Raw genomic sequence first — 61856 nt, forward strand, 5'->3', positions numbered from 1 at the left:
TGTTCGACCGTGACTTTTAGGGAGATGTAAAAAGAACAAGAAAAGGCCAGGTAGTGGACACTTCTCAACGGACAAGAAGTTTAATTAATTTGTTGTCTTTAACACCTTTTTCACATTAACTCCAGGTAGAAGATAATCTCATTGGCGAATTGGACCATTCAAAATGCAGTTCTTGTTGTTTTTTCCCCCCTCTTTGAAGTTAAGAACACTCGAAAGCTGAAAGTTCCTCATGATGTTCATTGTTGATTTCCTTTATTTTTATTTTTATCAATTTGTAAGCATCAAGCTCATGAATCTAGAGGACCACGAATTGGATTACCAGTCTTATTACATTGGAAAATCCAAGATATCCTTGTGGTATAAACATTCTATTAGCCTCTTAACTCTCTTTTCAAGTTACAACTCTTTTGTAGATAAAGATACAAATAAGAGAATAAAAACTCTCAGCACCTATTTGTGGTTGCAAGAAAGTTTTTCAACTGGAGATTAAATACGATAAACTATAATGGGTGAAAGGTGTTAGCATAAATTCTTAATATCTATATTGAATAGATAAACCCTAGGATATCATTCATGCCAAATTATCAAGAATAACATACCGGATTCTATTGCAAAATTGATGATAGCTTCAAGATGATAATGGATGACTATGGTCTTCCTCAACAAAAACTCCGAATGCCCTTAGTGGGATCTCTCTAAATGGGATTCAAGAAAGACTGGGTGCTTATACTGAGGACCATAGCCCTAAGGTCTCTTTATATACTAGTTCAATTAGGATTCTCATTAAACCCTAATTAACTAGGAATAGACTTCTACTCATTAAGTTTATACTCAATTAAGAATCTAGGGCCTTAATTAATTAGATCACATAATAGGGCCCAATCTAATAAAATAACCCAATGTGATAAATTATTAATCTACATACATAGCTCATACTTTAATTAAATATATTATTATTTAAATATGTCTAACAAAAGGTGCTTAGTTTTGTACACACAATAAAAAAGACAATGGAAAAGATCAATTCTATAAAACGATCAGAAGAGGAAGAGAAGTCCTCAAGGAGACAACCATTTCGCTCGCTCCAAAGTTGTTAGAAAAAAGCTCGAATAAGAGCCAATCACAACGTTTTTTTAATACTGAGATGACCCACCTATGCAATAGTTGTTGAGGTTGATGCCATAAATCTCATGGTTTCATAGTTTGTAAATCATTTGTACAAATGAATTATTTATTTAATAAAATAATGTGTTACTTTATTTGACATTTAGTTTGCATGAACCCAATATCAATAAACTAAGATCTCAGGTTATTTAATGTAGCATAAACATGTATGTGGTGACATATAAGTGGATAATGTTTAAGTGATAACCTGAAAGGTCTATAGTAAATGGATAAGACTAAGTACCTTATCCTTGTGACACTATGGATACGACCCACTTTCTAATTGTTACAATTATTATAAAGTATACAAATGATATGATCCTAATCATTCATATGGAGACATGCGTATGGAGGCATTCTATACAAAGAGTTTGTATAAGACCAGACTACGAGATCATTAGTCTCTCTTTATAACACTGTTACTTGAAGAGACTTACATTTCATTAGGATGACTATAGGTGACTTGATCTTAATCCCGAGTGAGTTGTGAACTCCTGTTGATGAGGGCAGTCCTTTGATCTGCATGGGTGAGAGTGGTCAGTTCGCCGACTTAGTGCCTACCATTTTGGGATTTGTCCGAGTGGGGAGCTGAAAACATAACTACATAAGAAGGAATTCACTCCTTCACATTGTTAGGGTAAGCAGATAAATTGCTCTCTTAAGTATTGTTTTTGGATCTTGAACAATGAGACGTCTCACCCTCTGACTGACCAAGATGGGTCTAGTTATAGTTGGACTCTGACTAATTGTTCATTAGACGGATCAGTAGTACTTATGGAGTTAGATGTAACTACATGGGTAAAACAATTATTTTGACCCAGTTGTAGTTATGAGTAATTTGTAAAGGGTCAACTTATATTGATTGGTTATATCCAATGGACACAAATGCAAAGAGTGCAACTGTTGGTCTTTAGTGGAAAGACCGACAGTTAATGAATGTTGATTAATTTTATTAAAGAGTTTAATTAGTTAATCTCTATTATTAGAGCTTCTAATCTATAGGTCCATAAGATCCCTTGCTAGCTTAATGAAGGTTTAATGAGAATCAATTAATTTTGGATTGATTTGAATTGTTCAATTTAATTAAAAGAAATTAATTGTATGAGATACAATTGATATAATGTATTTAGATACATTATAATATAAAGTTTAATGAGATAGATAGATATTTGAATATGATTCAAATATTAATTATATGAATAGGATTCATATAAAAACTATAGGTTAAAATTCATGTGAATGTGATTCATATTAAAACTATAGGTATATGAAGGAATATATAGTTAGTTTATATTATATGTGATATAATATAAACTATAGGTTTTATTATACATGATATAATACATGGTTTATTTTCATTATATTAATTTTAATATAATTAAAATTATGAGTAAAATAACTCCCAAGGGAGTTATTTTACAACGCCCCTCATCTCTCTCATATACACACAGAGAAAGTTTTGAGAGATTGAACATACGTGAAATTTGGGAAGAAAAACTCTCTGCAAGAAATTCTTTTCATTCCTTTGTAAAGAAAAATTCTCTCAAAAGTTCTCTAATTCCTTCATCAAAATCCTTGATAAGCCTGCAACTTTGTCACGATTTCTCATCTTGAGAATAGCAAGGAAGATATTGGTGCCGGTGTTTATCTTTGGAAAACTTATTGTGTTCGTGGTTGAAGTGTTCAAGAGGAAGAGAAGAAATCATGTCCACCAGAGAGGAAAAACGTGAAGAACAGTTTCTTGGTTAAAGTGTTCATGGTGAAGTGTTCGAGAGGAAGAGAAAAAATCATGACCACTAGAGAGGAAAAACGTGAAGAACAGTTTCTTCAAGGGTAAGTGTTCTCTCTTTCCCTTTCCTCTATGTGAATTAAAAAAACATGTTTAGTTTACTTTTTATCCTTTACACTGTTTCTTCTTTTGTATTTTAAGTTATTCCAAAATTGAATTCACTAACATAAGCGATCACTCATTTATACTGTGGAAATTCGGTTCTTTCAATTGGTATAAGAGTCAAATCGTATCTCTAAATTCTTTTTTGGAATTTAAAAAATTAGAGAAATGGTGGGATTGTTGTATTGCATTGTGGATGTGGTTTGCAAGTTGGATGTTTTTGAAAATTGACACTTAGTTTCACTGCTTTAATTCATTTAAAGTTGTAAGGGCCCGTTGTTCTAGGCCTTTAAATTCTTGCTGTCGAGTCTATATGTCGATGTTGCTCGTGGTGAAGAGTTTGCCATGAAGGAGACTTCAATTCAGAGTACAAAAGATGAAAAATGAAGCAAATCAGTAGTATTTTGGCCCAGAGTGTAGTGACATTCTTGTAGCAGTGTCATGACACTTAGGGAAAATCGTGGAAGGCGTCATGACGCTCGTCATATAGCGCAGCAGCGTTGCATTAATTTCCACCAAGCACCGCCGCTCTTGTCGTAGTGCTGCTACGCTCGAAACAAAGGCTAGAGCGTAGCAACACTCTTCAACAGCGTTGTTGCACTCTGAGACATTCATGCGTGCACACCCGACCTTCTGAAGATCATGGGTTCGAGGTAGACGTGGAACAGAACGATTTTTTTTTTTTTTTTACCTTTTTTCATAATTTTACGTAATTTAATTATTTTTTAATTAATTAAATTAGTATCTATCTTATATTAAATAAATTCATTCTTAGGAGTGTCAATTTCGGTCCAATTTTGCTGTTTAATTAATTTTACATGTGATGTATGATTATTTTTATCATAAAGCATAATGTATATCAACTCCCACCATATGATAAACATTTTATATCATGTATCATATTTAATATAATTGTTATGTTATATAGTTGCATGATATATCCTAAGCATGGTCATGAATCATATTAAATATAATTCTTATATTATATGATTGCATGCATAATTAACATGTCCATTAATCATATTATAGTATAAAAGTTATGTTATATGGTTTGTATGATAGATGTGTTTATTTTCATTAGTTATTAATATACGTGTTATATTATATATCGAAAATGGAATTGCATTGAACATGACATTACTTAGTAAATATAAATGTTATATTTAATTAATGTCATTAGACGCATGGCTATAGGTATTATTTCATTAATTTATAAGTGTTATAAGTTTGAAGATTAGAATTAAAATCTATAATCAAGAGTTGCATGCAAACACAGATCTCAATTAATTTTAAATGGTTTAAAATTAGTTCCCCTAGACCTATGTTAAATTATTTCTAATATGATTAGCAATATGTTAATCTTTTATCTTTTTGTTAATAGGATTAAATTGAAAATACTAAAAGATTAAATTTATAAAATAATTATCTATGAGGAATCTTTGTCTAAGGTTGTGGCATTTAAGTTGATGGAAACGGAATACACCTACCTAGGAACCAATTTGGAAAGTGAATGAGATAAAGAATTTATAAGCATGCAATAAATGGTTTAGTTTATTAAAAGTGTTTAATAAACAAAAATCACATATTGTTAAACTATCCTATATAAGAGTTATATTCGGCCAATTTTTTGAGGTTGATGCCCTAAATCTCGTAGGGTCCTATAGTTTGTAAACCTTGTATGAATAAATATTTCTATGATTAATAATATTTTATATTTTATTCACTTTGTCTATGAAATATATGATATTTTAGTTGCATTAACCACAAACCAATAAACTAACACCCATGGTTATCCTTGTAACTTAAACATGTATGCAGAGACATAAAGGTGGATCATGTTTAAGTGATAACCTAAATGGTTTGTAGTATATGGGTAACTTAATTGGTTTTAAAAGTGGTTTAATGCAAGTAGACTTATTAAGCTTGTTCTTTTTCAACAATTTTAAAATGGCTACTACTACTTTATCTTTACCTGCCGTCGATAAGTTGACTGGCGAAAATTATGCTAGTTAGAAAAACACTATTAACATGATACTAATCATTGATGACCTAAGGTTCGTCCTCATGGAGGAGTGCCTCCTGTTCCACTTCCTACTGCTGCTCGAAACGTTTGAGAGGCGTACGAGTGTTGGATACGAGCGAACGAAAAGGACCGAGCATATATCTTGGCTAGCCTTAATGATGTTTTGGCCAAGAAGCATGAGCTCATGATCACTACACGCGAGATCATGGAGTCCCTAAGGGGAATAATCGGACAACCATCCGCGCAACTTAGGCATGACGCTCTAAAGTACATCTTCAATTCATGCATGAATGAGGAAACATCTGTTTGAGAATATGTTCTCAACATGATGGTCCACTTCAACGTGGCGGAGATGAATGGGTCAAACATCGATGAGGCCAACCAGGTTAGCATTATTCTGGAGTCGTTACCAGAAAGCTTCCTTCACTTTGTTAGCAACGCTGTTCTGAACAGGGTTGACTACAACCTTAAAACTCTATTCAATGAGTTGTAGACTTTCCAATCTTTGCTGAAAAGCAAGGAGAAGAAGGTTGGTGAGGCAAATGTTGGTTTATCTTCCAAAAAGTTCCATAAAGGTTCGACCTCTGGAACTAAGTCTGTATCTTTTTCCTCTGGCACCAGAAAGTGGAAGAAGAAGAAGGGTGGTAAGGGAAAGGCACCTGCTAACCCACAACCTTCTGCTCCTAGGGGTAGGCAACCAGTGAGGGTTGACGAGGGAAAGTGTTTCCATTGCAAATAGAAGGAGCACTGAAAGTGGAACTACCCCAGATATTTGGTTGAGAAGAAGAAGGCCAAACAAGCAAGCTAAATGTGATTTACTAGTTTTGGAGACTTATTTAGTGAAGAATGATGATTCTGCCTGGATTATTAACTTTAGGACCATTAACCATGTTTGTTCTTCATTTCAGAGAATTATTTCCTAGTGGCAACTTGGTGCTGGTGAGATGACGATGCGAGTTAGAACCGGGCACGTCGTCTCAGTTGTGGTAGTGGGAGGTCTTCGATTGACTTTACAGAATAGATTTATCATTCTGAATGATGTATATGTAGTTTCCAATTTAAAGAGGAACTTAATTTCTGTAAAGTCTTTGCTTGAATGTAATTATCAAATATAATTTTCAGTAAATAAAGTGTTTATTTCGAAAAATGGTGTTGATATTTGTTCAGCTCAACTGTAAAGTAATTTATATGTGCTACGACCGTTAGCAACAAATGTCCTTCATAACATAGAGATGTTTAAAACTTCCGTAACTCAAAATAAACGACTTAAAATTTCTCCTAAAGAAAATGTCCAACTTTGGCACCTAAGGTTAGCACACATTAATCTCAATAGGATTGAGAGATTGGTGAAGAATAGACTTTTAAGCGAGTTAGATGAAAATTATTTACCTATGTATGAGTCATGCTTTGAAGGCAAAATGACTAAAAGGCCTTTTACTGGAAAAGGTTATAGGGCCAAAGAACCTCTAGAGCTAGTGCATTCAGACCTTTGTGGTCCGATGAATGAAAGAGCCAGGGGAGGTTATTAATATTTCATCACTTTTAATGATGATTATTCAAGGTATGAGTATGTTTATTTAATGCAACATAAGTCTGAGTCTTTTGAAAAGTTCAAAGAGTTCAAGGCTAAAGTTGAAATGCATTAAATAGAACAATTAAGATACTTTGATTTGATCTAAGTGGAGAGTTTTTGGATTGTGATTTCCAGAACTATATGTTAGAACATGGAATAGTTTTCCAACTCTTAGCACCTAGTACACCTCAGCAGAATGATGTATCAGAAAAGAGAAATTGAACCTTGTTGGACATGGTTCGGTCTATGATGAGTTACGCTTCCTTACTTGACTCGTTTTGGGGTTATGTAGTGGAGACCGCAGCTTATATCTTGAACTGTGTTCCCTCCAAGAGTGTTGCCAGAACATCTTTGGAGTTATGGAATGATCGTGAAGCTAGTTTACGTCATTTTAGGATTTGGGGTTGCCCAGCACATGTGCTTGAGGCTAATCCTAAGAAACTGGAACCACGTCCGAGGTTATGTCTATTTGTAGGCTATCCCAAGGGAACGCGATGCAATTATTAAGTGTTTGTATCGACAAATGCTACTTTTCTTGAGGAAGATCATATAAGGGAGCACAGACCTAGAAGCAAAATCATGTTAAATGAGCTTTCCAAAGAAACTATTGAATCTTGAACAAGAGTTGTTGAAGTGCATATTGCCTCAACTATAGTTGTTGAAGTAGGTTCATCTAGTAGGTCAAATCCACTTCAACTGTTGAGGGAACCTCGACGTAGTGGGAGGGTTGTAAACCCACTCATTCGCTATATGGGTTTAACTGAAATCCTAGTTATGGTAGCTGATGGCGAAGTTGAGGATCCATTGTTTTACAAGAAGGCAATGGAGGATGTTGACAGAGATGAATGGATCAAAGCCATGGATCTTGAAATGGAGTCTAGGTATTTCAATTTAGTCTGGGATCTTATAGATCAACCTGATTGGGTTAAACCTATAAGTTGAAATGGATTTACAAGAGGAAGCAGGGTGCTGATGAGAAGGTACAAACCTTCAAGGCTAGACTAGTGGCAAAGAGTTATACCCAAGTAGAGGGAGTCGACTATGAGGAGACTTTCTCGATTGTTGCCATGCTAAAGTCTATCCGGATCCACCTATTCATCGCGTCATGTTATGACTATGAGATATGACAAATGGATGTCAAGACTACTTTTCTGAATGGCAATCTTGAGAAGACCATTTATATGGTGCAGCCCGAGGGATTCATAGTCCAAGGTTAAGAGAAAAAGATTTGCAAGTTGAATCGGTCCATTTATGGTCTAAAACAGGAATCTCGATCTTGGAATATAAGGTTTGATACTGTGATCAAATCTTATGGCTTTGACCAAACCGTTGATGAGCCTTGTGTCTACAAGAAGATCATCAACAGTTCAGTAGTTTTCCTAGTGTTGTATGTAGATGATATCCTACTCATTGGGAATGACATAGGCTTATTGACTATAGTTAAGAATTGGCCAACGACCCAATTCCAAATGAAAGATTTAGGAGAGACTTAATTTGTTCTTGGTATTTAGATCTTTTAGGATCGTAAGAACAAAATGCTAGCACTGTCTCAAACATCGTATATTGACAAAATGTTGATCAAATATTCAATGCAAAACTCTAGGAGGGACCTATTGCCTTTCAGGCATGGAGTTACTTTGTCTAAGGAATAGTGTCCTAAGACACCTCAAGAGGTTGAGGAAATGAGACGGGTCCCCTATGCATCTATTGTAGGTAGTTTGATGTATGTGATGTTATGTACTAGACTTGACATCTGCAATGTAGTGGGGATAGTCAATAGATATCAATTTGATCCAGGATATGATCATTTGACAGCCGTCAAGAACATCCTCAAGTATCTACGGAGAATGAGAGACTACATGTTTGTGTATGGTTCTAAGGATTTGATCCTTATAGGATACATAGACTCTGATTTTCAAACTGATAGGGATTCTCGAAAATTCACGTCAGGATCAGTGTCCACTCTTATGAAGGGGCTGTAGTATGGTGAAGTACCAAGCAGGGGTGCATCGTGGACTCCACCATGGAGGCTGAGTATGTAGCGGCTTGTGAAGCTGCTAAGAAGGCCGTTTGGCTCAGAAAATTCCTAATTGATTTGGAAGTTGTTACAGATATGTCCAAGCCCATCACACTTTATTGTGATAATAGTGGTGTTGTGGCTAATTCCCGTGAGCCTAGTAGTCATAAGCGCGACAAGCATATTGAGTGGAAATAACTTCTCATATGAGAGATTATGCATCGGGGGACGTGATTGTCACGAAGATAGCTTCGAAGTACAACATTGCTAATCCGTTTATGAAGGCTCTCACATCTACAGTGTTTGAGGATCACCTACAAAGTATGGGTTTATGGGACACACCACGGCTGGATTAAGGCAAGTGGAAGATCTTGTACTAGGCGTGTTGTGCCCTAGTTTATTGTTTTGTGTACTTGTAATTTGATTATCTTGTACACCCCACTAGCTTTAGGAAAAATGGGAGGTTGTTGCTGTTGATACCCTAGATATCGTAGGGTCCCATAGTTTGTAAACCTTGTATGAAAAAATATTTCTATGATTAATAATATTTTATATTTTGTTCACTTTGTCTATAAAATATATGATATTTTAGTTGCATTAACCACAAACCAATAAACTAACACCCATGGTTATCATTGTAACTTAAACATGTATGTGGAGACATACAAGTGGATCATGTTTAAGTGATAACCTAAATGGCATGTAGTATATGGACAAGGCTGGGTATCTTATCCTTGTGACACTACATGTATGGACCGCTTTGTAGGTATTACAAATGTTGTAAGGTGCTATAAATGATATGATCCTGATCACTCATGTATTAGACATGCGAGGGGTATATTTTACACAAAGAAGTTTGTATAAGACCAGACCACGAAATGTTTAATCTCATTATATAATATCATCCATAATAGAGACTTTCATTTCACTAGGATGACCATAGATAACATGGCCTTAATCCTGAGTGAGTTATGAACTCTTGCCTATGAGGGCGGTTCTTTGATTTATATGTGTGAGAGTGGCTAGATCACAGACTCAACAAGCCTACCATTTTAGGGATTCATCTGATTGGGGAGTTGGGAACTCAGCTATACAAGATGGAATTCATTCCTTCCTCGAAACAGGGGTAAGTAGATAAATTTCTCCCTTAAAAGGCTAATTTCGGGTATTCAACAATGTGGCGCCACACCCTCTCCTGGCCCGAGAGGGGTTTAATCATAGTGGGACTATGATCTATTATTCATTAGAGGGACCAGTGGTACTTAAGGAGTTAGATGTAATTACAGGGGCAAAATGGTAATTTGACCCAATTGTACTTACGAGCGATTTGTGAAGAGTCATCGTACTGTTGATTGGTTATATCCAATGGACATAGAAATATATCTGTAGTGCGAAGAGTGTAGCTGTTGGTCTTTAGCGAAGTGTTCGATAGTTAATGGATGGTGGATAAATTAATTAAAGAGTTTAATTATTTATTCACGTACCGTTGAAGCTTCAAGCTACAGGTTCATAAGGTTCTCTTGGTAGCTTAAAAGATTGAGTTGAGAATCAGTTTTTTGGGTTAATTTGAAATGTTCAAATTAATAAGAGGAAATTTAATTATATATGATATAACTAAATTAATACAATTATATATAATATAATTGATATAATATATTTGATATATTATAGTTTGTTTGAATGAATGCATATTTTTTAATACGATTCAAATATACTTTTTATGAATAAGATTCATAATTGTTAAATTTAATATTAATATGATTTATATTAAATGTCATAAAATAGAGAAAAAGAACTATGGTTTATATATTGTATATGATGCAATATTAAAACTATAGGTTATAAATATAATATGATAAGTTGGTTACGTATTTATTTATAATTATTAATGATTTGATAATTAATTCCCTTTTTCTCTCTAACCACCCTTAATGGGAAGTTAATTAGTTTTTGTGGCTTTTGAAAGACTACACGATTTCAAGAGAGTCTATGCGATAGACCTGCTTCTCTAAACGATTGAGATTGTCTTTCTATACGATAGAGAGTTTGCCTCCTCGATCGTCTTCCTCCTCTAACTTCAAAACACCCTCCTAACCAAAATAGCCAGAGCCCACCACTCCTGGGTTCTCATACCGAGAATACCAAGGTAACTAAGTGGTAGTGTCCTCTTTTGGTTCAAGAGTTGCATTGCTTTTTGCTGCTGTTTGGAGTGTTCGTGTTGTTCAACGCGTTCGTGAACGTACGGGAGATTTACTTGAAGAAGAGTTCTTCAATGGTATTCTCTAAATCTTGTTTCTTATTTCAAAAGCATGCTGTAATTTATATTTTGATGCATAATCTGTCTGTTTTACTGTAAATGTATACGTTCAATCGAAATGGGATTTGGACGATTCACTTTCACTCAAAGGTTCTCTGGCAAAAGAGTTTCTTCAAATTTAACAATACACTTAGATAAATTGTTGTTGGATTTACTTAAGTAATAAACCCTAGGTTTAAATCACTTAGTGAGAGGAAAATGATATATATGATATGTCAATTTCCTTTCAAGTTCTTCCTAAATAGTTCACACCATGAGATTTATACTCGCCCTCGTGGCACTGTTTGTCTGTGTCCCCCTAAGGAAGTTGTTTGAATAGGTCAATATCAAGGTTAATGGAGAAAGTGTGTATAGTAAGTGGAAGAGGGACTTCTGTCAACGCATCCCATAGTCTTCTTCATTAATTTGCAGTAAGGTTTCATGTTTGGCCTCGTTGCACCATTTGCTTGTGTTCCCGTAAGGAAGGTATTTGCATGAAATTTTACTCAAACTTCAGTAATGGATAGGATTGTTTTAGCTTTTGCCCCAGTTGGTTTTTCTCTACGGTTGGCTTATTGAGGTGGAACCCTATAATATAAAATGAAGGGTCACACTTATGAGAAATTGTTAAGCAAGTAAATGATTCCTTGACCGAACAATGATTATTAATCGTTATAGGAATAAGAGTTATTCTAGTGTAATGATTGGTTGAGAATGTCTCAATTCAGTGAAAGGGTGACTATCCACTCTGCGGTGGCTTTTTTCCTAACTCAATGAAATATCATTGCAAAATTAGATGTCACATAGGTTACATTAGAGTTTTGCTAAATTTTGACTAGATTCAAATGGGTAATACATGTAACTAATATAAATAATTTGTATGGTTTCAATAAACATAAAAAATGACTAGCGCTATGATCAACCTACTTAGTGCGGATAAATTAACTAGGGACAAATATAAAAGTTGGAAAAACACAATTAAGACTGTGCTAATCATCAATGACTTGCGATTTGTCCTACTTGAGGAGTGTTCTAAAGTACCCACTCAAAATGCAGTTCGAAATGTTTGGGATTCTTATGAGAATCGATGGTCACAACATTTAACGATGATGAGCTCTGGTGGTTACAACATTTAACAGAAAAAAGTCGACAACGGTTCAATTGCCAGCTGCACTATTCTTTCTTGATTTTGAGTCTTTCCGTAAGACTCATCAAACTATTTGATGTCAATCAGTTAATTGTCAATTAGCAGTTAGTTGACTTGCAAATCCTCTCTTTTTGGTTTTAAGTGTCTACTGTTCTGTCTTTATGTTTTTACTTTGGTTGGTTAAAAGTTTAGGTATTGTTTGGATTATTTGTTGTTAGGTAAAGTTAGAGGTCCTTAGGCTGTAAAAGGTATTATTCAGAAAATAATTAAAACAAGAATTCTCTAAGATCATGTCCAGAAAAATTAGATTTACATTATTATTTTTTTTACTTGGCAGGCAGAAATGAAGGGCGAGAATTTCTCATGCCGAATTGCTGCCAGTTTTGTATTAGCCAAGGTTGGGATCTCTACAATAGCTCTTTCTTCTGCCAAAGGATGTTGGAATCAATAAAGAGAGAAATGGTGGTCTTATAGCTGTGGGTTCATACGTTCCAAAAGCTGATAAACAGGTAGAATCAATGATTTTAAACTCTCCTGCTATTTTCACTTCTTATAGTCTTAATATTTTTCAACTTACATCATTTCTCTCTCTCAATTTTTTTTAAAGAAAAACTTCTCCAGATACTATAAGTTTTATTTTTGCTATAGGGTAACAAAGCTAGGTTGTATGGAAATAAAAAAATATATAATGGCCTAGTAGCCATACAAACGACCTCTTACAGTCTTAGTTGTGAACTCTTAAAAGGTATAGCCAACAGGTCCTCCTGCTTACTACTCTCAATGCATAGGAGCGAGCAATTAACAACACCATGCTTTTTGCAGCACTGAAGGATGGGAGATTGAGTAGATTGTTGGGATTGCAGAGATTAAATGTTGCATTACATTAAGAAAATGAAGATTGAAGGATACATATGTATCCTAGAAACTAGCAAGATAGTTACTTTAAAAAAATAATTTAAAAAAAACAATTATTCACTCTAATGTAATCTGAAGAGCATAGTGAATTTTCCCATAAAAAATATGATTATTTATGTATACGGAGTGTTGTAGTGATTGATGCATCACATTATAAGAAGTATATAAGTTTAGGCTCTTGAGAATTCATTTTGATCTAAATGTATACTTGATTATATTAAATGTATATATAATTGAAGTTGATTCTACAACTATATTTGTAATAATTTGTTACTCAAATAAACTACAATATAAACGATATATGATTTTATTAAAATTGATCATCACTACGAGGTCAAAAATGCTATATATATTTTTATAGCATATAAAAAAGCTATGAAAAATACTATTAAAAGTAAATCATAGCATTTCTATAATGCTATGAAATCTTTTCATAACATTAAAATTATGTAATTGAAAATGAATTTTTTATTCTTTTTATAACATTGAAAAAACGCTATGAAAAGTTAAGGACTTTCCATAACATCGGCTATGACAACATGTCTAAGTTATGCATATTATCCTGAATGGTTTATACTGATTATGTCACGTGATGTTTTCATGTAGCTGTTGGATTTTTATTCTTTCGATTCTTATCTTTAAAAAAGTTCCAACTAATAATTATATCAATTTAAACTTTAGAATTTTTTAAGTAAACTATTTGTTAGAGATTTGTAGTTATTTTCATTAGATTCTATTTAAAATCAACTCAAAATAACATAGATAAATTTCATTTACAATCAACTCAAAATAACATAAATAAATTTACATCTAATAGATCACTTAATGTTAAAACCTTTTGAGTATGTTAGGAGGTTCATCAAATACAAAATACAAAATTTAAACTTGTTTGACCATTTTAAAGTTCGTTTAGGAATCTTTTAGATGCAAAATGGATTAAAAAATTTAGGTTAAATGACAAAATTTTGGTCTTTATGATTTGGAGAAAGCTAGAATTCAATCCATGACTTATAATTAGAATTTAGTCTCACTGGTTTGATAAAATTTTCTTGAGTAACACATATGGACAGGAATATTTATGAGGGGTTTATCAAACCGTATGAACTATTTATGAGGTTTTATCAAATTATAAACACTAAATTCTAACTTTTTTCTAATTATAAGGACCAAACTTGTAACTTAACCAAGAACTTCTTTCTAAGAGTACAACAATAGAAACAAACAACAAAAGAACTAAAGAAACTAACAAATCATCAAATAAAGAATCCATCTATGGAGGGTGGTCTTCGAACTAAATTGTCGAGTCTTGAGCATGGTAAGTTAAGTCATGAATGATAGGGTTACTCTTGCGCTCGACCAAAATGAAGCATTTAATAACCCAAAGAGATAAAGATCACATATGAAATCAACAAAGACATAAACCTCATTCACATATCACATTTTTCCAACCAGAGATTCCGAATTCATAAAAATAATAATAAAAATAAAAAAATCAATTTCAATCTAAAAAAAAGATAAACCAGCTTCAAAAACTTTAGAAAGACACTTGTGGCAGGTCAATAATCTCAACAAGTTGAACAGATCCCAACGAAAGAAAATGATAGACAAATGTGTAATTTAACTTTTTGAGGATACAATGTATAAGCAATATGGGGCATGGCAATTTGAACCTGACATATTTGTGTCATTTTGAAAGATGGTTTGATTTTTGATAATATAATATGGTGTCTTTTTTATGTTAAAAAGTAACCACACAAATCAAATAAACAAAAATCCCAATTTTCTTTTTTATCCATTATTCCATGTCTCTCCATTTTTAGTTGATGATGACTCAAAAAAAAAAAAAAAAAAAACCCATCTAGAAGCTTCTTTACCTTCCTTTAAATACCTTCACCCACTTCAAATCCAATTCCCATCACTCTTTTCATCTCTAATTAAATCTCAATGGCTAGTTCATTTCAAGATAAGCAAATGGTCATTGGAGCTCCGTTCAGGTTGACGGCTGCTTTGGGGCGGCTCCGGCATGATTCTGTGGCGGCTAGCTCCAAATCAATGAAACGATGTAAGAATTAGAAAATAATATTAGCAATTTTTTTGCTGTTGAATATCATAATTAATGAACAAAATGAATTGATAGGTTTGATGAAAATTGCAGATAATGGGAAAGATTATTGTTCAGTAAGAAACCGAGTGAGCAAGATGAGAAGAAAAGCTAATGGCTTTGCTCATGGGATTCGAGACCACCGTAAGTTGTCAATTAATTTTGAAATGAAATTTCATGTTGTATCAAAGTTTACGAAACCCAAATAGATCGAACATATTACTTTGAAATTTTATATTAAATGTGTAACATTTTTATTTAAGATTTAAATACTATTTTGGTCAATCTACTTTGAGCTTTGATTCAAATGTTCATTTTGGTTTCTGTAAATTCAACTTCGATCCATTTTTGGTCATGGTAACAAAAGTTAATAATTTATCTTCCCGAACTTTTAAATACGTAACAATTTAATATTTTTTAATTGTAACACTTTTTGTGATATGGGTTTGGTTTAGATTTTGATGTTTGGTATTAATTTTTTTTTAAAAAAATGCAGTGAGATTGGGGCCTAAGATAAGAGAGACAGTGAAGGAAAAGTTGAGATTAGGAGCCAGAATAGTGAAAGTTGGTGGGTTGAGAAAAGTGCATGAAAAATTGTTTAGAGAAGTGAAGAACAACAAAGGAGAAGAATTGGTTAAGGCTTCCCAATGCTATTTATCAACAACAGCTGGTCCTATTGCTGGCCTTCTCTTCATCTCCACTCATCATATTGCTTTCTGTAGTGACACACCCATCAAAATCTCTTCTCCAAATGGACGTCATCATTTCAAATTCCATTACAAAGTAAATATACTTTCTCTCTCTTCATACTCATATACTTTGTTTCTCTCTCTATTAAGTTGATATGTTAAGATTGAATTATGGGCCTATATAGTTTGTGTTCTACAACACTTACCCGAATGGATGAAAGATTAAACCTCTGACTTCAAATGAGAAATTTCATGTTAATTACTGTGGAACTAAACTCACATTAACATCATTTTAATTTGGTTATGTCAAACATTATGATTAAAAACTGTCTTTTACCTTTTACTATATTGAATACATGATACATTTCTTTCAAGGTTATTTCCAAATGTAGGAAAATGAACAAAAATATTTATAAATATAATTTCACTATCTATCTATGATAGACTGCGATAGATCGCAATAAACTACTATATGTGTCTATCATGTCATGATAGACACAGATAATAGTTTATCGTAGATAGACTGTGATATTTTGCTATTATTTGTAAATATTTTCAGTAGTCTTGTTATTTAGAATAATTTTCCTTCTTTTATTCATGCGGCAATAGTTTTTTTCTAAAAAAATTGTGATCATTTTCTTATGAATTTTCAATTATAAAAATATAATTATTATTAGTTTAATAATAATTATATTTCTTTTTTTTTTTCAAAATTGTTTATTATTGGAGACATTTTTAAGATAGCAAATCAAAGAAGCTTAGAGGTAAAAGTTAGTTTTATAAGTGAAATTTTCAAAAACTAAAAAAAAAAAAAAAAGATTATTAAACGTAGTCTTATTAATTTAGTTTCAAAACCTACAAAAACCTTTTTTTCTCTTTTTCCCTTAACTTATCATATGTTAAATACATTATGAAAAATTATAAAATTGAAATTGAAATTAAGCTGAATTTAATCTAATAAAATTATATATGGTTGAATTTTGCAGGTTGTGATTCGAAAGGAGAAGGTGATGAGAGTGAATGAAAGTGAGAATGTAAAGAAAGCTTCAGAAAAATACATACAAATAGTGACATTGGACAACTTTGAGTTTTGGTTTATGGGTTTTTTAAATTATCAATCTACTTTCAAATCTCTTAAGGGAGTAGTAGAGAAGAGTTTGAGCTTATTGCTTTTTTCTAATGGCTTAAAGATGGGGATCATGTGTACTTATATATGTGTGTGTCATTTGAAGTATAAAATATTTGATTCTTTGTACAGATTAATCCAATCTAATTAATGACGAAAATTTCCCATTTTATTCAACTTTAATCATCATTTCATCTGGTGGTGTGTACGATTCTTGGGCTTTGCTTTTGGAACCACCCTAAGAAGCTTCATACCAATTGAAATAGTTGTCCTCACTTATATACCCACCATCCCCTCATCTAACCAATGTGGGACTTTGGTCGCATTCCCAACAAAAAGTTCCTAACTAATTTCAATTTATGAGGTTTTTCATATCATTTAGTATATAATTATAGCGTATTTCACATCGATTATACGAGTATTACATTTTTCTAGAGGGTTTGTAGATGTCATGTTTGAGCCTTCTTGTACCACAATGGGCGATATATACGTTTCGAACATGCCTTAAAATATCTCGGAACTTAAAGCTTCAATTTGGATCATTTTCAAGGTTAGGGTTCCCCCAATTTGAATTGATCTTATATTAAATGATTATGCATAAGCAACATTCAAATATATATTCTCTAAAGGGAGTGGGTAAATAGTACAAAGTTACATGATCCATAGATGACACAAAGATGAGAAATGAAGGAAGAAAAAAAAAAAGAAGGAAAAACCCAATATTCAATTATCATCTCAAGAGTGGGTGATACCATTTAAGTAATTAAGGATTCATAGATGACACAAAAATGTGAAAGAAAGGTAGAGATATAGCAATAATATATATCTTTTAAAATAAATAAATTTATTGCATTGATGTGATTGTTGAAGGAGAAATTTTGAATCAAACACATATTGTCACGTTATTTACCATATTAATAATAAAATTTCAAATAATTGTATTTGGGCCTACTTAGAAGTTGACATGTGTCTCAAGTTGAAATTGAAGACATAAATTGACAAATTTCGGTGATGCCACATGTTTTCATCATGACCGTTAGATTGAATAAAATTAATTTTATCCAATTTGACATTATTATTTGGGCTAAAGTCCAATTGAGCCCAAAAATAAGTTTAATTTCATCCAAATGTCAAATAAGGCCCAAATCCAATTAATTTGATCTCCATGCACCAAGCAAGCCTAAGCCTACAAAGTCTACATGAGGACTCTATAAATAAAGAAGTTCTCTCCATCTTTGAGGGTCGGAAATTTTATAAAGGGCCTAGAGAGGACTTCCTAACTCTTGAAGTTAACCACACTTGAAGATTGAAGTTCTTTAGAGATACAAATACTCTTCCAAGATTTCAACTTCAAGAACATCACGTACTTCGCTTCCTCAAATTAAGTGCATTCAACGATAGAGAATTAGAGGATCAAGTACTAGAGATCAAACCACATTTGTATCAAATCAACATCAACGCAAGTTCAATTCCACGAAACAAGTTTCTCTGAAAACCTCATGTGAACAGTGATTTGTGTACTTTTAAGTTAAAAATATTATCCCGACCTCATACCTCATACATAAATATTTAAATAATTTTGGATGATGATGTAGAGATTTAAGATGTGATTTGGTTGTTGACTTGAGTCGTTGGTTTCTCTTTTTACTCTATCTCTACTTTAAAAAATGTGTGTTGCCATCACAAAGCAAACAAACCACCTCAGAAAAAGTCATAAAAAATCACACAAAATCACTCACTTTATTATGTAGGAGACAAAAAAGAGAGAAACAAAATTGCAAAAACAAGAAAAGAAATGGAAACCCACTCTTAGGATAACGTATTATATGATGAATAATTGTCGGAAAAGAAAAATATGCATGCAATGCATTGCATGGACGGCGAATTCAACCCTACTTTCTGTCTTTTAATTCTCTCTCTTTTTTATCAACATTTATCAATCTTTTTCTTTTTCTTTTTCATATTCCAAAAATTCAAATAAATAAATAAATAAATAACCCTTTAAAAGCTCTTTAAAATAACGGTGTTCAAATAACTCGAATAATCCAACACAACCAGACTACTCAACTCAAAATGTAAGAGTTGGGTTGGATTAGTTTTGTAATATATATATATTTTTTGTTTAAAGTTTGATTACTTTGTGACTTTTTAATAGTTTTCTTTTAAAATTATTATGATATTTATCTTTGTTTAAAGTTTGCAATAAATATCATAGATGTTTGGTATTTAGCATTTGAATTTTATGAGTTTTTAGTTATTAGTCATGTGTTGTATATAAATTTACATATTTTTAATTAAAAAGAAAAAATAAGTTATAATCCGACAACACAACCCAACCCAATCCAACCCAATCTGGGTTAGGTTGGATACTTTATCTGGATCATTTGGGTTGTCAATCCAACAAATCTGAATTTTCAGGTGAGTGTTAAAAATACTTCAACTCAACCCAATTCAACCTAACCCATATGCATCCTACTTTAAAGAGCTTTTCTTATATTTTATCCTTTTAGGTGTTATGAGCCATGATGGGAGAAGAAACAATTTTTACCGATGGAGTAGTTTCATTTCAAAAGAAAAAAAAGTCATAGAGAGTTTGCATCTTTCTGAAGTAAAAAAAACAAAAAATAAAAACAAAAACAAAAGTAAATTTTTAAAAACTGCTTTTTAGGAATTATTTGATTAACCATTTCGTTTTTTTTTTTTTTTTAATTTTTGAAAATTAAGTCTATTTCCTCCTCATTTCTTATTATGATGTGCATCTTTTTTAAATGCAATGGTTGGATTCTCTGAGTCAAATTCAAAAACAAAAACAAATTTTTAAAAGCTGCTTTTTTTTTAATTTTCAAATTTTTGGCTTGGTTTTTTAAACAATAAAAGTAAATAACAAAGGAAGCAATTTAGAGATGAAAATAGTATTTATAGCTTAATTTTTAAAAATAAAAACAAAAAACCAAATGGTTATATCAGGGGGATTTAGTTTTCAAAAACTTAGTTTGATTTTTGAAAACATTAGTAAAAAGTAGATAAGGAAGCAATAAATTTAAAGGTGGAATGAATGTTTATAGGCTAAGCTTAAATTTCAAAAATAAAAAATAAAAAATCAAGCACCATTTGGTAATCATTTGGTTTTGGTTTTTGAAATTAAGTCGATTTTGAAATTAAGTCCATTCTTAAGTAAAAATGTTGAACTATTAACCAAATTTTATAAAAAATTAAAAACTAATTTTATTAGTTCTCAAATTTTGACATGATTTTTTTTTACTAAGAAGCACAAACACGGATACGATAGGATACGAGAATATGCCAATTTCTAGAAAATTAAGATATAGATACGTTGAAGATACGTTTATAATTATATATATATATATATATATATATATATATATATATTATTATAACCAATTAATGGTTATAATACTTTTTTAAGTTAGATTAAAGTAGATTCAAGAAAATAGTGAAATTTTTGAAAAAAAAAAATCCAACAATGTCAAATGGTAGTTGACTAACTGAGCCGAAAGTAGAAAGTAGAATGTAACGACCGGATCCTTACACATTATGATCCGACCGCTACGACATGCATACTTAGACTTTTCTATCATGAAATGAGTTTTGGTAAAAAGTTTCAAAGAACATATCTAATTTTTTATTAATTAGATAGAAAAGCTATATAAAAAGTTTATTTATCAAAACACCAGGATCCATAAAACATTTGCGTGGTGGTACAAAATGCATATGCCTATGATAGTGAGTTTGATGGTTGGCCATTTGAGCGACGTCCAATTCTACCACCTACGTTGTATCCTTACCTACAAAGTCTGTAAAAATATAGGATGAGTATATAATATACCCAGTAAGTAGTTCTCACGTAGGGTAGTGACCAAATGCACAATCACAAGCAACATGTCATGAAAACGTATGCTCGGGATTGAAAACGTATAATAACATGTGGTGGTCGGTTATGCTTCCAACATAAATCTCTCCACCCTGATAGGAAAATGAGGACTTAAGGGAAAACTAACCCATCTGATGATTAGCGGGTCATGCAGTCAGTAGGGCCAGAGTCGCATCCAACATCAACCATTAACATAAACGTAATATTGGACTAGAGGGGTGCAACCATACATACCCTGCCAGCCCATAAATTTCTCCGCCCTGATAGGAAGATGAGGACTTAAGCGGAAACTAACCCATCTGATGATTAGCGGGTCATGCAATCAGTAGGGCCAGAGTCACATCCATCATCAACCATTAACATAAACGTACGATTAGACTAGAGGGGTGCAACCATACATACCCTGCCAGCCCATAAATTTCTCCGCCCTGATAGGAAGATGAAGACTTAAGTGGAAACTAACCCATCTGATGATTAGCGGGTCATGCAGTCAGTAGGGCCAGAGTCACCTCCATCATCAACCATTAACATAAACGTAAGATTAGACTAGAGGGGTGCAACCATACATACCCTGCCAGCCCATAAATTTCTTCGCCCTGATAGGAAGATGAGAACTTAAGCGGAAACTAACCCATCTGATGATTAGCGGGTCATGCAGTCAGTAGAGCCAGAGTTGCATCCAACATCAACCATTAACATAATCATGCAACATAATAAAGGTACACTACCACAGAGCACTTAAAGAGGGGGTGAGATAAACTACTTACCTTGACTGTGATTTAATTATTCCTTATTATTCTTTATGATTTGATCAGTAGAGCTTTCCCTTTTTAAACTAGAAGGAAATTTGGGCAGCACCTTACCTGAGCTTTTCTCTTTTAGTCTCACATAACTTCCTCACTCACACTTACTCTTTCACACGATTCTTTGTTACTGAGATTTGTTTGAGAATGGGTTAAATCTTCATCAAAGGGTCCTATTTATAGTAGTTTTCAGCTCTTCTCAGTGTGACAAATCATCCTACAGGTGCCTTCTTTAAAATTACTTAGGGTTTGAGGATTCCTCTCAATAAGATACATAATTCTTGGCTAACGTTTGCCCTTACGTCATCATTCTTTGTTTGTATTCAATATTAGGGTTTTTCTATGTATAATCTATAAGACGTGGCCAAATTCAACGCATAATCCACGCTTCTGTCCAAATCTCGCTCTCTTTGTTCTCAGAATCTCGCTCTCTCCAGCTTCTGTCTCTTATACACATCTAGATGTGTATAAGAGACAGCAATAAGACACCTAATTCTTGGCTAACGTTTGCCCTTACATCATCATTCTTTGTTTGTATTCAATTTTAGGGTTTTTCTATCTATAAGACGTGGCCAAATTCAACGCATAATCCACGCTTCTGTCCAAATCTCGCTCTCTCCAGCTTTCTCGCTGGTTTGGCTCTCGCGACTTCCGCTCCTGTCTCTTATACACATCTGTATATGGGCATTCACCTCAAATTCTTCCAATGAGTAGTGTCCAAACAAAAGTTATCTACTGCCCGTTGTCTCTTGAATTAGCTAGCGTCCAACTTCCAATTAATCCTCCCTGATTCTGCTCCCTTATTCATTATTTTTGGATAATGAATAAATTTCCAATTAATCCAATAAATTTCCAGTTCCAATTATTCATTTTTTTCCTTCTAAATTTCCACCCCTTTAAATAAAATTTCGTCCTGCTTAATATTTGACATTTAATTTCTTGTATGCGTACAAATCTGGGTCGTTACATAGAAGATGAAGATTGAAGACTGGAGTTGAGGTTGAAGAGGGTGTGAATCATGATTTAGATAGTGAAAGAGAAAAGAAGACTGGGGATTTAATTATGTTTTGGGTTTTTACTTTTAACTTTTTATATTTTTATTCGTTATCGTTTTCACCATTTTTAATCTATTTTATTTTGGATTGCTAAAATGGATTGTAGGTTTGGCTTTTAAAGTGGTTCGGCTTAAACTTGAAAAAAAATGACCCAGCGTGTCCCCTTTATGTATCTGGAAGCTACACATATCTAATTTTTTTTTAAGAAAAAATCAGATATTTCAAATCACGTATCAAACATAAATCTATCAAGTACCTGGACGTATCCATATCAAATACGTATTTGATACCAATTCTCTGCATAATTAGAAGTATTTGTGCTTCCTAGATTTTTTAAAATAGTGGTAAACAAGTAGATAGCAAAGCAAGAAATTTAGAGGTTAAAAGGGTATTTAAAGATTTAATTTTTAAAAAATAAAAATAAAAATCTAAATTGTTAAAAAAAAAACAATGACCAAATAGTTACCAAACGAGATCTTAAAGATCTATTAAACACAACAAAACAAAAAGTAGGCTTGATTTGATAACTATTTAGGCCTTGTTTGGTAACCATTGTGTTTTTTTGTTTTTGCTCTTGAAAATTAAGTCTATTGATACTACCTCTACCTCTAAATTTCTTCATTTGTTATTTACTTTTCACCAATAGTTTAAAAACCACGTTAAAGTTTGAGAACAAAAAAAAAAAAAAAATAGGTTACAAAAAGTTGTGTTTTGTTTTTGGAAATTGGCTAAGAATTCAACAATCGTGCATATGAAAGATGTAAATCATTGTAAAAAAAATATGGATGAAATAGGTTTAATTTTCAGAAAGAAAATAAAAAATCAAATGGTTACCAAACAAAATCTTAATTTTTTGTTATTGATTTTTGAAAATTGTGCTTATTTTCTCTAATTTTTTTTTACAATGACTTTTCTTATTTTCATAAGGAATTATTTGAATTTTTAAGTTAAAAACAAAAACGAAAACCAATTTTTAAGTCTTCAAAACTTGATTAGATTTTGAAAATATTTGTGGCCAAAATATATATAACAAAGCAAAAAAAAAAAAAAAAAGGGTTCATAGTTAAAGTATAATATTTATAAGCATTCAATAATTTTGATAAAAAAATCCAACAAAAAAAGATCAAATCTTTATGAAACGGTATCTTAGAGGCTTATTAAAATGAATTTAATATGGAAGAATTCTTTCGAATGAAATAGATCTAACAAACCTATGATTGAAATCCATTTTTCTAGAGACTTCATTTTTCCTTTAATTTCTTTTAAGTAGATATGATTGTTGTGTCCTGGCACAATATAGAAAATTTGTCATATTATTTTAATAATATGATATTGTTTATTTTAAATTAGAATTCACATCGTCTTTAAAGGAATACCTTATTAACGAATATACTTCATTTTATTTATATATATATTATGATTAGACAGCATTTATAAACTTAATTTTGTCTAAACAAACAGAAGAGTTTTTCAATGAAATATTCTTTAATTTTAACTTTTAAAAGAAAAGTAGATTGTAAATTAGGTTTAGAAACCATTTGTCTAGATAATTTTTCTAAGTAAATTCTTGTTGTGCAATACACACAGAAAAAAAAAATTTCTTATTTTCATAATGGTATGATATTGTAATTTTAAATTCGAGGTCACATCATTTAAATCCATATGATATGATATTTGTATCGCGAATATACACATATTACCCTTAAAATTTTATTAAAGTCATAAAATCACAACTTTTTAAAATTGGCATGCATGTGTGAAAAGGGGTTTTTTCAAACAAATAATCCATTCTTATACTTTAAGCCATTGGCTGCTTTTATTTTTATTATTATTATTATTTTTAAAAGGAAACATTACTTTGTGAAATGGTCACAAACAGTTGATGATTAGTTGGTTTTGTTAAGCTTTGTTAAAGAGGGAAAGAAAAAGGAAAAGAGAAAGGGAAATATCCTTAATTTATCAAACATACCTTTGTCTTTCAATAGTAGTTGATGATGAGGCAGAGATGACTCATAGCTGACCAAATTTAAAAAGCAAAAGCTATTTTAATTTTATATCATTTCAATTTCCCCAATCTCTTCATCATATACCAAACTTCTAATTTTTCCCTTTAAATACATTAACTCATTCAATCAATTCCATCAAATTCAAACCTCCATACATTCCTAAATCTCTCCAAAATTTTCTATCTTTTCTTTCGGTTCGAAAACAAAATGAAAACTACCCTTCAAGAATATATGTTGGAATTTCAAATGTCATTGGCTCTAGTACGAGCTAGATATTTGGGTCATCCTTCAAGGCATTTTCACAAATCTTCTTCAGATGATGGATCTCAATCGATTGAGAAATGTAAGAGCTACATAAGAAGAAGAACAACAAGTTATTATTATGTACAAGTAGCTTAATTTGCTAATTACTTTGGTTTCTGAATTGTTGCAGATAATGAGAAAGATTGGATCTTGAATAGACTCAACAAAAATGGGAAAAGAACAGACAGTATCATTTATGAACTCCGAGAACATGGTAAGTCTTCTATAGAGATCTAAGAACAGACAGTATCATTTACGATGAGACTTATTCAAATTCTGGATCGGGACGTTACTTATGGCGAATTTATATATGGTTGAATTTGCAGAGAAATTAGGAGCCAAGATATCAGAAACAGTAAAGGGAAAGCTGAGTTTAGGAGGAAGAATTTTGAGAGTTGGTGGGCTAAGGAAAATGTACAAGAAACTATTTTCAATGAGTGAAGGAGAGAAGGTTTTGAAGGCTTCACAATGCTATTTATCAACAACAAATGGGCCTTTGGCTGGCCTTCTCTTTATTTCCACTCATAACATTGCTTTTTGCAGTGATAAATCCATCAAACTTGATGATTATGTTACATTTCACTATAAGGTAAGCTTCTTTATAATACCTATCTTTTATGTACATTAACTTATTTATTATATATATGATCTGTTTTTATTATTATTATTATTATAATGTATGTAAATTAAGATACTGAAGTAATTAGTTTTAATTTTGCAGGTTGTGATTCCAAAGGAGAAGGTGATGAGAGTAAATGAAAGTGAGAATGTTAAGAAAGCTTCAGAAAAGTACATACAAATAGTGACAATGGACAATTTTGAGTTTTGGTTGAAGGGATTTTTAAATTATCAATCTACTTTCAATTATCTTGATCAGGTAGTAGAGAGAAGACTTTGAGTTTCTTTCTTTTTTTCTTTTTAATTTTTAATCATGGTTGAAGTATAAAACAGAGGGATTAATTTGTACAAATTATTATTAATTCAATCTTATGAGAAAGTTACTCCATTGTATGTTTCTCTATATGATCTGTATATGCTTATAAGTTATTGAGAAATATTGTTCATCATTTTTTTATTTTTTGAGTCGTGGGATTTTTTTTTTCGAGAAACAAATATCAGGAAAAAGAATCAATTTGATGTTATCAATATGTTTAAATCAATGCAATACAAGTTTTTGGGAAAAAAAATAATTAATTTTTATTTTAAAATTTGGCGAATTGTGTCAACTTTCATTCAGACGTAAAGTATTTGATTGACAAAATATTTGTGTCAAACAAATAGATATGTAAATTGACTTGCACCATCAAACAAAGTGATATACGTAGTTGTTGTCTTTTGTTTTGTTTTTTTTATATGTTGTATTAACATTTTAATGGACATCAAAACTTCAAATCTTTTCGGTAACGACGTTGAGTTAGAGCGGTCAGCAGTCGACAGGATGAAGTTGATCATCAACTTGGTTATGTAATCCAACAATATATAAACCACCACATTTGGAAGTGATAATTTGGTGTTGATTATTATAGTCTATGAAGCACAGACAATTAATTTTTTGCCATAATATATGTATCAAACAAAGATATGTATATATTTGAAAACGTGTCCTGACACATGCATCAGACAAAGTATACAAGTCTAACATGCGAAATTGCTTTTTTCTTTTTCTTTTTTTACATGTGATATATTAACATTTAAGTGGACATTCTATCTTCCATAAGAAAAGTCTATATATTAATACATATTCATTTTTATTTTACAAAAATTGAGAGATGCTTTACATTTTTTCACAACACAAATGTTAGAGATGTGGAATTGGCTCTATATTTGTTTGAGATTGCTTGAGGTTGGTTTTTGGACTGGTTTGATGATGTCTTAGAATATGTCTCATTGGATGTTGCACAAGATGTTGATTCTCCAAAATATTTTATTTCTTTATTTGGAATCCTTTTATGGTCTGTCAATATTAAATAGGAATATTTTCCTTCTTCCGATGTGCTTATTTAAGAGTAAGTTTTTTAGCTTGCTAGGGTTGTCGCTTTTGTATTGAGACTCGAGCACAATTGCATTTTCATAGCCTTCATCGAAGTTCTCTGTAATTTTGGTAGTTGTGAAGCAAGAAGTTTGAGTGTTATTATGCAGCATGTTGTATCATTGTTCATGTGTTATTTGAAGCAAGCTTGAAAAGAGCTTTTGGCATTAGGGGAGCCTAAGGCATCATTGGTTGAGGAGTTCTCATTCTTAGGAGAATCCCTAAGGGAATATTGGTTGAGAATGAGTTCTCATCCTTAGAGAAGTTCCCAAAGTATCGTCAACAAATAAGGAGTTCTCAAACTTAAGGAGAGCCTTAAAGTTTTATTAAGTGAAGTCGTCTTCATTTGCGAGCTAATTTAGGTTGACTTAGAGCTAGTAATCCTATACGTTGGATGGCGTCTTGAGAATTTTTCCTAAAAACAATCGTCTGATGAAAATGTCTTAATTTAGAGAGAAAAAAAACTCTTTTAAAAAAGAAAAAAATGGCCATGATGAAGAATAATGAGTTATATATATATATATATATATATATATATTTGTAAATTGAAAAACGTCACCACCCAAGAAGATTGGAATTTGGTGGCTAGCTCATCTTCTCTCTATGATGGTGCAGCCATTGAAGACAAAGGGCAGAAGCAGCAAAGATTCAAAGGTATGTTTGTGTGTGACAAAATTTGACATTATTCTCAACCACTTTCCAAGAATATATCCCTTTAGAATGCTATATTTTTGCAAAAGCATGTGATTTGGTGGTTTATTTTTGACTCATCCATTGCCTTTTTCTTTTTCTCCCATTATCTAAAATCATTAAAAATAAAAATCTTTGCTGAAATTACAAAGTAATAAAGTTGGGCCAGCTCTAAAGTTATTGCATGTTATGCATTATCATATCATATATACTTTAATTCCATTCCTTTTTCCTTTCATCATAAGGAAAATTAAAGTATATACTATATGATAATGCATCACATTCAAAAACTTTAGATTGGATTAGATAAGGGAAGTCCACTATATATGATCAGTGCTGTGACATATAACATGGTAATTTTTATTAGATTAGATAAGGGAAATCCACTATATATTTTAATTTGTTCATATATATATTTTTTTATTTTGGAGATTTATTTTAAATGACAAAACTACTAAAAATATTTATAAATAATAGCAAAATTTCATTGTCTATCTGCAATAGGTCGCAATATACTACTATCTGTGTCTATCATATATTGTAGCCTATCGTAAATAGATAATGAAATTTTGCTATATTTGTAAATATTTTGGTTCATTTTCTTATATTTGAAAACAACCCTTTAATTCTTTTTTAGAAAACTATGGATTAATTGACTGAGAAACTTTTCTCTCAACAAATTTTCTAACTTTTCTAAATGAGATATAGCAAATTAATCTGTTTGAGAAAGCATTTTTTTTTTTTTCCTTTTCTTGAAGGTGTTTCAATGGATTTAATTTTGTTGGGATTAATATAAGTTGTTTGTCTCTCCATAGCTATTTTGGTATGCTCATGTACCATCATTAATATAATCCATCACATTTTTATCTAGGTTTAAATTTCATTTACAAAGTCGGTGAACCTTTTGAACTTCCATTTTGTTTATATATAATAAATCTTTGAATTTTGACTTTTTTTTTTTTTTTAAAGAGTAAAATTTTTCTGTTAAGAAATCAACAATAAAAAATTAACAGAAAACATAAATAATAGAGAAGTGACATAGAGATTTACTTGGTTCTTTAACAGTAAGATAGCTACGTCCATGAATAGAGGGAGAGAAGAATCTATTATTGAAGATAAAATATCATATTACATATTCAAGAAACGCCTTTAAAATTAGAGAATTTATATAGTACATTCCTTTGAACCTAGTGTCAAAATCGTAAATAACTTAAATAGAATAAATACGAATACAAGAGATTAAAGGCATTCCAACAATTTTGTGTCATGGAATCCCACATTTATTGTATTGATCAACTTTGATCCTAAACATGCAATTTCATCACATTTATTGGAGGCAGATCTAGTTGAGATGAGTGTGACAAGTAACTAGTTTACTTGGACTAGTAAACTTTAGAGGAATGGTATCTTGTACTGGTTGGATCGTTGCTTGTCTAATGAGGCGTGGAAGGTAGCTTTTTCATATTCGGACTTTTTTTAGCCCTGTTACCTGCTTGGTGGACTAGTAAACTTTAAAGGAATGGTATCTTGCACTGGTTGGATCGTTGCTTGTCTAATGAGGCGTGGAAGGTAGTTTTTTCATATTCGAACTTTTTTTAGCCCTGTTACCTGCTTGGTGGAGTTAATTCTTCTATGGGATTCTCTCTTGGTTCGCTGTTTGTTAGGTATCTAAGGTTACCTTTATTGACTAGTCGGTTGAGGGTCCTTTCAACATGGTTTGTCCTCACTCACATGCATCCTAGGAAAATTCCCAGGAGGTCACTCAACATAAGATTGCTCCAAGCTAAGCAAGCTTAACTTTGGAGGTCTTATGATTGAGCCACCGAAAAGGAATGTGCACCTTGTTGGTATAGGTCTTTCAATTCTTTAAGTCTTTCTTAACCATACTTTCATGTCCTCAGGATCCCTCTCATTCGGATGTGATATCGGTTCATTCATGTACCCCTCTTGAACTCGGGTCGTTACATTCCATCTACTACATCTGGCAGAAGCGTAATCGGCGACTGCATGGAGGTCAACCGAGGTCGGTATCTGCTCTGTTTCTCCTTATGGTCTCTACGGTTCGTGCTCGAGCTACTTCCTAGTGGGTTGATCTTCTTGGTCTTATCTAGTGTGTTTTGGGATGCTTTTCTTCTTTTTAAACTTGTCGTTGCTCTTTGTTTTGTTGTTGTCCCTAGTCGTGGGGTTTTAGTTTCTTTTCTTTGGCTTTCTTCCTAGTGGTTTGAAGGGTTTTGCATTTATGTTTTGATTATGTTCTAGTCTTATCTTGTTGGCTTTGTTTTGGTATTGTTGTCTTGTCTTTGCTTGTGTTTTGTTACTTTGATGCCTTGATCCCAGGCTGTGGGATCCCCTTTGTTGTTGTATAATAATATCACCTATTCTAAAAATAATAATAATAAACACACTACCTCTTTTGAAGTTGGAGATTGATCAAATCTCTATACTCCCGATTGTACTTGAAAAAGATATAAGTGTTGCATTTTTTTATCCTTAGATTAAATTTCCGTTATTTCGCCCACTAATTTCAAAGAAAACAATGTAATTTTTTTAACTCATTAATTTTAATAAAAAAATTTGTACAAAAATAAATTTGACCAATACACAAATTAACCATTAAATAACTTTGACAAGATTCATAAATGTCAATAAAAAAAAAAAAAGCAGAAAAAGCTCTAGTGCCATTTTTGTAATTTTATCAATTTCATATCATCTATATGTTTTATAATTCATTGAATGTATAAGAGAAAAACTATTTTAATTATATTTGGGACGAAAATTTGTGCAAGGTGCATCCAGCCCTCAAGAGTCTTATTTCTAAAAGGATAAAAGAAATCTAAATATTTTTCCTAAAGTTAAGTGACATAGGAAATGCTAGGTCATTATATATAGAGAGCATAATTTCTATATCAAGTAAGTTCATCTTCTCCCTCAAATAACTTAGAAGCATTGAAGTGTCTATAACAAACACCATTCTGGTGTTTTATTCCAATTATTGTGATACGTGAAGGTCAGGTTTGACCAAGTGGTAGTACATCTAAAGATCACGCCGGTATGTTATTCCAATTATTATGGCACATGAAGATAGGTTGGTTTCTTTAGCCAAATTTTGTTATCATCAATTAATATCCCAAAATTAACTGAAACTTTGAGAGATGAGCATGATCTCAACTTGGAAAGTCAAATCTGTACAAAATCACTGTTCCATGATTCAAATTGAAATATAATACACATAATTTCCCATCATCTAGCCAGTCTTCTGTCTACTCCCTTAAGAGATTTGAAAGTAGATTGATAATTTAAAAAACCCATAAACCAAAACTCAAAGTTGTCCAATGTCACTATTTGTATGTATTTTTCTGAAGCTTTCTTTACATTCTCACTTTCATTCACTCTCATCACCTTCTCCTTTCGAATCACAACCTGCAAAATCAATTACTTCAATATCTTAAATTACATACATTATAATTATTTTTTTAAAAAAAGATCATAATTGATAAATTAATTTAAAAAAAAAAAAAAAAGGAGAGGTATTACTTTATAGTGAATTCTAACATGATCATACGCACACGCACACGCGCATGAATGTGTGTCTACTCAAAATCCAATCTTTCTAATTAACTGCAGCAGTTCAAAAACCAAATGAGTTAGTAAACTATTTATATATTCAACCAAAAAAATCAATACTTTTTTTTCCTTCTTCTCGTTAAGCTCTTACATTTCTTAATTAATTGAGATCCATCATTTGTAGAAGATATATGGAGATGTCTTGAAAGTTGACCCAAATATCTAGTTCGTTGCTAGAACCAATGACATTTGAAATTCCAACATATGTTGTTGAATTGAAGTTTTCTTTTTTTTTTTTTTTTTCAAATGAAAAGAAAAGATAGAAAATTTTAGAGAGATTTAAGAATATATATAGAGCTTTGAATTGGGTGGGATTGACTGAATTGGGTTAATGTATTCAAAGGGAAGGAAGCTATAAAAATTAAAATATCTTTTGCTTTTAATTTGGTCAGCTATGAGTCATTTCTGCCTCATCATCAACTACTATTAAAGGGCATAAAGGAACCAATGTCATTGCACATGTTAGATCAATGGAAGGAATTCCCTTTATCTTTCCCTCTTTCAAGAAAGCTTTAACAAAACCAACCATCGACTGGTTGTGACCATTTCACAAAGTTATGTGCTATTTTTTTAAAAAATAAAAAATCCTAAAGCATCCAATGGCTTTAAGTATAAGATTGGATTTGTTTGAAAACCCCTTTATCAACCCAAAAAGTATTTTCCAAAGTCAATTATAAGAATTCGGATTAAATTTCTTTTCCAAAGATCGATGGTTCAATCCTCTTCCTCCCTTCAGTTGCTGAATTTATTTATAAAAAATGAATTATTTGCTTATGTTGAGATTGATAATCCTTTAGGGGTATTTGAACCAACTACTTAAAATGGTTTGAGTGAGTTATAATAGCTCACTCAAGATTTTGGAGGTGTGATCATTTTAACCCTTCGTTTTACTATAGTGCCTGAAAATAATATAGAAGTACTTATTGCACTATAAAGGATGTTACGAACTATGTCACATAAATTCACAAACAATTAACAAACGAAAATATGAGAAAAAAATAACATCAAAGATTATTAGCCTAGTTTGGTGATTAACACCTACGTCTAAAGGGTAGTGTACCCATGGAAAGATAAATTATTTTATTAATAATCAGCAAGTTGTTTATTTACAAGCCATGAGTTTACGGCATAAAATCCAACATATACTTGACAACTATTACCCCTATATAAATATTTTTGTACAATATTATGGAGTTAGAGAATTGATTGTTTTTGTACACCTACAAATATGGAGCTTTCTTACTTAATCAATGTATAATATGAATTTTAATATAATCTCACATATTTTATGCAGGTTAAACATTTTGGTACATCCCAAAATGATCAAATGGATGGAGAATAATGTAACTTAAGATCCTAACACATTTTTTAAAATGGGTAAAACAAGTGCTTAGTAAAAAAAACCTAAACCTGCATCACAATACTGGGCTATTATAACGTAGATTAAATATTATGTACTCCTAACACAGATTATTATAATTCTACACACTATAACAACCAACTCGATACCCCAACTATCTCTTAGGTTTTTAAAACTAAGTTTATAAACACTACTTATGTCCTTAGACACAAAACTGAAATTCCAAGGATCTTGACACAAAATTTGAATTTTTTTTATTTTATTTTTTTGTATTCAAATCATAGACCTCTTGCTTACTAAAACATTTATATGTCAGTTGTGTTGGGATTGGTGTCCTAATTCTCCCAGAGTCTCGTAGTTTATAATATATACACATTGTTATGAATAAAATAAGAGTTATTTTATCTGACATTTACTCATATCCAATAAACAAAGCTCCATGGTTATCGTATGTAAACTTAAGCATGTATATGAGATATACAAGTAGATCATGTCTTAAGTGATAACATAAATAGGTCTGTAGTATAAAGATTAAGGAGGGATACTTGATCTTGGTGACACTACGGATACGGCCTGCTTTGTAGAGGTTTGCAAGTGTTGTGAGCTACTACAGATGATAGATCCTGACCATCCATGTGGAGACATACGAGCGAGGGTGTCCTATAGTTTGTATAAGACCAGACCATGAGATAACTAGTTTCTGTATATAATGCTGTTGAAACTGGAGACTTACATCTCACCTAAACGACCATAGGTGACATGACCTCAATCCTAAGTGTTTTGAGAACTCTTTCCTTTGAGTGCGGTTCTTTGATTAGTATGGGTGAGAGTGACCAGATTGCCAACTTAATATACCTAGCTTTTTGGGGACTTATCTGATTTGGGAGCTGGGAACTTAGTTACACAAGATGGAATTCACTCATTCCCCGAAGCAGGGGTAAGTAGATAGATTGTTCTCTTAAGGGCTTATTCTAGGGCTTGAACATAATGGCCACAACTTCTCTTTGGAAGAGAGGACTTAGTCATAGTAGGACTATGATTTATGTTCATTAAAAGGATCAGTGGTACTTAAGGAGTTAGATGTAACTACAGGGGCATAATGATTATTGGTTCAGCTGTACTTATGAGCGATCTGTGAAGGGTTATCGCACTGTTGATTGGTTGGTATGGACAAATAATATATCTGTAATAAGGAGAGTTCAACTGTCGGTCTTTAATGGAGTGTCTGATAGTTAACGGATGGTGGATCCCGTGACTAGAGAGTTTAGTCAGTTATTCACGTACTGTTGGAGCTTTGAGCTATAGGTCCATAAGGTCCCCTTGGTAGCTCAATGGATTCAAGGTGAGAATCAGTTCTTGGTGTTAATTTGAAATGTTCAAATTGACAAAAGGTAATTCAATTATATATGATATGATCGGTGTGATGTATGAGATACATCAAGTGGAGAATTAATGTAAATGAGATTTACATTAAGTGCCATGGAATAGAAAAAGAGTTATAGTTTATATGTTTCATGAGATGAAATATTAAAACTATAGGTTATAAATATAGTATGGTAAGTTGGTTATCATATATATTTATAATAATATTAATTATTGGATAATTATCTCTTTTTCTCTAATAACCAATTGAGTGGGAGGTTATTGGTGGTTTCATGATAATCGTGAGATAAAAGGAAAAATATTTTCCTAAATTTAGTAGTTGTAGTATTGAGACTTCCATTCTCGGAAATTACTCACGGTGGCTGTCAAGTAAATTAGATCTTCTAAACGACAGCTAAAGGGAGACTAGACGATCGTGGAGTGTTTCTATACGATAGATCCCTCACCTGGCCGATTAGCTAAATAATCATGTAACTTTTGCTATACGATAGATTTTGACATCTCCCATTTGCTCAATCGTTTACACGATTGTTCTCCTCTGGTCTCTGCCTCTAACCACTGTCTCTTATACACATCTAGATGTGTATAAGAGACAGGTGTAGTACTCAACTCGACACAGTTAAGGTTTTGTGGAGGTTGTTCGCTGTGTTTGTGATCTGGGTGATCATTGTATTCGAGATTGTTATGGATCGTGCAGTGTAGCGATCGTAGTGATTGTTGCCTTGCTGTGAACAAGTGTTCATGATCAAGGGTGCTGAAGATGAGTCTTCAATGGTATGTGTAATTCTTCCTTTGATCATATAGAAAAACATGATGTAATTTTGTTTTATGCATAGCATGTATGTTTCTGTTTCTTGATTGTAATTGTTAATGTTCAAATACAATTGAAATTCGGAACGATCCTTCTGCTGCTCAAGGAAATCCTCATGTCCGATTTCCTTCAAGTTGACTATGTTTATTTTGACCACAAAATTTATGTTAAAAAATCTATTAGACACTTAATAAAATTTAGAAATTTATTAGACGAAAATGACATTGAAAATTTAGGTAACTATTAAATACTTCTAAAAGTTCATAAACTAAATAGACGTGAACCTCAAAGATTTAGGAACTAGACTAGTCTTGTAATTTAACCTATGTTTAATTCTAAGTGATATTATTTACACACATACACACACTTCAATAATTTAGAAATAGTGAGAGTTCCTTTTTTAAAAAAAAATTTGTTGGTTCATTTGAGTCATTTATTTCCCCTTTTTTTCATCCTTCTTTATCAAATCCACGTTGGAAAAAAGGTGTGGTGCCCTCAAAAAGTTTCAACCACCTTATAAAGGACATAAAATCTCACAAAATCCTTCACTTTATGGAAGGGAAAAAAAGAATGGAACCCCTGTACACTTTAATTTCGAGAAATTATTTAAGGTGGTGTTTTATACTATTTAAATTAATGTATGCGAATTTTGTATGGGGAGATAAATCATGAAAGTATTTCAAATTTATATATAGTGATTATTAAATGTTTATATTCAATGGATATTGTGAACATAATAATAAACTTAATTGCATCGATATGTAGACATTTTCATGAATTTGATATCGCCATGAGGAGTGAATCAATATTTTTATTATAACTTTAAAAAAAATCATAAATCATAATAAATATAATATAATATAAATAATAAACCTATTAATTTTTAAAAAAAATATAAAATATTTATTTGTTGATTAATTTTTTAAAATTTTTTCTAAAAATATTTGTTAGCATTTTCAATATTTTCATCTAATATTTTCGTAAAATTGAGATTAGACTTGAATATTTTTGTTGGCATCGATGAGACAGCCACTTTGATGACAGTCTAATTCACTTAATTTTCCAAACATTTTAGGATAAAATCCAATGGATAATGGGTGGAAAGAAATAATATGCATGCATTGCATGGACGATGATTTTTCATTATTCTTCATACCCCACTTTTTTTTTATAAGCCAACCCCACTCGTTATCTTGATGACCAAATTCAACCAAACAAAATATGGGTTTTTTTTTTCCTTTTATATATATATATTTGTATAAGAGAAAGAAAATGAAAAATGTATTTGTCACATGGTAAATTGTGATTAGATAATTGTGTGAACTATACAAAGATAGATGCAGTTGGTGATATATTCTAATTATTTTTTCTAAAAAATCTAGTTAAAATATCATTTTTATCTTTGTACTTTAAAATTTGTTAACTTAAGTTCATATACTTTCAAATGTCCAATTTTAATATTTGTACTTTTAGTAAATCTTAAATTTAGTTTCTTGAAGTTAATTAAATATTAATAAATAATTTTCATGTAAAGAAACACAATATGTGAATATAAATTTTCAAAATTTATGGTGAAAAAAAATGATAATGAAAAATCCACAATAAATTTGTTGTAGAGATTAAATTTAAGATTTATGAAAGTACAGAACTAAAATTGGACATTAAAAGCATAAGAACTAAAATTGAACAAACGCCAAAATATAAGGACTAAAATGATATTTTTAACAAAAATCTATTTTTTGCTATTAACTATATGTGAGTCTATCGCTTATATGTTATCAACGATAGAGGTCTATTAAAGAACAATATAGAAAGGGAGTTTAAGTGATGGGTATAATTTACTAAGATTTTAGTATATCTAACAATGGTTTAAAATTTTGTTAAGAGTTGTGCAAGGACCATATATTGATATGACATATATACTCAACTCTCATTCGTACTCCAAAAACAAAAATACTCCTCTTAGATACAACTTAATTGTATTTAGTTAAATCTTAATTCATGTATAATCAAATATGTTCAAACTTTCAACCAAGATCCTCTATTAAAAGAAAAGTTTCATGAGATGATGTAGAAAGTGTTAGAATATTGATATAATAATAATATAGAATTTATCATAATCCACATAAGCTTAAGTTCTTGTTTAATTGGTAATTAACATGATATCGAAGCAGGAGGTTTTGAACTTCTGTAAAATCTTTTTCTTTCAAATTAATGTTGAATTCTACTTGTTTGGTCTTCAACAAATTTTCAACCCTACAAGTGGGGAAAATGTGTTTAGAATGTTGATATAATATTCAAAGATCATCTACCAACGTGTCAATATATCCATAAATCGAAGAGTTTGACATCAATGTTAAAAATTTATCGATATCTCTAATCATATCATTTATAAATATAGGTATGTAAAAAAAAAGGTCATCTATTTAGTCCAATATGAATAGAAATGCTAATAATAATATTCATAACTTAGTGTGGGAGTCAAACAACTTAGGCCTCATTTGGTAATCATTTGGATTTTTGTTTTTGAAAATCATCCATATTTCATTCACATTTCTTACAATGATTTATATTTTTCTTAAGACAATGGTTGAATTCTTAGTCAAATTTGAAAAACAAAAACAACTTTTTGAAAGCTACCTTTTTTAGTTCTCAAAATTTGGCTTGATTTTTTAAACCATTAGTAAAAAGTAGATAACAAATTGAGAAATTTAGAGGTGGAAGTAGTTTCAATAGGCTTAATTTAAAAAAAAAAAACAAAAAACAAAACGATTATCAAACGGAGTCTTAATTATTAATTTAAAGCATTTTTACAAATTTTTTTACTAACAAGAATATCTGTTGTGATAGATATGTTATCGATACATCTGTAAAATTAAAATTTTGATATCGATATCAACATTGATTTTTCAATACTTGATAATATTATTAAATTTATCATAATATATCTATCTCGTTTAGTAACTATTTGGCTTTTGAAAATTAAAATTCAAATTCATACACTAATGATTTTTTATCTTTCTTAATTAGAATGGTTAAATTCTTAGCAAAATTTCGAAAACAAAAACATATATTTATAATTTTTTTAAAATTTTTTTAATTTCAAAGCTTGGCTTAATTTTTGAAAATATTGATAGAAAAAAGAAAGAACTTAGAGATGGAATAGATTGTATTTACAGACCTAATTTTTAAAAACCAAATAAACAAAAAAAATCAATAGTTACCAAACGAAACTTGAGTCTTAAATTTTTTAGTTAATTAGTGATTTAATATAGAGCGTTGAATTGAAAAACATCATGTCATCACCGCCCCCAAGAAGTGGGGAATTTGTAGGCTCATCCTTTTGGTGGTGCAACTCAATTGAAGAGACAACGGCAGAAAAGCAGCAGAAACTAGAAGGTGATTGTAAAAGTTTGACATACATAATTGAGAAAAACATGGACGCTCCCTTGGATGCACCGTGTATCCCCAATATAGTTCAATCAAATGTTCACATGTGACATTTTTATTTTTTAAAAAAGAAATTGTATGATAGAGATATGAAAAAAAGTTAGCTGCAGCTTAATCATTACTCTATATAAATGACTTCACACAAACAATATCCTTTAAAAAAAAAGTTTGGACAAAGACATGTTTGATTTGGTTGGTTCATTTGACTCATCCATTGCCCTTTAATTCCTCAATTTTTTTCCTCCTATTAATTATTTAAAATCTTGTGAAAATCTTTGCTTACATCAACATAAAGCTATACCAGCTGCCAGCTTTGATAAAGTTACATATGATATCACACAACCAAATTACTTTCCTTATGATGAAGGGAAAATGGAAATGCAATCCATGATCATTGCTTACCTAACATCTCAATTTGGATTGGATTAGTTTTAATTTTTTTTAAAGGGAAGTCCACTATTTTATTCATATATATATATATATATATATATATATATATTTCTTGATAAAAAACTATGGATTGATTTATAGATAGACAAATTACTTTCTTAATTTAAAACATTTTTCTAACCTTTTAGAAGAAGATAAAGCATTATATATGTTTGGAAATTCTATTTTCCAGCTAAACCTTATTTTTCTTGTTCTGTCTTTCATGTGCTTCAATGAATGGTGGGTTAACTAGATAAACAAAATCGCCATCGCATTCGTAAGTTTATATCAATCTACATAAATTAGATTTTATAAAGTTATTCAATTACAACTTTTTGATTTAAGACTCGCTTTGGTCCGTGAACTTTGAATTTCTTTTTCCAATATGTATAAGTTTAGTTCTTGAAAACTTTTAAAAAAATGGATAACATGACTTTGAAAATGTGTGTTAATGTGTTGTGTCGACAAGTTTTCGAGCCACATTACAAGTATTCAAGATGGACTAGATAGATAGATATATATTAGATAGGAAAAATAATAGTAATCACCAAAATATTGTTTTTTTCCAAAGACATTATAAAAATTTTCAAGAACAAAAGGGTTTTAAAAAATTCAAGGGCTTAAATACACTTTCAAAGTTTAATGACAAAAACATAGAATAATAAACAATGAAACTTAAATAAATAAATAAAAATAAAAATAAAAAAAACCCAATTTTGAAAACCAAACTTTGGGGAAAAAATTGTTGAAAAGTGTTATTCAAACAAATCCCAATTTTTATACTTTAAGCCATAAGATACTTTTATAAATTTTATAAAAAAAAATGAAAATATAACTTTCTGAAATGATCATAGACAGTTGATGTTTAGTTGGTTTTGTTATGTTTTCTTGACAAGGAAAGAAAAGGGAAGAAATAAAATTATATATATAAAAGGGGATAATATCTTTTTAAATATATTTTTGTAAAATATTGGTGTCCTTGTCTGATATAGTTGATGATGAGCAAGAGATGAGTCAGACAAATCAAAAGTAAAATGCTTCAACTACATGGCCAACCTTCTTCAAAACTCTTCCTCTTTAAATACATCAACTCAATTCCTTCATACCAACACAAATTCACAACCCATATTCTCTCTCAAAAAACTCTCCAGTCTCTGATTAATATTTTTCTTCTTTCAATTCGAAAAGAAAATGAAGACCACAATTCAAGAACAAGTTATTCTTGGAATTCAAATGAAGTCATTGGGTCTTGCAAGAGCTAGATTATTGGGTGATCCTTCGAAGCATCTCCATATATCTTCTTCAGATGATGGATCTCAATCAATTAAAAAATGTAAGAGCTTAAGAAGGAAACAAAAAAACAAAAAAGTATCCTTTTTTGTTTGAGTATATAAATAATTTGCTAAATGATTTGGGTTTTGAATGGTTGCAGATAATGGAAAAGATTGGGTCTTGAATAGACTCAACAAAAACGGCAAAAAAACCGACAATATCATCCATGCTCTCCGAGAACATGGTAAGTCTTTTATAGAAATCCTCGAATTTCAAATTATGGGTCGAGGACGTTACTTGAGGAATTTAGTTAATATCTATATGGTTGAATTTTGCAGTGAAATTAGGAGCCAAGATATCAGAAACTGTAAAGGGAAAGTTGAGTTTAGGAGCAAGAATTTTAAGAGTTGGTGGGCTGAGAAAAATCTACAAGAAATTATTTTCAATGACTGAAGGAGAGAAGCTTATAAAGGCTTCACAGTGCTATTTATCAACAACAGCTGGGCCTTTGGCTGGCCTTCTCTTCATTTCCTCTCATAAAATTGCTTTCTGTAGTGACAAATCCATCAAACTCTCTTCCCAAAATGGAGATCATATCAGAATTCATTATAAAGTAAGTAATTAAATTAAAGCCTTCTTCTTTTCAATTTCATATATTTAATTCTCTTTTAGCTAATGATTTTCAAAATATCATATGTATTTTTCAGGTTACAATTCCACTAGGGAAAATCAAAACAGTTTTCCAAAGTGAAAATGTGAAGAATCCATCAGAGAAGTATATGGAGATAGTGACAGTAGATGATTTTGAGTTTTGGTTCATGGGATTTTTGAATTATCACAAGTCTTTCAATTGTATTCAAGAAGCACTTTCTTCTCAAACTTAATTAGACAAATTGAAGATATATGTTGTATATTTAATTAGCACAATTTTTTTGAAGCAAATTCAATATTATTATTTAAATTTGCCTTCAAAAAAATCCAACTTCTAAAATGGATTATTGTATTCAGATCATGTGTGTGTATTGGGGTGCAAGTTTGAGGATCATCACAAAATTAGATGTCAACAAAAGTTGGAAGTTTTGTACAAATTTTAAGTTTTAATGAGAATATTCTATTTTATTCTTAATTTTATTGTTATTCCAAGATCAAAGGTCATTTCTCTTGACTCTTTCTCTCATTATTTTACACCATAGTCATTATGAATGAATAATGAAAATTAATTATTGAATAATCTTACCAAATTAGTCAACTGATCTAATGGTGGATTCACACAATCTAATATTTGTAGTTTGATTGGAAATGAAGATTTATGGTCCAAAAAATGAGTTCTAGAAATGCATTATGTTTTTATTTTTTTTTAAATTAATTAAGTATATACTGATCATGATTAAAAAAAAATAAAAATCAATATGTATATGTGTGTATAATATATATATGAAATTTAGGGGACTACTTTACTATAATCTCAAGCTATATAAATCAACCCTATGAGTCAAATCCTTTTCCATAATGTCTCATTTTTTTAATTAATTAAGTAATTAGAAAAGGGCCATATATTATTGCAAATCAAGCCAATACTTTAGGTAAGATGTGTGTATAAATAGGTCAATCTAATTTCTTTGCAAGCTAAATTTGACGTGACATGCTCAAAAACCAAATCTTTTACACCAAACAAATTGAAATATTCTTGGTTTATAAGTTACAATATTCAAGGTTTAAAATATCACCTAATTTTATGAAAATGTCATAGAATATCCATAAAATATTGATGTCTGAAAAATTAAAATATAAATAAAGTAATAAAATAAACACTAATAGCTCTTAAACATGTTTAGCATGTTTATATTTTTCATATTATACTTCCTTTGGTGACGGTTTTATTGGTTTAGGGTTTAGGGTTTAGTGGAAATATTAATGAAAATATTGATAGTTGGATAGAAATTTAATACTATAGTTACATTTAAAACTAAAACAAATAACTCAAAGTAACCAATTATTAAGACTCTATTTGATAACTATTTTAATTTTTGAAAATTATGTTTATGTACTCCTATTACAATGATTTTTATCATCTTTCTTAAGAAAATAAAAATTCGTAATCAAATTTTAAAAAGAAACTAAATAGTTATCGAATAGAGCATAACTCTCCGTCAAACCCTAATCCATTTGATCTCAAAAATAACTTTTGGAAAAACAAGAACTTTCCCTTGCAATTTTTTGTGTTTTATGAACAATGCTATGCTAACAACCTCCATCAACCATGCATATTTTTCAAATTCACACATGTATGTATAAAAGTTCAAGTAATAATGGGAGATGAGGTGGAAGGAAATTTGATGTGGAAATCCAATTAGCAAAAAAATTTAAATTTAAAAAAAAAAAAAATTCAAATAGGCCCTTTTCTTTATTTAGCTTTTGATCTTTTCTTATGCCTTAAGGCAGCAGCAGGTTGGTCCCTATATTGCCTTATCACTCACACCTCAGCCTTAATTTTAATGAAGAGATATAAAGGAAGGTACATTTTTTAAACTATATATGCCTTCAAGATTATTATTATTTCTGACTGTATTCCACATAAAAAGCTAATGAGAGAATGGTCTTTTCCTTTCTTTTTTCTTTTTTTTTTTTTTTTAATTTTTAAACAAGTGATCTCTCTTCACCAATTACCTTAAATTATGTTTTTTTCCTAACTTTTTTTTATCCTTTTTTACTATGAGGCTCTTGATTAAACATTGGGACCTCTATATAATATATATTATGTGAAGTTAAGTATTGTGTTACTTTCTCTTGGACAATATCTAAAAATTTAGCCATATATATGATTATAATTTGAGGAATGCATTTTACGATTTACGCTAAGTGTATAATCTAAAGTTATTAAGCTAAGCTTACATTTGGTTCAAGAGTTTAGGATGACTTTCATTATTATATTATTTAAAGCGGGATAAATATTTGACTTATTTACACAGAACTAGGATTGATATATAATATAAGGTTGTAACCCTAATCGAGAAGTCAAATTTATATTTAACATACATTGGTTTGTTTATCTTACGTATATATTAATTTTAAACTTGTTGGCCTGGACGAATAGATAAACTTAACATTTTGGAATTTTTATTTGGACTATACACTAACTTTTGTGATTAACTCTATAAAACCATTTAATTTAAGTTATATAAACCAAAAACTTTTCAAAATTTCACATTCTTTCTTAAAATCAATCCATATACGCATGTAGTACATAGATTCATCCTACGTAAAAGTTAAAGTTATCTTATGTGTGAATTAAATAAAAAGGTTTGAAAGCAAATTGAAGGACGGACTAATATGAAAATAGCTTCTAAGTTCAATATTAAACCAAAGTAGGTGTAAAGGCAAGATAAACTTTAACTAAGTTATATGTTCAAGAAAATTTCATTTCTATTTGGGAAACGATCGATCTTAAAATAGCTAACTCTTCTTCTAACAATACTTAATTTATAAACCGCACTTGAAAGGTTTAAGGACTGCAATAAGATGAATAGTTTTATTGTCAACCATGAAAAGATGTGAATGAAGGCTTTGTTGACCACCTCTAACTTCAACCATTAATTTAAGCTATCCATAGTTTATTAAAACTATTCCTATACTTTATCCTAAAGGTTAAGGGGTTAATTTGCCTTTGTGTGAGGATAAGTATGAGACTTTAGTTTATAAGTTTTTATCCACATATTAACACACGTGACTATAAATTAAATTAAATTACATCAGGATAGCTTTTTGTTATATTATAATAAATTAATATAATCTCAAAAGTTTATAATTAAGAGTGTAAAATTTTCTTTGGTTTAATCACGAATATTCGTTTTTTATGCTTGTTTTAGGCATAATGTGTGTGTGTGTGTATATATATATAGTGAAAAGTAGTGCTCAACATGCAACATATTAGAAAATAATTAATCATTAATCCATGGGTTCTAATATCCATCATAAATTACTAAACAAAAAAACATTAAAATTGGAGATTCAATTCTTATCGTTTCAATAAATATATGATTTTTTTGGAGTAGTGATCAAAACTACTAGATTTCTACCGTCAATTGTTTCTAAAAAGAGAAAATAAAACAATTCTTTTATCAATTAATGAAAGTTAAGATTTGAGACTATTTTATTCTATTGAATGAAGAAAAAGCTTTAAAACGATGGGAAATGTCACTTTGTTTATTTATTAATAACATTTGCAATCTGTAAGCCATTAATTTAAAAAGATTGACCAAAATGAGTAAAGCTCAATTGACATAAAAAATTTGTACTATCGACTTGGAGGTCAAAAGTTCAATTTCCCTATCTTACATGTTAAAAAAAAAAAAAGAAAATACATTTGGGATAGTCTAAAAAGAATAAAGAGGTGAAATAAAAATAAGTTGCTCAAATAATTTAGGCTCTATTTTTGTAATCGTTTTGTTTTTTGTTTTTAATTTTAAAAACTAAGTTTATAGACACTATTTTTACCTCCAAATTTTATTCTTGTTATTAACTTTTTTACCAATGGTTTAAAAAACCAGACCAAAATTTGAAAATTAAAAAAATTAGCTTTTAAATAACTGTTATTATTTCTGGAATTTGACTAAGAATTCAACCATTATACTTAAGAAAGATGTAAATTGTTGTAAGAAATGGGGAGGAAATAGTCTTAATTCTCAAAAATAAAAAAAAATAAAAAAAAAGGTTACCAACGGGCATTAACTTATAGAATTAGAGACGAGAATGGGCAAATATAAATTTAAACTTATAAACTTTGAGTGTTGAATCAGTTAAAACTTTAAACTTTCATAAATGAATCCATTTATATAATTTGCTAGTGGTTTATAGATATTTTCACTTTTAAAATCAGTTCAAAATCACCTAAATAAAATTATTTTCTCTCCATACTTCGACAAAGTAACAAGAAAAATTATGAGATAAATTCTTTCTTAAAAAAAAATAGAAAAAATGAGGAAGACGGATGATAACATGCTTAAATTTAATGAAAAAACCCACTTCTATCTATTTTATTCTCGCAATTCTCTTTAATTTACATTAATTTTTGTATTTAAAGAAGTCTTATATAGGTGTAAAAATCATGTACTAATGGTTTTAAAATAAATTCTATTGGAAGATTTAAATTGATTTATTAATAAAGTTTAGAGTTTAAATTAATATAATTATTAATTTAGAGTTCTAATGATATAACCACGAAACATAGGAGTATAAATAGACTTAAAAAAATTCAATGTCATCTTTTGAGAAAACCACGTTTCTAAGAAAGTAGTACTTGGAGAATTCAAACCACAAACCTCTTGATTATATTAACACATATTATATGCGGGTTGAGCTATGCTCGTTTTAGCTTCTAAGAAGAAATTGAATTAAAATGATTATTGATTTAATTAGAATATTGAATTCTTACATTTTTATAGACAAAAACCACTAATCCAACTATATATTCTATAATTGAAATATTTGTGTTATTAATCTTGCTGGTTCTTTCTGTTTTGTAAGTTGTCATCCTATTCACTGACACCTCATTTAAAACTTAAGATAGATGATTTTTTTTTTTTCTCCCTTTTTTATTGAATGTTTCAAAATTGACATTGAGAATTCCAACAGCTTCATGACTGTAATCCACGTAATGAAACCAAAAAAACAACAAAACATGTTTTGTTTTTCTTACGCTTTCTATCATTGCCTCTGTGATTCTATGAATGTTTCCAATGATTTTTTAATATCCATTGTTCAACATAACTCTCTCTCCCTCTCTCTCTCTCCTCTGAATAAAGAAAGAAGCTTGTTGTCTGTAGCTGAAGTTCAATGATCGGAGAGCTTGGAAGAAGAGGTTACAGATTTGTTAATGGAATCCTTGAACATGGTAAACATCAATTGCTTTTTTCTTCATTTGACAAAGAATCTCCCTCTGAATTGTACTTTCTTTCCTGTCTGATTATGATGAAATGATGGATTGGATTGGATTGTCCTCTTTGTTTATCTAGAAACTTCCATTTCTCAACTTGTTTTCTATACACGCAATACATATACGAATAACGAATGTCAAAATCTTCCCTAACAATTGTTGTTGTAGATCGATTGGGAAATGATTCAGCTAGTTAAAACAAAGATTACTCAACAGAGAAACCAAAAATGAAAGCATTATTATCTTTCTTTCTATGTAAACAGAGATTGACATTTGATTCTTCCTGCATTGATAACAATGTATAAATCAAAAAAAGTAAACTCGATTCGAAGGGTTACATATGCTTGACAGTTACATTGAAATGATGACATGCAGTTAAACTGTCGCCGAACATCGCCAAAACAGTGAAGGGAAAGCTGTGGTTGGGGACAAAACTTGTTCAGTTTGGAAGTGAGAAGATTTTTCATAAGATGTTCAATCTCAAACAAGGAGATAAGTTGTTGAGTTCTGCACATTGTTATTTGTCAACCTCAGCAGGTCCCATAGCAGGTCTCCTCTTTGTTTCCACCCATGTAGTTGCTTTCTGCAGTGACAGACCAATCATAATTTCTTCTCCACAAGGAGAATTAGGCAGATTGTTTTACAAAGTATATAATACTTCCTTTCTTCAACATTTACATTTGAATGTCCCCCCCTCTCTCTTTCTCTGTGTGCCTGGTTGCTAAAAGAGCTTTTTCTTTAATGCTTATTTCATCAGGTTATGATCCCAGTGAAGAAAGTGGGGAGAGTTAACCAAAGAAACAATGTAAGCAATCCATCAAAGAAGTACATTCAAGTGGTGACTGTTGATGGTTTTGACTTCTGGTTTATGGGTTTTTTGAATTATGAGAAAGCATTTAAGTTTCTCCAAAAGGGGGTTTTTTCTGAGGATTGAGAAGATTTGGCCTGAAGAGGCCCAAAGAAAGCGCCATCCAGGAAAGTTATGGACACACTAGAAAGGTTCTATTGGTTATGGGAGTATAACTCATCTGAAAAGATCAGATATTTTCGACTTTGTCAGTATATTAATAATAGAATACACAAATCGTTCAAACTAAACAACAAAAAACATAGAATATACAGACACCAAGGGGTTTGTTTTAGGTGTGTAAAAGGCTGGCTCCATCTTTGCTTTGAAGCTACCTAATATGGATAGATCTGAGTTTTTTATAATCCAAAGTTGTAGTAACGTTTATGCAACTAATGTGCGATATTTTGCCTTGAATCATGGGAAAGTTGAATGCCAGTTTTGCTTATAAGGCTAAAAGATATGACACTAATTGTTTTCCTTTAAACGATAAATTGTTGTGAAAGTCCCCAAATAAATTTCGTGTGATCTGCTTCTAGGTGTTGAGAGACACTTCCATTTTCGACATATGAAAATCCTTTAATCTCGTTGGACATGGAACCCTGGTCATGAGGTGCCTATACTGATGCATTGCTTAAAAAATAATAATCAATTGTGTAACTCAATCATTAAAATAACTAAATCATCCAGCATGATATGAATTGGTTGGTTTCACCTATCCTAGCAAAGATTTGGAAGGAACCTCTACATTAGCTCAAGAAACTTCAAGAATCTCGTAGACCACTTTGACATCTGCCTAAGCTTTAAAGGGAAAGATTTATAGTAATATCATAGATGCACTTCTTTCATTCATATTTTGACATGTCATTTTCATGATATATATTAACTCACTTCATATACCCCACATTACTCTTGAATGTTACTATTATGTTACTATTATAGCAAGCAGTAATTGGAGGCAGCATGATAATTTTTCATGCTAGAATTTTTCCCGCTCTAGAGAATTTAGAAAGACCTCTTCAAGTGAGGATCAAGTAAAAGCATCCAAGCTTAATTCTTCAGAAAAAGAATCATGTCAAAATTTCAGATGATCGAGAGTGACAAATTTGAAGATAATGTAGAACAATATTATTATATCCACACTACGGCACCAAATTTCCAACATATGAATAATGTTGAAAGAAGAGAGAAGAAAAACAAGCAAATGCAATGTACACATTCACAATCTACGTGCAAACTCTAGGCTATATATTACGTCGGTATTCCCCCAAAAGACAACATTAGAATGTGTATTAACAGGATTTCTGACTGAAGGTTGCATACCCGATAAAGCAATCGAAAAATGCTTTCTGAAAGACTCGGGGGGATGAATTGTTTCAAGGTTGCTGATACTGGGCCTCAAAGAAAAAGATCTGGCTCGCATAAACTTCCTGTAAAATTCACTTTGCAAGATTCAGGAAACTGCAATCCAGCCTCATCACATCCAGCCTTGGTAATATGAGGGCAAGACCTCACATCCAGATATTCAAGAGAATTGCACTTGTCTACAAGAATACTTAATGTGGCTAATGTTATCTTTGGGCAGTTACTAATCTTCAAAACCTTCAAATTCACCTCAGTACCATGGCTTCCCAGAGTATGGAAAGCGGCATCCGTCACCTCCTCACAGCAACCGATGTCAAGGGTCTCCAGATTGCTACATTGAGTAAATATGCAGCTTAATGAAGAGTCAGTTATGTTCAAACACCAGTCCATGCGCAAAATTTTGAGATTACTTTTACATGCACGTGCAAGCTTTTGAATAGATTCATCAGAGATGTCCCTACATCCACCTATAATAAGGGTCTCAAGATTATTGCAGAATTCAGCCAGTGCCAAGATGGAGTCATCTTTAATTTTATAGCAATCCAACAACTTGAGTGTCTTGAGAGAGAATGAACATGCCTTGGAAACACTGGTTACACCAATGTCCCCGACATTGCTGCATTTATTAATATCTAAAATCTCAATCTTCTGACACCCTTTGACAAGCTCTGTTAATCCTGAGTCAGTTATGTTTGTGCATCCATGTAGACACAATTCTTCTAAATTGTGACAGTTGTTAGAAAGAGTTTCCAATAGCCTATCGGTAACCAATTTGCAGCCAGCGAGATTCAAGTTTCTTAGGTCGTGACATCCTTCTGCAACAGCTGAGAATCCCTTGTCAGTCAACTTTCTGCAATAGGAAACATCCAACGACTGTAGCCTCAAAAGACCACTTCCAATTGCCGCTATTCCAGAATCAGTAATGCCTGCAAGCACAGATTAAATAACATTAATCAAGACATCAAACATTTGAATCAAAAAGAACACCAGCAGTTCGCTTGTAGCCAGTTCATATCATAATAACTAATAACAAATAAACTAAACCAACTTTACCACACATTTAACCAAATTTTAAGAACATGATGAGATTATTGTATCTGCATATTCATACCACAATCTCACTCGCTGCAGAGACAGATTGATCTAATTTCTCAAGCGAGATATATCTTCATAAAAATGTATAAATTCAACTAATTATTTGGACCAAGTTCAATTAAAACTTAAAACAAAACCGACCCTGGTCTTTTTTCTTCAAATCTCCTAAAAACGCCTTTAACTAAATGTCTACTTCAAAACCCAAACTGTTAAACTTCTTGAACGAACATGAACATTATTGCCAAAGCAGAAATATACAGGTATGTGAAAGTGAATTACTTTTGCAATATTGAAGATTGAGGGATTTCAAGTACTGGAAGCCATTAGCGACGACAGTAAGATCGGAATCAGTGACCCCCGGATAAAAAGATCGAGAAGTGGACTGAGAGAGGTCCAATTCCAAGAGGCGTGAGAACCTGGAGGCCATTTTGCGAAGCAGGTGAGGACCTGCACGAGCTGAGAGCTTCTTCCTCTCGTTGCTTTGAACTCGCAGCCATCTCTTGCAAACTAACCCAAAAATTTCCTTGTCTTTGTCCCTCTCAATCTTATCCAGAATGGATCGGAGCTCGTCATCGGTCAGAGTATCATTGATGCAGACCGTAACTACAATTGAATTGGATCCGAGTTCCAATGGCGAATCAGTGGAAGCCATATGCGAAAAATTCAAGGAAAATCAGAGGCAATTTCGAAGAAGGAAGTGAAGAGAGAGATTAGAGATTAGGGTTAAATAGGAAAAGAATAAAAAGCCCTAATTTTGCTCGTAATTGACATCGTAGAGAAGAAGCCGAGATGGAATCTTTTAAGAATATCAGTTGCTCATATATAGCTCTCAGCTAATCTTGTTACGTGAAGTTACATAATTACCCTCACTCTCCAAAAATGACTATTTGAAAAATAAATAAATAACTATTTGAGGCCTTTCTTAATAATCATTTTTTTTTTTTAAATTTTTGAAAATTAAATCATCGAAAAAAATAGATAACAAAAAAATTAAAAGGTACAAGTATTTAATTTTCAAAAATAAAATGATTATCAAATAAAACCAAAATAATTATCAAATACCCTCTAAATTAAGAAATTTAATACCAGTTAATTTGATAGATGGGGTATTTTCAATATTTTGTTATTTTAAAATGTGGTTGCTTTTTAAAAAGGTTTTTGAGCATATTATTTGATATTATAATTATAATTGGATAAAGGAGCATTTTAATCATCGAAGCCAACTGCCATTTTTCTGTTTGCCACAAGACAACGTCAACTTCCAATTTTTTAGAGGTATTCTTTTCTTTTAAAATATTGTTTCTACTAAATCATAATTGAATGTGTTTTAATTCTTCTAGTATGTAATTTAAGATCAATGATAAAGACATATTAATTAAAAAAAATCAAAATTATAAGTTATGAGGTGCCTGCTAGATTGGGTTGGTTGCTTGTTGTTTAGGTTCTTTGCTTAAAAAACGTACTAATTTGAGCGATCATATACGTACTAGATGTTTTTATGTTGAATATTTGATTTACCACTTACACCATGGTGTAAAATAAAAAATAAAATAAAACATTTAACTTCAGCTTCCATTAAAAAAAGAAAAAAAATGGTCATAGATGATTAAACACTAGTCATTAACTAAATGGGTTGATAAAATCATACGCTCAAACTTTAAATTTGATCCAAAGCTCTAGTAAATTTATAATTTTGATGAGTATGCCAATAAATGTTGAAAATGCAAAATAATTTTTTTTTTAAAAAAAAAAAAAAGAAAAAAACTTGAACGACAAACTCTCAAATTATAGAATTATCCAAAAAAAATTACTGTATAAAATTTGAAAACTATAAAATTAATCATTGTACGTTTAGTTTTCGAATCAATTTTGAACACTTATTAAAAAAACAAAAAAAATGAGTTAAATAATTTAAGTTTGATCATAAGAATTTTTTAATTCAAGAATTTGATTGAAATAATATTCATAGTTGAAGTGAACATAACTCAACTGGCATAAAGTGTATAGTATCGATCAAAAGGTTTGGAGTTCGAATCTCTACTTGTATAAAATAAATGAAACTACAACTTTTATTATTTAGTTAATTATTTACATTTTTAGGAAAATTATAGATAAATTCTGAAAAATTATTTTAAATGACAAAACTGCTAAAAATATTTACAAATAATAACAAAATATCGCATTCTATTCACGATAATAGACACAAATAGTAGTTTATCGCAGTCTATCATAGATAGACAATGAAATTTTGCTATATTTATAAATATTTTTATTTATTTTCTTATATTTGAAAACAACCACAAATTCTACAATTAACTGGTGTATCAAATATGGATTATAGAATAACAAAAAAAAAATCAACAATATATGGGATTAAAGAATCAACATCTTATTTAAATTGATAGTACAAACACTATATCAATTGAACTATACTCATTTTAACCAAGAATAATAAAATTTCAGTTGCTCAATCAAATATTTTTTTCATGATTATACTGGATTAATCAAACATTTCCTTCATGATTAGTCCGTCACCAACTACCAGTTAAATTATTTTGTAATCAATCAATTCATCAAACCAATGTACAAAAAAAAAAGGTTCTTTGAATATTTAATTGACATAGTGTCAGTAAGATTTGATAATTCCCTTCCAAATTTCACAAAATTTGTTGATGTTTGATGAGATTACAAGTAATATGTAAACATTATTCAAATTTCCACCACCCTCCGCAATGTTCATATTGATGTGTAGATATAAGAAGAGAAATACAAATGATAATACTACTAATTCAAACATATCTCAATAGATCATTATCATCTCAAAAGTCGATGATTCAAACCCCATCCCACAATTATTGAATTCACAAGTGATGGTCTATAATAAGCAATTTACCGTGTTAACCATAAGAGAAGAGGAGCCCCATTGACATTAGTTTATGCAAGTTTTGCCCTAAAAATGCAAAATGATAAAAGGATTTTTGCAAAATAGTTTCCCCTTTTTCTTTCATCCACACACAAAATCATAAAATCCACAATTTTTGCAACTACTTTCCACATCTCACTCCAAATGAATCCAAGCCAAACAGCACCATGTAACTTTCATAAATATTAAAGAGAGTATATATTTATATAGTGTACATATAAAGGGAACACTGCTGTTGTTCATCTTTTCTTTTCATGGAGAAAGCATTTTAATGGAAGTAGAATACAAGTAAAGGGTCAAAGAGTGGGTGATGAAGCTTCAGCTCCAAAACCTTTAAAGCTGAATAAGTAGAGAAATCAGTGCAAAAAAATTATCAAATAAGCAACAAAGAATTTGAGTAACTCAGAAAGTTAGCTGAAGAGAGAAGGAAGAGGGAAAACTCAGAAACAAGCAAAGTGCAAATGGTTCTTGCAGAAGGGAACTAAGAAATTTAAGACAACATGGGAAAACATGGCTACAGTACTACCTGTCTTACATTTCAAGAATCAAGTGGAAAGGATCTAAACAACCATTGAATTGTTGAAGAAAGAAAAATCTATTAAGCTATTTGTCCCAAAACAAATTATTGATATCCTGTACAATCCCAACAGAAAACGATGCCTCTGAATTATTTGTTTCCGGATAAATGTACATAGAGACATAAATATAATAATACCTTGCAAACAATGTGCTCGAGTTAATACATACTTAAAAAAATGGGTCATTTGAATCTGTCAGACAGCTGAAGGAAACTACTGAACTGTTCCTCCCAAAATAAGTAGGCAACTTCCAAGAACCAGCTGTAAATGATGAAGCATTATCCACATCAGCCTGTGAACCCGTGAACCCGTGTTTCATGTCTGCATATATTTAGAACATTATTGCTGAAACACCCTCAAATCGGATCACCAGGTAAGCTCCATACCTCTTTGCAAGAAAAATTATGGATCTCACAGATGTATGTATATCTAATCCAGTATCCAAGGGACCAAGACATTCTCTCTTTCTTTCTTTCTTTTTTTTTTTTTTTTTCGTGCCCCTGTCTCTAGAAAATAAAGGGAGGTGAATCAAACACAATCATACTCCTTCATCGCCAAATTCAACATTAATGTAGTCTTGCGTTCCTACAAGATGCCTTGTACCTATATCATCCATTTCTATTTGAACATGAGTCGAGTCAATAACTACCCGACATGGAATTAGGTTCTCGTCAGATGTACAGACAAAACACTTATTATAGAGACCTTCTTTTGGGGCTAAATTTAGCAAACATGATCTTGGGGCCGACACTCTGCTATTGCTATTGCTAAATCCCTCTAGGCCTTTTGCCATCAAAATAAGACGATGTCTGCGGCCTAAAAGCTCAGAGACATACTTCATATCTCCTATGGAAAGTGCATAGCGAACCCGAGTAGAAGACACTTGTCCTCTCTCCTTTGAATTGGCAGAATTAACAACTTTTTGATTTCTATCCATCACAGATTTTATAATATAAGCACCTATCCCATATTCCTCACACAGTTTCACCAGCTCCGCTGCATCACCTGCTGCTTTATATCCAAACCTATAGCTTTCCCCTGCCACACCATCGTCAATCAAAACCTCAAAACGATTACATTTTACTCCAAGTTAAAGAGAGTATTTTAACAATAAAAGACTTGTACTACACGTTTTAATTCAGCTTACCAGCCACAACTCCACAAACACCAAGCTCCTTTGTTAATTTCTCAACAAACTCTCGTGGAGTTAGATAACGAACACTTGAAAATTGAATCTGATATTCTGATGGAGCTGAGTTTCGGCAGTATGGTGCCCATGAGGAAAGAACTCGCTTCCTATCACATTGAGCAACTATGGGAGCCCTGTTCAATTTAGCTAACAGATAAATAATTAACTCCAAGAATATAATTCTTAGTACTTGTTAAGAACAAAGGAAGGGTTACAGATTTGCAACTGAATAAACTCAACATTTTCATTACAAATCCTCAGAGAAAATAACAGATAGTATTCGTCTTCCCATCATTTTCCGATATAAAACAGGGAGAGAAACAGAGTTTAAAAGAGAGAGAAACAGCATTAAACATTATCAAATTATCTGATGTTTCTTACATGAATTTTCATTGTCCTACAAACAATTACAAAAGCAACACTAAAGAAACACTGGATACAGGATACCATACTGTTACTTGGATATTCAATGTCCTGAATTTGTGTATATTGGTAGAAAGACAAGACGCAAATACAGGTTGATGAGATGTGTTAGTCCATGTCCAGTGAAGCTTTGTTTGTTTTGGAAGAAACTGAGATGTTCCAGCAATGACACGGAGAAGGATCTATAATTGTGAAGCCCCGAATAACAATTTCCTCCAGATCTATAATTGTGAAGCCCCGAATAGCTGAATTATTTTCCACGAAAGGTACATTTTCACTCAAATCTGGTGTCTCCTCCAATTATTCCTCACTGGAATCCATTGTTTTTCCCGAGAAGGATTTCTCTATGGGGTTAGTAACTAATTGCTCAATTGCTAATTGAAACCTACGCAAACATTACCGAGAAGTAAAGATTCTTGCAGTATGCAGAAGTCTCCAAAGGCTCATCCTGATTCTATCATGATGACAGCTAGACGGTTGCCAATTGAAAGGGATTTAGTTGTCATTTCGAGATTTTATTCTTGTTTGTTTTTAGCTATCTGTTCATGCTATATTCTCCTGTTTTTCTTATTTCTTTTTATTTGTGTTCCCTTCTGCAAACTTGTATTCTTGAACATGAACAACTAATAGCTCAATTGCTGTTAAACTATGTTGAAAACCTCAAGCAGTGACCTCAAATCTTTCCTCCATTCTTTGTTGCAGATTGTTAACAGCCAACCAGAATGTTCAAGTGCCTTACTCTCTTTCTACTGTTGGCTGCACACCCCAACTGTTGCCAGCCATCAAGTCTTAATGAAAAACCAACGGCTACCACTTAGAATAGTAAAATTATCAGCTAATGGATATCTTTCTACCCCTGTCCACTAACTACGACTGAACAAGAGTTATGGTTTCACTTCAGAAGAGAATCAATCATCCAAATTCTTACCATAAGAGAACCCAACTAAACTCCAGAGTCCATCGAGATTAATTGTTCATGTCCCTTAAGTGGATCCTTTTTAGGAGAAAATACTATAAGTTTCATATCGCCCCACCAACTTCACCTTATATGATAATAACTACACCTTTTTAACTTGCAAGACTTCCATTGGAAACTCAATGTGAACCATTCGTGTTATACTGAAGCAAAACGTTGGAGGATCAGAAGTTTTTACAATTTTTCTTGGTACCAAAATCAATTAGAATGGGCAAACCTTCCACAGGAAAATATGGGTAGTTGCATAAAGTTGTGGAATATGTCAGAACCTTAAAAAACAATCAAAACTGCATAAAATTCTACTTTGTAAGGGCATGGTCACATGTGATTTTCCTACCATTTATGATGAAACAAATAATAAGTTACATAAATAAAACACACTTGGCTTACCTAGGTTCCCAACCGAGTACTTCAGCAATTCCAATAAATGACAATAGAAATGGAGATCCAACCGTTGATGCTTGAATCGCAAGCTCTCGATGACCAATGTGGAGAGCATCAAATTTTCCTAATGCTACTATTCCTCCTGAGTGACAAAATATGATTTTTAAAAAAATGGTCTCATACTATCAAAACTATAAATAATAGGAGAAATAGAGAATTATATTTGCAACTCACTTATAGCAAGCTAATCCAAAAGAAGGTAAGAAACTTTCTCATAGAGGGGCCTAGAACTAGAATACAGGAGAATGTCCATCTAATACTGTGACTTACATTCATAAAACTATCAATCAAAGCTACTGTATGCCCACCTCACCGTAACCCCTTCTGTATTTTTCTTTTGTCCCCCATCAATGAAAGCCGGTTTTCTTTAATTAAAAATATTGTTTTTAGAAAAATAGATAAATAAACAATATTCAAGTTTTCACTACTTCCTCTAGAGTCAGTGACTTCATAACTGTATCATATTCCATTCCAATGTGCTATGTTAAGCCATTAACTGTTTTACCACTAAGTGGAACAAATGCGATAGAAATGAAGTTTCCTTTGTACTATACTGACTATATACTTTAGAGAAAAGACCCATCAACAGCCTAAACCTTAGTATCATCAATCCTGTCAAGAGCTTAGGCGTTTAGTTCTTCAATGTTATATTCTTAAACTCTCCTAACACTTGAAGCTTTGTTCTTCATTTGGGAATTTTGTTTTGTTTTCACCCCCTTTATCTTGAACAAAAAAGTATGTTTCTTGTTAAAATAAATAAACAGTCAAAACTGCAGGCTATATGCTTGGCTCACAGCTATATGCCTATACAGCAGTATTTCACCATTTCTAACAAAAGCCAATTCTCATGGTATTGCATATAAATCGGAGCCATTTTGAACCCGCGTTTTAAGCAAACAATCGCATAGCCAAAAAATCGTTCAACTGCACAATCCACCCAAAATGACCAAAAACTTCCCTCAATAAAATAGGAATTAGCATTGTTCCATAAAATTGACGAGAGTTTCAGGAGTAAGAAACAAGGAAGTAACACGAACCTGCCACGGAGACTTCACGATCATCCTCTCGTGAACTGGGAAACAAAAGGACAATAGGTAAAATTGTAATTAGTATAAGAAAAAAAAAACAACACGGACGCTGATACGTAATCGGAGGAGATGGAATGGGAAGTTACCCAAAGCAATTGGAGAGAACAGGGATTTCGTCGGAGGAGGTGGAGGGGACAATGGAGCAAAAGAAAGAAACCCGACGTCGTTGGGAGCGGTGAGAAATTGAAGGGAAATTAGAAGTGGGATAGCGAGGCCATATCGAAGGAAAGAGAAGGACGGCGGAGGAGGTAAGGCCGGAGGTTGATCCGAAGACAAAGTGAGAGTCACACTCTCGGAGATGGTGAGAAGCGCGAGCACCGGCGGCCAACATCGCCAGCCGCTTTGTACTGAATGGGGGCGGCAAGTCGGAAGTAACGAGAGGCACAAACTTTCTCTGCTGCCTTCCCCAATATTGTAATTTCAACGTATTTATCTTAATTTTAAACGTTCTTTTTAAGAAAAATTCTTAGGTCAAATTGTTGGATCATAGTTTCCAAATGACAAGTTTTTTTTAGTATAACAGTAAAAGGAGCATGAAAAATCTTCAAGTCAGATTTATGATCATTTGAGACGACGTACATGGGAAGTTAAGGCATGAGCAGTAGAGTTACACTGACGGTTGATAAAAAGAAAGCCTTGAATCGAACAACTTTTATGCAAATCGTGAAGAGAGAACAAAAACTTGAACCTCAATAGCATATCTAGATTTTTCCGTCAAGAGGTTACTCATAACCAAGGAATCGGTTTCAACCCATAATGGAGTTATTCCAACTTCATGAGCCTTGGTTTTGCCCTCATACATGGCAATAGCTTCTACAAGCTCAACAGAACCAAAGAAAAGTGAGTGGTTCTCCATGGCAAACATAACATCACTGTTGGAATCACGAACAATGGCTCCAATACCCACATCCTCATTAAGGACTGCTACATCAAAATTCAACTTGAAGGAACCAGAGAAAAAGGCTAACCAATGATGTCCTTGGGGTCTAGGAGAGAACTAAAACGTGAAGAGAGAATAGATACCACCCTACTAGAAAATGACTAACAATCCATAAATTTCACCATTTGTAGTGCCCAACGGATAGAATCTAAGATGGTAGAGTTGCGTCCTCCAAAAACAAGGAGATTACACTTGTGCCATATAGCAGAAGCAATAAACGAGAAAATCCCGAAATCTAGTTGGTTCAAAACCTTGCAAGCCCTGCAAAAAAGAGAAGCAACATTAGAATAGCTCATATAAAAAAGACAAAGACTAGGGGTCCATAAAGACCAAATATGTTTATTTCCCTTGTATAACCAAAGAGCATGAATATTAGATTCATAGGCATAAAGACACAAAGGGTAATCCCTACTGGTAAAGATGGAGCGGCTAGCCAACACATTACAAGTCGGGAGAGAATTAAGGCATGCTCGCCACAAAAAAAATAATAAAATAAAATAAAAATTTTTTTGAGGAATGGATAATGCCCTCAAAAAATTTAAAAACTTTTTCGTATCATGACTTGAGGATGACGAAGCTTCGTGAGCCAAGCTCTATACCAACTTGTAACCACTCTTGGTGTAAGAACGAAGGGCCTTTTTGTAAATAATTAAGAAGTAGTTAGTTAATTATGAGTTGTTAGCTAATTGTTAAACATCCTGTAACTAATTTCTCTATAAATAAGATCCTTCTCTCCCATTTTAAAGAAAAGATTCATTTTGATAAACTTCAAGAGTTTGGTTTGACACCAAAGTGGTAACAGAGCAGTCCAGGACTCCTCGAACCAATGGCTAGAAGAAGAAATAAGCCGGTGGGTGGAAACACCAAGAATAAGAAGTGGAGGAGGTACCACCCTCTCACAAGATCCTCCTCAAGACGTTTGTTGTCCGTTGAGGCTTCTATGAGAGAATTACATATCATGATGAACACGGTACGAGAAACATTGGAAGCTTTATCAAAGAGGATTGATCTGATGTCTACGACACCGCAAAATCAAGAAAATGACCAACCATTCATTGAGAATGGGGAAGAAGAGGAAGAAGAGGCATCGGTCATCCACGGGGGCTACGAATTTGTCAAGAAAACCATCAAGAACGGGAACAAGGTCATCTTTTCTGGTGTAGATACCCTTTGGAACATCAAGAACCATGGCTACATTACCAATGGAATTCCAAGGTTGGAGTTCTTCTAGTGGGGAAGAGCAAAACAACAGATTTAATGAGTTTAGAAGGAAACCAAATGGCTATTATAGAAGAAGAGGGGAACCTCAAGAATTCAAGATAAAGATCGATTTACCAAGCTACGATAGGAGGCGTAACATTGAATTATTCTTAGATTGGATCAACAAGACCGAGAGTTTTTTCAATTACATGAACACCTCTGAGCATAAGAAGGTGCACTTAGTTGCATTGAAGTTAAAAGGTGGTGCCTCAACATAGTGGGATCAACTTGAAGCAAATCGAAAAAGGAGAGGTAAATGACCTATTTGATCGTGGGAGAAAATGAAGAAGTTGATGAAATAACGCTTCCTACCTCCAAATTATGAGCAAACTTTGTATAACCAATACCAAAATTGTAGACAAAGGATTCAGACGTTGGTTGTGTTGGATTTTATGTCCTAAAACTCATAGTTTGTAAATTAATAAACATATTCTGTTTTTTTTTTTTTTTCGATAAAGTTGTTATTGAAATTGTAATCTTGAATCCAATAAACTAAGGTCCTGAGGCTATTTAATGTAGTTTGAACTTTATGTAGTAACATAAATGTGAATCAAGTTCAAATATATAGCCAAAATGGTCTATAGTTTATGAATAAGGTTAGACGCCTTATTCTAGGGACACTATGGATGCGGCCCACGTTGTAGTTAGTACAAACGATGTGATCCTGAATCATTCATATAGAGATATGTGAGTGGAGGCATTCTATACAATGAGTTTGCATAAGATTGAACCATGAAATAGTCACTTTTTACATTCTAAATGTCGTTTTATGTATAAAACTGACTATTTCGTTAATTGATGACCTAGGTAACTTAATCTTAATCCTGAGCTAACTATAAACTCCTGTTCACTCGAAATTATCCTTAGATTTTCATAGGTGAGGGTAGCTCATCATCGCTAGCCCAATAAGCCTCCCATTTTAGGGGTAAGATCGGGTGGATAGCTGGGAACGTAGGGTGCAAGACAGAATTCACTCCTACCCCTTATAGGGATGGTAGATAGGTTGTTCCATTTAGTACTGAATCTAGGTCTTGAACAAGGGGCCTTACCCTCTCCTTGGCCCGAGAGGGATTCGGTTTATAGGTTGGACCTTAAACCAATTGTTCATTAGAGGATCAGTGGAACTTAAGGAATAAGATGTAGTCTTGAGGATAAAACGGTTTTTATGACCCAATCGAGATTACCAACAACCTGTGAAGGATTAGCTTACTAATCATGGTTATAGCAAATGGACACAAATATATCTATAGTCGGGGGAGTGCAACTACGAGACTATAGTGGAATGACCCGTTAGTTAACGAATGTTGATTAGCTCCGTCTTAAGAGTTTAGCTAGCTAATCTCGGATCGTTGGAGCCCATGATCTATAGGTCCATTAGGTTCCCCTACTAGCTCATATGAAATAAACTTAGAAGAACAGTATGATAGAATAATTTGAATTGTTCGAATTAGGTGAAGAGAAAGAAACCGACAAGTATATGTAATATAGTGGTCAGTTTTCAGTTAGAGATACAACTGTAATATTTAAATGTGATTTACATTTAAATATCAAGAATATGAATACGTTCATATTCGAAAGCTCGGAAATAATGGAAATGGTCAAAGATGTAAAAAGTCAAAGAATTAACTTTTGACTTTGAAAAGTCAAACTTTGACCGACCTTATATTCAAATATGATTTGAATTTCGAGAAAATGAATGTGGATTCATGCTCGGGAGGTTAAAATTAGTCAACATGAAAAAAAATCATAAAAAGTCAAAATGTTGACTTTTTGGTCAAAGTTTGACTTTGACCAAATGACTATTTTGCCCTTTGACTATAGTTAGTAGGAAAATCAAAACTTTTGTTGGATAATTCCACTAACAAAATAGTGGGTTAGGTGTTGGCTTATAGTGGAGACATTAAGCTCATTAAGATAGTGGATTATAGGTGTTGGGTTTTTATGGATTTAGTTCATGCAATTGTTGCATGGTTTTTTCTATAAAATGGGCTTTTATTTTGAATGAAAAAAGTTTTTGCCAATTTTGTCAAATTTAGTTTTTCAAAATTGGGCTGAAAAAAGAAAAACCCAAAACCAAAATTCCATCTTCTTTTTCCCATCTTTTTCTCTCTCTCGGTTTTCTTCATCCACGGGTCCCACAATCCGATTCTGAGTCTAGAGGATAGTAGGTCAACTCTAGTGGTGGTTTGAAAGAGTTTAGGTCGAGATTCAGCAAGGAAAAGCGGTTTTCGGGAGCTTCAAAGGTAATTTTAATTACTGTTTTTCCTTCGATTGCATGCATTTTTCCTTTAAATTAAAAGTAATTAGAGTGTAATTAGGTCTTTATTCCACTGCGTATGTCTCGAGTTCCATTATGTGGTATCAGAGCATGCTTTAATTACGCTCAATTGCTTTTGGTGGGTGTTTTTTCCTTTCTATTCAAGTGTTGAATGAAATATGGACTAAAGTGGATTTATTATGATTTTGGCATTTTTTTTCTCTAAATTTTTTGTGAAAATTTGCAATTGCTCACATGTTTATGAACATTGATGTGTGAAAAAGGGTCTGTAAATTTGTTGGAGTCATTAGAGTTGAAATTAGGTTGTAATTTCTTGATTTCGGGAGAGAAGACAACATCAAAGGTTGAAGAAAAATACTTACAGACCCGATTTTAGTCTCTAGACCCGAGAAGTGCTCCCAAACCCGAGAGCCGACCCAGTTCAGAGCAAGCCCGCATGCGCGCCTGGCTTCGCATGACTACCCAGCTG

At 31.8% G+C, this 61856-nt stretch overlaps 6 protein-coding genes across 9 annotated transcripts; 4 read left to right on the forward strand and 2 right to left on the reverse strand.

Moving 5' to 3' along the window:
- Nucleotides 1-14950: 14950 nt before the first annotated feature.
- On the forward strand, nucleotides 14951-17101 carry LOC120081988 (GEM-like protein 4). 2 transcript variants are annotated; one of them, XM_039037176.1, is made up of 4 exons: nucleotides 14951-15088; nucleotides 15164-15271; nucleotides 15624-15910; nucleotides 16803-17101. In XM_039037176.1, exons 1-4 carry the CDS (start codon nucleotides 14971-14973, stop codon nucleotides 17091-17093), a joined length of 804 nt encoding a protein of 267 aa, XP_038893104.1. In that variant the 5' UTR covers nucleotides 14951-14970; the 3' UTR covers nucleotides 17094-17101. The 2 variants fall into 2 exon arrangements, with proteins under 2 accessions (XP_038893104.1, XP_038893105.1); XM_039037177.1 differs by having other exon boundaries at nucleotides 15182-15271.
- Nucleotides 17102-24848: 7747 nt separating this feature from the next.
- Nucleotides 24849-25988, forward strand: LOC120082017 (GEM-like protein 4). The gene is made up of 4 exons (XM_039037224.1): nucleotides 24849-25041; nucleotides 25132-25215; nucleotides 25328-25590; nucleotides 25723-25988. Exons 1-4 carry the CDS (start codon nucleotides 24906-24908, stop codon nucleotides 25897-25899), a joined length of 660 nt encoding a protein of 219 aa, XP_038893152.1. The 5' UTR covers nucleotides 24849-24905; the 3' UTR covers nucleotides 25900-25988.
- A 13900-nt stretch (nucleotides 25989-39888) lies between these two features.
- On the forward strand, nucleotides 39889-41154 carry LOC120081852 (GEM-like protein 7). The gene is made up of 4 exons (XM_039037027.1): nucleotides 39889-40110; nucleotides 40210-40293; nucleotides 40388-40662; nucleotides 40757-41154. Exons 1-4 carry the CDS (start codon nucleotides 39969-39971, stop codon nucleotides 40931-40933), a joined length of 678 nt encoding a protein of 225 aa, XP_038892955.1. The 5' UTR covers nucleotides 39889-39968; the 3' UTR covers nucleotides 40934-41154.
- Nucleotides 41155-45789: 4635 nt separating this feature from the next.
- On the forward strand, nucleotides 45790-46932 carry LOC120081901 (GEM-like protein 4). Its single transcript, XM_039037081.1, has 3 exons — nucleotides 45790-45939; nucleotides 46357-46628; nucleotides 46739-46932. Exons 1-3 carry the CDS (start codon nucleotides 45882-45884, stop codon nucleotides 46913-46915), a joined length of 507 nt encoding a protein of 168 aa, XP_038893009.1. The 5' UTR covers nucleotides 45790-45881; the 3' UTR covers nucleotides 46916-46932.
- On the reverse strand, nucleotides 46429-50073 carry LOC120081900 (F-box/LRR-repeat protein 2). Of its 3 annotated transcripts, none has more exons than XR_005482983.1 (3): nucleotides 49568-50073; nucleotides 48152-49119; nucleotides 46429-46564 (listed from the first exon to the last, which is right to left on the reverse strand). XR_005482983.1 is itself a non-coding variant. In XM_039037080.1 (2 exons), exons 1-2 carry the CDS (start codon nucleotides 49938-49940, stop codon nucleotides 48227-48229), a joined length of 1266 nt encoding a protein of 421 aa, XP_038893008.1. In that variant the 5' UTR covers nucleotides 49941-50073; the 3' UTR covers nucleotides 47859-48226. The 3 variants fall into 3 exon arrangements, 1 of the variants encoding a protein (XP_038893008.1); XR_005482982.1 differs by lacking the exon at nucleotides 46429-46564 and adding an exon at nucleotides 46878-47009; XM_039037080.1 differs by lacking the exon at nucleotides 46429-46564 and having other exon boundaries at nucleotides 47859-49119.
- A 2697-nt stretch (nucleotides 50074-52770) lies between these two features.
- Nucleotides 52771-57320, reverse strand: LOC120080767 (FAD synthetase 2, chloroplastic-like). Its single transcript, XM_039035392.1, has 5 exons — nucleotides 56996-57320; nucleotides 56859-56893; nucleotides 55768-55903; nucleotides 53937-54112; nucleotides 52771-53827 (listed from the first exon to the last, which is right to left on the reverse strand). Exons 1-5 carry the CDS (start codon nucleotides 57238-57240, stop codon nucleotides 53328-53330), a joined length of 1092 nt encoding a protein of 363 aa, XP_038891320.1. The 5' UTR covers nucleotides 57241-57320; the 3' UTR covers nucleotides 52771-53327.
- Nucleotides 57321-61856: the final 4536 nt, after the last annotated feature.

This window comes from Benincasa hispida, chromosome 7 (assembly GCF_009727055.1).
Source record: "Benincasa hispida cultivar B227 chromosome 7, ASM972705v1, whole genome shotgun sequence".
Taxonomy (NCBI): domain Eukaryota; kingdom Viridiplantae; phylum Streptophyta; class Magnoliopsida; order Cucurbitales; family Cucurbitaceae; genus Benincasa; species Benincasa hispida.

Coding starts and splice junctions, on each gene's coding strand:
- LOC120081988 (XM_039037176.1), top strand. CDS start 14,971: ATGGCTAGTTCATTTCAAGATAAGCAAATGGTCATTGGAGCTCCGTTC. Junction 15,089..15,163: donor CTCCAAATCAATGAAACGAT/GTAAGAATTAGA, acceptor ATGAATTGATAG/GTTTGATGAAAATTGCAGAT. Junction 15,272..15,623: donor TCATGGGATTCGAGACCACC/GTAAGTTGTCAA, acceptor AAAAAAATGCAG/TGAGATTGGGGCCTAAGATA.
- LOC120082017 (XM_039037224.1), top strand. CDS start 24,906: ATGAAAACTACCCTTCAAGAATATATGTTGGAATTTCAAATGTCATTG. Junction 25,216..25,327: donor TTATGAACTCCGAGAACATG/GTAAGTCTTCTA, acceptor TTGAATTTGCAG/AGAAATTAGGAGCCAAGATA. Junction 25,591..25,722: donor ATGTTACATTTCACTATAAG/GTAAGCTTCTTT, acceptor TTAATTTTGCAG/GTTGTGATTCCAAAGGAGAA.
- LOC120081852 (XM_039037027.1), top strand. CDS start 39,969: ATGAAGACCACAATTCAAGAACAAGTTATTCTTGGAATTCAAATGAAG. Junction 40,294..40,387: donor CCATGCTCTCCGAGAACATG/GTAAGTCTTTTA, acceptor TGAATTTTGCAG/TGAAATTAGGAGCCAAGATA. Junction 40,663..40,756: donor ATATCAGAATTCATTATAAA/GTAAGTAATTAA, acceptor TGTATTTTTCAG/GTTACAATTCCACTAGGGAA.
- LOC120081901 (XM_039037081.1), top strand. CDS start 45,882: ATGATCGGAGAGCTTGGAAGAAGAGGTTACAGATTTGTTAATGGAATC. Junction 45,940..46,356: donor TAATGGAATCCTTGAACATG/GTAAACATCAAT, acceptor GATGACATGCAG/TTAAACTGTCGCCGAACATC. Junction 46,629..46,738: donor TAGGCAGATTGTTTTACAAA/GTATATAATACT, acceptor TTATTTCATCAG/GTTATGATCCCAGTGAAGAA.
- LOC120081900 (XM_039037080.1), bottom strand. CDS start 49,940: ATGGCTTCCACTGATTCGCCATTGGAACTCGGATCCAATTCAATTGTA. Junction 49,120..49,567: donor CAATCTTCAATATTGCAAAA/GTAATTCACTTT, acceptor CTGTGCTTGCAG/GCATTACTGATTCTGGAATA.
- LOC120080767 (XM_039035392.1), bottom strand. CDS start 57,240: ATGTTGGCCGCCGGTGCTCGCGCTTCTCACCATCTCCGAGAGTGTGAC. Junction 56,894..56,995: donor GTTCTCTCCAATTGCTTTGG/GTAACTTCCCAT, acceptor TTTGTTTCCCAG/TTCACGAGAGGATGATCGTG. Junction 55,904..56,858: donor TCGTGAAGTCTCCGTGGCAG/GTTCGTGTTACT, acceptor TTTGTCACTCAG/GAGGAATAGTAGCATTAGGA.